The sequence below is a fragment of the Benincasa hispida genome, chromosome 9, assembly GCF_009727055.1.
Source record: "Benincasa hispida cultivar B227 chromosome 9, ASM972705v1, whole genome shotgun sequence".
NCBI classification, from domain to species: Eukaryota; Viridiplantae; Streptophyta; class Magnoliopsida; order Cucurbitales; family Cucurbitaceae; genus Benincasa; species Benincasa hispida.
The window spans coordinates 76,283,831-76,355,919 of record NC_052357.1 but is presented as its reverse complement, the minus strand read 5'-3'; the positions used below and the strand labels follow the sequence as shown (position 1 = coordinate 76,355,919).

At 32.3% G+C, this 72,089-nt stretch overlaps 5 protein-coding genes and 1 long non-coding RNA gene across 8 annotated transcripts in view; 2 read left to right on the top strand and 4 right to left on the bottom strand.

Annotated features, from left to right (window-relative positions):
- Positions 1–349, top strand: part of LOC120085658 (ATP-dependent zinc metalloprotease FTSH, chloroplastic) — a 2,936-nt gene extending 2,587 nt beyond the window's left edge. Inside the window, exon 5 of the mRNA XM_039041783.1 lies at positions 21–349. Within this exon, the coding sequence (XP_038897711.1) occupies positions 21–242 (222 nt within the window). The 3' untranslated portion in view covers positions 243–349. The remainder of the gene's footprint in view (positions 1–20) is intronic.
- An 89-nt stretch (positions 350–438) lies between these two features.
- On the bottom strand, positions 439–5,069 carry LOC120085659 (serine/threonine-protein kinase BSK1-like). Its single transcript, XM_039041784.1, has 9 exons — positions 4,220–5,069; positions 3,966–4,101; positions 3,499–3,632; positions 3,069–3,174; positions 2,555–2,640; positions 1,720–1,908; positions 1,048–1,212; positions 848–961; positions 439–720 (listed from the first exon to the last, which is right to left on the bottom strand). The coding sequence occupies exons 1-9, from the start codon at positions 4,553–4,555 to the stop codon at positions 466–468; spliced, it is 1,521 nt and encodes a 506-aa protein (XP_038897712.1). The 5' UTR covers positions 4,556–5,069; the 3' UTR covers positions 439–465.
- A 26,197-nt stretch (positions 5,070–31,266) lies between these two features.
- On the bottom strand, positions 31,267–32,623 carry LOC120086235. The gene has a single exon (XM_039042781.1). The coding sequence runs from the start codon at positions 32,501–32,503 to the stop codon at positions 31,595–31,597; it is 909 nt and encodes a 302-aa protein (XP_038898709.1). The 5' UTR covers positions 32,504–32,623; the 3' UTR covers positions 31,267–31,594.
- Positions 32,624–53,555: 20,932 nt separating this feature from the next.
- LOC120085448 lies at positions 53,556–57,618 on the bottom strand. Of its 3 annotated transcripts, none has more exons than XR_005483938.1 (4): positions 57,384–57,618; positions 57,198–57,288; positions 56,926–56,981; positions 53,556–53,878 (listed from the first exon to the last, which is right to left on the bottom strand). It is a non-coding gene; the product is annotated as an uncharacterized LOC120085448 (long non-coding RNA). The 3 variants fall into 3 exon arrangements; XR_005483939.1 differs by having other exon boundaries at positions 53,556–53,832; XR_005483937.1 differs by lacking the exon at positions 53,556–53,878 and having other exon boundaries at positions 56,216–56,981.
- Positions 57,619–59,016: 1,398 nt separating this feature from the next.
- On the top strand, positions 59,017–59,539 carry LOC120087055. The gene has a single exon (XM_039043900.1). The coding sequence runs from the start codon at positions 59,054–59,056 to the stop codon at positions 59,351–59,353; it is 300 nt and encodes a 99-aa protein (XP_038899828.1). The 5' UTR covers positions 59,017–59,053; the 3' UTR covers positions 59,354–59,539.
- A 4,052-nt stretch (positions 59,540–63,591) lies between these two features.
- Positions 63,592–65,756, bottom strand: LOC120086816 (probable acyl-activating enzyme 1, peroxisomal). The gene is made up of 2 exons (XM_039043606.1): positions 65,499–65,756; positions 63,592–65,108 (listed from the first exon to the last, which is right to left on the bottom strand). Exons 1-2 carry the CDS (start codon positions 65,694–65,696, stop codon positions 63,639–63,641), a joined length of 1,668 nt encoding a protein of 555 aa, XP_038899534.1. The 5' UTR covers positions 65,697–65,756; the 3' UTR covers positions 63,592–63,638.
- Between the last annotated feature and the right edge of the window lie 6,333 nt (positions 65,757–72,089).

Sequence of the window (72,089 nt, the reverse complement as noted above, 5' to 3'; positions counted from 1 at the left end):
GAATGTGTTTTAACTTTCAGATGTCATCCCAGAAAGATTACTCTATGGCAACTGCAGATGTTGTGGATGCAGAGGTTAGGGAGTTGGTAGAGAAAGCATATTCAAGGGCTAAGCAAATTATCACAACCCACATCGACATTCTTCATAAGCTAGCGCAACTTCTTATCGAGAAGGAAACTGTGGACGGGGAAGAGTTCATGAGCCTTTTCATCGATGGAAAAGCTGAGTTATATGTTGCATAGAAACATGTCGACACGGAATTGTATTATAAATGTTAAATACACAGATGAAACAACTAATCATTTCCTTGATTTCACAAAATTACATACTACTTGATTGATAACTTACAGATCCCATGGTATGCCGTTTTGCCTGACATCGACCCCAATTGATTTGTTACAACTTAGAAGAAGAAGAAGATGGGGGAAAAAAAATACACCAAAGAATTTGAAAAGAAGTGAATTGTTAATACCCTCTGCCACCTCTATGCCTTTTCTTCTCTAATGTTGATGCCTCATTCAACATATCAGCTGCATCCTTGTGCATTCCAAGCTTAACAAGGGCAACAGCTTGCAAGTAAAATGCAATGGGCCATTCAGGATGAACCAATTGTGCTTGCATAGCATCTCTAAGTGCAGCATCGGGTTTTTCACACAGCAGATAACAAATACTTCTTCTTGCATATACTGTTGGAGAAAGTATATTGCCCACATCAATGAACTGCACATTATACCATAAATAAATAGGTCAATCTCGAGCAGAGTAGCTCAATATAATCATCCGGATGTTCTGTTTTCTTAGGTTTTGGGAAAATGTTCATAATACATCATCAAGAAATATAGCTTACCGTAGTATAGCCATCAATTGCACCTATAAAATCTTTATCTCGAAATGCCATGTCGCCTCGCTTGCGGGCCTCCAACATATCTCTAATCTGTTGCGTCCATTCTTGGAAGGAAAGCTGTATGAATCCAGATGGAGATGAAACTTTTAGCATTTAATAACGATCAACTATCTAAAAGAAGAGAAAGTTATACGATGGTTTACTTCACAGGATCCGTCATCATCTTTATAGTGTGAAACGAGCAAAAGCTGATGAATGGCTGTAAGGTCCACTCGAAAACAAGCATCCCCCATTGCAGAGAGAGGTTCTTGTGGCGGCAACGGTATTTCCTCATGTTTTGCGATACCCATCATTTCATATGATGGAATCTATAAGAATTGAACATGTTAGAAGTTAGAATGCTGACTATTGACTGAATTAAAAGAATGTCCTGAGGATTCATGCGGATTCTTTACCAAGCAACTCCAAGGGAGCTAAACGGATTGGGAAACCAGCATAAGTTTTGGATGAGCGTAAGGCAGTTTTCCTTAGTTGTGATAATTGGAATATTTTGACGTTTTCAGGAAGAACAAGCCAAAATATATGGAAGCAAGAAAAATCTCCAAAATAAACATGAATCAGGGTTTGGAGCATTTTAAGTTGGGGATTAGACATTTAACTTTGAAGAATTTAGATCGACACCCAGATATGTAAAACAATCGACGCTCATATCAGAGGAGCAGCTTGGATTATATTCCTTCAATAACTAATTGTGACTATTTTTGTATGATTAAACCATAAATCATTAATCTCATAAAAGCAAATACAAAGATAAACATCATAATATTTAATCAAGCACCACAAGAGGTCCACAAGATAGAAAAGGAACCACTTACATCAGATTTATTTTGCAGTGGGACGAGTGCTGCAACAAGTTCTCTAATACTCGGTCGATCCTGAGGTTCATATTGCAAGCACTGTGAAGCGAGCTCAAATACTAATGTCGCCTCTTCAGTTGAAAATTTCCCCTCTAAATGTGAATCCATCAGCAGCGTAATGTTTTTACCTCCTATCATATCAAGTGCCTGCATGCAAGTCGAGAAAAATAATTGAAAAAAATATAAACGAATTCTTCCCCTAAACAATAAGTAAATTCGGTCCTATAAGTTGATAATTGAGATATTAAGAACAAAAAGCATATTTTTGGAAACTATTATTTTAGTTTTTAAAACTTTGATTAAGATTTTAAAAACATTACGAAAATACATATTAAACAAATGAATCAATAACGAACAAACTTACTTTTAGAAGAACAAAAACATGGGTATCTCTTTCCCAAAAAAAAAAAGTTATCAAAACCAATAATATATCCCCACTTCAAAGAAAAAAGGGTAGTTTATGACATGAGGTGATGGAAGAGTTGAGTAGAAAAAGAAACGTTTATGCCTCTGAAAGAATTTTACATCAGCGTCGAGTAAAGTCAAACCAAATAAGTCAACAAAGCCTTTTGGCATAATAATATAATAAACTAACGAGGAACTTTCACATGCATTTTAAGAATGGCAGAAAATCAAATTCCAGAATGCCTGCTCTATAATTAAAGAAAAATAAGAAATTTGAAGCTTTCCTAAATGATATTCCACTTATTGAGTTCACTTGACATTCCTATATAATGTAACCTAAGAAAATTAGTTGCTAGTGACACTCATAAAATATTTATAAAGTACTTACTTGATTTGGAGGGACATGCTTTCCACTAAGAAGGTCTAAAAGGATTGTCCCAAAGCTATAAATAACGCTTTCAGGAATTACAGTTCCTGAAAAAAAGTAAACAATTATGACAGTGATACAATCCAAAACAAATGGGAATAAATACGGTTATGTTCTTGCTATAATGTCTAAGGGACATTCATAAGGATCTTACTGCTCATTCTTTTTTCCTTCATACACTAAGATTCAGTATGAAGGTTTCTAGATGCAGGAGAAGATGATAATCACGTGTTCTAACAAGTCTTAATATGAATTTGATCATATATAGAGATAGTCCATGCTATCACAATCTAGAGTTAAATCATCGTCAAGGGAGATTGAATGAATAATCATATATTTGAAAATTATAAAGTTCTAATATGCAATTTTGTAGGTTTCCTATAAAGTTTCGTACGGATATCATAAAGATATGCTCCTTATGTAAATGAAAGAAGAAATTAAATTTTATAATAAAAAGTAGATGATATTCAGGTACCATCTCTTAAATACTCTGGAGGTGTATAAGCCAAATTAGTACTGTAACTTTTCCCGTCCATGCTGTTTTTCATCAATCCAAAACATGATAGCCGAGGATCACCATTCTGCAAAACCTCTATGAATCACCACAATAATACAATATGATACAAAGGATCCATTCACTAGGAATTTTTATAATGAGACTGCTGCAATGTGGCTGTTTCATAATAATCATTGGACATATTTTCAATAATTTGCAATCTCATACTTCTCACTATATCCAACGGTGAAAAATTATCTGCCACATTGTAACAACCTCTTCTATAATTTAGAAAAAATGGGCATTTGTAAAAGAAGATCACATGTTTTCTCTCAATTCTTATCATACATATCAAGGAAATTATTCTCGTTTTTTTTTTGCCAAAAAAGGGTGAAAGGGGTAGGTGTACCTCGTCAAATAGAACCCTATCTGCATTCAAGTCGTGGTATAATGGACGTTCTGCCTGACTACAATATTCTAATGCTTCAGCAATGTATAGAGCAACTCTTAAACGCATTGCCCACTCAATGGTTTGTTTCTCCCCTGTCAAGGAAATTGTAAAACTGACTTTAAGTTTTACTTGAAAACAAAATAATGCACTGCATATAAAATTTGCAAGGATCAATATGCAGAATCTCACTAGATGAAGTTTTCAAGAAAAAGAAACGAAAATAGAAAGCAATCAACAGATTGAAACTATAGTGAATCATCGACAGCTTCCCTTCCATGGCAGTTCTAGGCCGTCCATAGGCAGATTAAACATCTAAATCATAAAAAAGAAGCAGACAACGACGTAGAAGAGGAAGAAGAACTCGATTGCTTTTGATATGATAAATTCCAGACATCTTCAATCACGAACGAATTGAAACGACTTACAGTGGAACAAATGCTTTGCAAGAGTGCAATTAGGCATATACTCCGCAACAAGCAGCCTTTCATCGCCCTCGCAGCAGTAGCCGATTAAATTAGCGAGTCTTTTGTTTCTCAATTTCCCCACACCAGAGGCTTCCTCCTGAATAAGAATTCAATAATAACAACAAATTCGAATGACAATTTCAAAACCTAGGATACACAATGATGAAAATCAGAATCCGAGAAATCGACAAAACAAAATGAACAGATATACGTACAGCGAACTGTTTGCGATTCGGCCACGCAGCTTTGGTAAATTTTTTAACCGCAACACAGCATTGATTGTTCTCTTTCTGAAGACGCCCTTTATAAACGACATTAGGAGATTTGTCACTACTTTCCGATACAATGTAATCAGAGCAGAAGTTGTTAGTCGCCAGCTTGAGGTCAGCGAAGGTAAACTCCACAAACGACGGCACGCATTCATCCGCCGGCGAGGCATCTACTCCATTCTGATGGTGGTGAATCTTCGGGTCTTGAGGATTATTATCTTCCCCAGTAACATCGGCTGAAGGTTTTTTCAGTTTAAGTAACGAGGATTGGCAACAGCCCATAATAATAACTAGAACTTGATTGATCAACTCTATGTTCCTGGAATTGGAAGCGGAAAATTGGATTCAGAAATCAAAACCAGAAGCAGAAGCCGGCAGAGGAGAGAATCTCTTGAGATAGGCTTTCTGAAATGGAATTTCCACGGAACACAGGTTGTGGGTTTGTGAGAATGATAGATAATCAAAGTTAATTTGCAGCTTCCATGTCTTCTTCACATTGCCGTCGTCGTTGTCTTCTTTGTGTTCGATCGAGTCTTCCAGCGGATTACAGAGACTTGGTATTCTGGTTTCTTCTACAAATGAGCTGTCGTAAGAGATAATTATGCAAACATTTGTTATAACATCCCTTTGATTTCTCGCGCCACAACGTGTAATTCATATTCTGTTTGTTCATAATTCCTTCAACAAACATTGCCATTAAAACAACTACTTCTTGCCTTTTAATTAAACTAATTTCTCTCTCTCCATCTCTCCCTTTCCTTTCCTTTCCTTTCTTCTTCTTCATCATTAACTTAATATCTTTGCAACACCTTGGAATATCTATTTCCATTCCATCTAATACTTAGGCTCCTTCGTAACAATTTACACATTTTTCTTAATACCATAATTAGTCTCTCTTATATTATCAACCTCTGAATTAGAAATTTGATTTTTCCATTCCACGTGTTATCAAAACTAAAAAAAGTTTAGACTCTTTTTACTGACTATTTTATCTTTGTAATAATTGTGTTTGTTTTCTCACAATTTCTTACCCATAGTACTCATATTTTCTAAAGAAACATTTGAACTCTTAACCAATTTTAAAAAATGATAGTAACCATTTTGTTTGACAACTACTAGTTTCTATGTTTTATTATCTACAATTTAGCCATGCGCTACTTTCTATTAAATGAAATTTGAATTAAGAAATATCTTCTTTAATTATCTAGTATTATCACTATTGATTTACTCTTTTTCAGTTGTTTTTTATTGTAAGAAAAAAGAATTTTTTTTTTTTTTACTAGTCCAACATGGGTGAGTGATTCAAACTTCCAACCTTTTAGTTGATATAACACATCTTATAATAATTGGGTTAAAAAAAATTTAATCCCTCATTAAGATTTTTAATACATATTTCCACATTAGGTATATTGATCATTAATTTATATTTTTATAAAAAAATATTAAAAATGTGAAATGAATTTATAAGGTGGTCTCCATGATTTAGAGAAAGTTACACTCCTTTGATTTAAAAGTAAGAATATGAACTATTTATGAGATTTTTTACTAAAATTCTAACTTTCTGAGGCTAAATTCATGATTTTTGGTTGAAAATTTATATGTTAACACTGATTATGTTATGGTAGTCAATTGAAGAACCCCAACTGTTAGTGACAACTCAATAGGAAAAAATGTCTAAAATATGTTAAGAATTTAATATTAGTTTTTTCCCTCTTTTGGACAGATAATAGTATTCATTTTCCATGTGCATAATGGAATTCAATATTAAAATGGTATTTTTAATTTTAATCCCCCAAGTGAATTAAAATCGTATTATTTTTTAGTACAATTAAAATCATATTCTAAACGATAATGTTGCACTTAAAAAATGAGATAATGTATGTTTGACATTCTTCTTTTTATTTTTTTTTTTTAAAATTGTAATAGCATTTTCAAGACTCATAATCAAGTGTAGCAATATTTTAAAAGAATTGCAAATATAACAAAGTCTAGTATATTATATCTACTAATAATTTTGGCCTAAATTCTGATGGCTATACTTGCAACAACCTATTTCTTTTTTTTTTTTTTTTCTCTCTAAAATATTCTCGTGCTACATATTTAAATTTTATTAGTTATCAATCTATATTTTGTTTAGTTTGACATCCACTCAAAATAGTTTCTATTTAGTTTTTAAATTTCAAGATTTTACACTTCTAGTCCTAAATTTCAAAATGTTATAATTTTATCATTGAGATTTGAGTTTTGTTTCAGTTTGGTCCATAAATTATAAGATTTATACTTTTAACATCTATTTTTTTTTTTTTTAATAAATACTCACTCTCACTCCTAGTCTTTATTTTTTTGTTTTTATTTATTTATTTTTTTTAGAATAAGTGATATTATTATACAATAGTAAGGGGTAACTTATAACCCGGGATCAAGGAATCAAAGCAAAAAAGTACAAGCAAAGACAAGACTCGGCCGAAACAAAGCCAAAACAAATGCAAAATAACACCATCCATCTGGGAGAAAATAGAGAAAAGGAAACAAAACCTCACCACCTGGGGCCAACAGCTAAACAAAGAAGAACGACAAGTACAAAAAGAGGAAAAACATCCGTAAACGCACTAGATAAGATCGAGAAGATCAACCCCCTAGGAAGCAACACGAAAACAAACCCTAGAGATCATAAGGTGAAACATAGCATACATCGTCCTTAATCTACCCCCATGAAGCCGGCAATTATGCTCCTGCCAAATGTAGTAGATGGAAGCACACTAGAAGACACGGAACAGATTACTACGCACCTCCTTACCTGACCCCACTTGGCATAACCAACTCAACTTGATAACCTAACCCACCACTCGTTGAGTCGAACCCAACTGACATAACACACCTGACTACATCTCTCTCCCAAACCCACACTAAAAAAATAGATGATCCTGCGACTCCACACCCCCCCTGACAACACACCCCAACTCCTCAACCAATCCCACGTGCCTAACTTGTCCTTCACAGCTAACCACGCATAGAGTGAGTGACGCGGACTACCACCCTCAAACCATAAAAGACCTGCCTAAGACACTCTAGGACGACGAGGGCGCAAACTCTCCCACGTACTAACGATAGAAAACTGACCACTAACACCCGACACCCAAACCCAATAATCCTCCCCCCTCACCCTAGGCTTCACTGCCTGAATAAGACCCCAGATCTCAAGCAACTCCCATGACACTATAGGCCACCTTCAACCTCCCTCACCATCCATAAACTCTGACATTGCCTCCATACTACTCTCTACATCATAGACCATCGTAGACCCATATGAATCCATAATTGCACCCCCTGGCAGCCAAGGATCCCACCAAACAAAACATGACCTTCCATTGCCCACCATCAAATGAATCAGATGCTTGAATCTATCCCTACAACGCAAGGTAGCACTCAAGCACCAAGACCTCCCAACCTCACACTGAACAACCCACAAAGACCGCCCATGCAAAATATATGCCTCCACCCACGCCACCCATAATGAGCCCGATTTAATTAAAAGAAGCCAAAGCAGCTTCATAATAGCAGCTTGATTCCATGAAGCCACATGTTTCACACCCAACCCCCCCAATTTTTGGCAAGCACACCTCATCCCACGCCACCCATACACCACCCCGACTCTTCGCACTGCCCTTCCATAAATAATTACGCAACAGGCGATCAACCTCATGAGTTACGCACGTAGGCAACACGAAGATGCAACACTAAAACACCTGAAAGAACTGTCACAACCTCCTAGCAAAAGAGAGGGATCGAGCCGCCCAACTTTTAATACGAGCTGTAATCCTCTGTATCAAAGGCACACAATCCATAACCCTCAACCGACTAGCCAATAAAGGTAACCCCAGATACTTAACAGGCAGTGAACTAAAAGAGAATCCCATAAAAGCAGCAAGCTCCTCCGCCTCACCAGACTCCACACCCGCAACAAACATGGAACTCTTTCCAACATTTGCAACTAACCCAGATAGCTCTACAAACTCTGCCAGAACCTGCCTCACAAACTCTAAAGAACCCCTCACAGCTGCACAGAAAACCATTAAATCATTTGCAAAAGCCAAATGAGTCAATCCTACACGCTCACACTGTTCATGGAACCTAAACCACACAGAAGGCTTATTCAACAACCTGGATAGGACCTCCATCACCATCACAAACAAAAATGGAGATAACGGATCCCCCTACCTTAACCCTTTCCTACTAGGGAAAACCCCCTCAAGAAAACCATTAATCATCACAGAGAATGTAGGCAAAGTAACACAAGCCCTCACCCAACTAACAAACTGAATGAGCGTACCTATAGCAAGCAACACACCAACCAGAAAATCCCAATTGACCGAATTATAGGCCTTCTGAAGGTCAATCTTCAACACACAACGCGACTTCCCTCTGCTTACCTTATAGCCCCCCACAAGCTTTTGACACAATAAAATGTTATAAAAAATCGACCTACTAGGAACAAACGCAGACTAGTTACCATTAATGAAAGAAGGCATCCATAACCGCAATCTCTTAGCTAGGACCCTCGAGATAAACTTATACACAATATTGCAAAAAGAAATAGGACGAAAGTCCTCCATATGATCAACTCCCCGCCTCTTTGGGATAAGAGTAATAGTAGTAGAGTTAACTCTACCAGGCAGATAACATGACTAAAAAAAGTTCATAAGAGCATCACAGAAATCATCCCCTACCACACTCCAAGTAGCTTTATAAAAATCCACCGAAAACCCATAAGACCCATGAGCCTTCCAAGACTTCATCAAGAATAAAGCCTTCTAAATCTCATCCCAAATCACTTGGCGACTAAGCACCTCCACCAACTCCGCGGACCAGCTGAACTACACACTATCCCAATCTAGGCAGTAAGATCCCTATACCCTATACGCTGAGGCCCCAAACTACCATGAAAGAAATCCACTGCCACTCTCGAAACCCTGCCATGCACCGTTTGGCGAATCCCCCCAACATCAAAACCTAAGAATAAACCACTGCAACTGCAGTGAGAGCGAACACAACGATGAAAGAACGCCGCCAGCCACCTCACCTTAGCCTTCTGCTGGAGCGACGTCTCCTCTAATCTAGCCACTGACCAGAACACCTCAGTGGTCCGAGCCGCCTCCGTACATACCGACTCGAGAAAGCATCCCTCTCCAACTTGGCCTGAGCAACCTCCATAACCTGCCTAACAACTCATACCTCATCAGATAACACAGAGATACGCCTACCAAACGAGGCACATAAAACCCGCTTCATTGCCTTCAAATTTCGGACAAAGCTAACCATAGGGGACACATCCCCAGAACTTCTCCATACTGACATGATAGTATCAATAAAACCATCTGCCTCCACCCAATGAGTAGAATAGCGAAACGTAGGAGGCGGCTTACTGCTCGTCTCTCCTGTAGAATCCAGAAGAGGGCTATGATCAGAAATCCCCCACTGCCCAACCTTAACCTTCGAATACGAAAAAGGCACCTTCCAGGCCTCATTAGTAAAGCAGCGATCCAATCGACGCAAGATACCATTCCCCTGAACTTTACTAGTCCAAGTAAACCAGTTACCTATCACACCCATCTTAATCAGATCCATCTCCAACAACGCCTCATCAAACTCCTCCATCTCCCTCAAGCTAGGGCAACCACCAAGATCCTCCGAACTATTACGAATAGCATTAAAATCACCCATAACAACTCCAGGAAGTTGTTACGAGGCACACACATAAATCAACTGGGTCCACAAGTTTTGCCTATCATTCACGTGATTAGATGCATACACAGCACCAATATGTACCCTATCACTAGATACAATTGAAGGATCTATTAACGAAGAGTTCCATGAGCGTGTTCAGATTGCTCCGATCTCACAGTGACCGAAATATAAACATATACATTCATATGAACAGTTATGCAAACAAACACCAATTATCGGCATGTTATGAACAAAAAAATAACAAGAGAGAGAGTTCCATACCAGTTGAAGACAATCTTCAATCTTCGGAACTCAATGTAGCGGAACCCTCCAAGCGATCTACTAACGCCCAACAGCAGCGTCAACAACAGCAGCACGAACAACCGCAAACTCACGACTGTAATGAGGATGACACCACCAGTAAAGAGCCCCCGGTATTTTTAGAGTGAAAACCCAAAGGGTGGTCTTTGGTGAATTTGGTAGAGAAAAGAGGAAAACTAGACCGTGTAGGCGATAAGCATGTGGGAGGGAAGAAGACGCTATCGCATAGTAAAATGCTTATCGTTTAGGAGAAGCTACACGATCATGTAGATTTTACTGAACGATCGTTTAGGAAAAGGTATACGATCGTTTAACAAAATCGACACACTATACGATCGTTTAGAGAAGCTATGCGATCGTGTAAGAACAAGTGTGCGATCGTTTAGGAGTGAGGCAACTATTGGCTTTCGAATATCTTAAGCGATCGTTTTATCTTTTCACCAGTGCGCGCTTGCAAATTCTTTTGGGTGATCGACCAAAATGAAAACTATTTTCATTTTAACTCATCGGTTACAATAACCGACGTTGCCCTACTAACCATGCCTGAACGTGAATTTTGGATTAATTATCATATAATTAACCAACTAATTAATTGATAAATATAATCATATTATATTTTTATCCTATAGTTTGATATCACATATCTACTATAGTATTTTCTCCTTTACTTGATATAAATCATATTTATATATAATTTCCTCCAAAATAATGTATCTCATATATTTAGCCAATTATATCATATATAATTAACCAGTCCAATTATATCATATATAATCGAACTTCCTCTTGTCAATTTGAACATTTCAAACTGACCCAAAAACTTATTCTTGACTTTATCCAAGCTACTAAGGGGACTTTATGGTCTTATGGCTCGAAGCTTCTGTAAACACATAGAGCGGAAGTATCATCTGATCCGAGGCAGGGGCAAGTAGATAGATAGCTCCCTTAAGGTTTATTCCAAGGCTTGAATGATGTGGCGCCACACACCTTCTCTTGGCCTGAGAGGTGTTCACACATAGTTGGACTATGTTGTATTGTTCATTAGAGAAATCAGTAGTACTTAAGAAGTGAGATGTAACTACAGGGGCAAAAAGGTAAATTGGTTCAGTTGTACTTACGAGCATCTATGAAGGATCATCGTACTCATAGTTGATTATATCCGATGGACACAGAAATATATCTGTGGTAAGAAAAGTTTAGCTGTTGGTCTTTAGTGGAATGCTTGGTAGTTAACGAATGGTGGATCTCGTGGCTAAAGAGTTTAGCAAATATTCACGTATCGTTGGAGCTTCGAACCACAGGGCCATAAGGTCCTCTTAATAGCTTGGATAAAGTTGAGAATCAATTTTTGGGTCAGTTTGAAATGTTCAAATTGACAAGAGGAAGTTCGATTCTATATGATATAATTGACTAAATGTATGAGATACATTATTTTGAAGGAAATTAGATATAAAAATGAGTTATATAGAGTAGAGGAGAAATTACTATAGTAGATATATGATATCAAACTATAGGTTAAGAATATCATATGATTATATTCATTATTTATTTAATTAGTCGGTTATGTGATAATTGACCGAGAATTTCTCTTAAATCGTGCGTAAGTGGGAAGATCATTTTTGGTTATTGTAACTGGAGAATAAAATGAAAATGATTTTCATTTTTGTAAAGAGTTTGAAAATTTTCTCACGGTATGAAAAACTTTACGATCGCTTAGTTGAGAGCCTATACGATAGCGACCATCGCCTAAACGATTGCACACCCGTGCACTAAACGATTGCATGCGTTTTTCTAAACTACCACTCACCTTCTCTAAATGATCGCTTAATGCGTTGAGTTTTTATAAACGATCGCTTACTAATTACGATACGATCGATTAGTAAAACCTACACGATCGTGTACCTTTCTCTAAGCGACAAGCACCCGACTATACGATAGTCACCTACTATCTCCCACTTGCTTGTCGTTTTACACGATCGTCCTTTCCTCCTCCCTCTACCAATTTCATCAAAGTCCACTCTTTGGATTCTCACTCCGAGAATACCAAGGGCTTCAAGTGGTGGTGTCGTCCCCGGTTGCTACTTGTTCGTGCGCTGCCATTCATGTAGATGATCGATCGTGCTGTTAGGCGACTAATTGCTGGTTGATAAGAAGTGTAGAGGAATTGCTTCCACTGGATTGAGTTCGAGTGAAGATAGTCTTCAACTGGTACGTTTTATTCAATCTGTTTTATTTTATTTGTCAAAGCATGCCTATAATTAGTGTTAAAATACATACCTATTTGTTAGAATATGTATGTGGTAATTTGGTCACAATAAAATAGAAAAGATCCGAACCCGCTTATGGATACTCTTGTTTAAGAGTTTCTTCAAGAATATGTAAAAATATAAAAAGAATTCTCTTGAAAAAAATTCAGAGAGAGTTTCTTTTTCTGTGTTCAATCTTATGTATCTTGTGTCTTTTCAAAAACATAGGCCAAAGAGAAGAGTAAGGGAGGGGGAGTTACAATAACTCCCTCATGCGACATAAATAATTCTCCTAATATGGGGAGTTATTTTAATATTTTATTATAATTAATATTAATAATATAACATTTATATAGTATGGTTAACTAACTATTTAATAGACTGAAAGACTTACGAATACGATAGCGATAGCGGAAGTTAACTGGATCAAGAACACTTTAATCACATTAGTTTCATGAAATAAGCATGCAAAATCATAAAAAAAAAAAAAAAAACCTAGTTAGGGTTTTAGGGCATAACCTTTGTAGATTCCTTAAATAGTTCAAATCATTTGCCAAATACTTCAAGTATCTTTAATCTAGACAACCACAAGAGCTTCTGATCTACTATACTCTTGGCCTTAGATTGGATGGTGGAACCGAAATTGAGAGAAAATTTTAAGCGGGTTTGAGTTTGGAGATGAAAAATTGTGAGAAAATAAAAATGTTCTTCACAATTTTATTATTTATTTATTTAATTTTTTTTTTTGCATGAAGTTTTTAATCAAAATTAAAAACTTCTATTTATAATTTTTTGAACATGCAATTCAAACAAACCACAAATGACACTTAAAAAACTACTAATATATTTGATTAGGTGGAATGAAAGTGGGAAAAATGGGAAAATTCCACTCCTATTTTTCTGATATTTTCTTTTATTTAAAAGTAAATTAATTTAATCTCATTAAAGTAATTTTAAATATTTGACACTTGATCAAATCTTTAGCATCATACACAAGCCTATAGTCCCTCGTTCTCCGACTTAAGGATATTTTTAACGGCGGTCCAATAGTCATATCTAGGATTGGATTGAAATCTATTGACTATTCCAACCGCATAGCATATGTCTAGGCGTGTACACAATATATCACACATTAAACTTCCAACTACTAATGCATATGGAATTCGTTTCATAACCTCAATTTTTGGAGGTGTCTTAAGACATTGTTTCTTTGACAAATGAATTCCATGTTTGACAAATGAATTCCATGTCTAAAAGGTAATAAACATCTTTTGGAATTTTACATCTTATATCTAAATAAAATTTTGTCTATAGAAGATGCTTGAGATAAGGCTAGTGTCTTGAACTATTTCGATTCCAAGAACATATTGAGCATTTCCCAAATCTTTCATTTGAAATTGTGATGCTAGCCATTCCTTAATGTCAACTAAAAAACCTATCTCATTCTCAATGAGTAGGATATCATCAAAACATACAATACAAGAAAAACTATAGTTTTATTGACAATTTTCTTGTAGACACAAGGTTCGTCAACGTTTTGCTCAAAGCCATAAGATTTGATCGCAGTGTCATACCTAATATTCCAGGATCGAGATGCTTGTTTCAATCCACAAATAGATCGGCTAAGCTTGCAAACTTTTTGCTCTTGACCCTGTTCAATAAACCCCTTTGGTTGAGACATATAAATACTCTTTTCAAGATAGCCATTTAGAAAAATTGTCTTGACATCCATTTGTCATATTTCATAATCATAAAAGGCAGCAATGGACAAGAGTATTTTAATAGATTTAATCATGACAACCGGAGATAAAGTTTCTTCATAATTAACCCCATTTCTTTGGAAAAACCCTTTTGCCACGAGTCTTGCTTTGTAGGTTTGTACCCTACCAGTTTGGTTTCATTTTTTTCTTGTAAATCCATTTGCAACCTATAGGTTTTACCCCATCTAGTTGATCTATAAGTTCTCAGATTGTATTGAAGTATATAGACTCCATTTCGAGGTCCATGACTTTTATCCATTGGTCTTGATCCACATCTTCCATTGTCTATTTAAAAGTCAATGGATCCTCTAAGCCATCATTAGGTATGACGACCTGAGTTTTCGTTAAACCTATGTAACGGTCAGGCTATTGAACAACCCTCCCACTATGTTGTGACACCCTCAACTCTTGCGATGACTATGTTGGACCAATTGTGCTAGTATCATCAATAACTCTTGTTGATGGACCAACCTTATCAACAACTCTTGTTGATTTATCTGTAGTTTCTTTAGACATTTCGTTTAATATTAGTTTACTGCGAGGTTGATGATTTCTTATATGGTCTTCCTCTAAGAATGTAGTATTTATCGATACAAATACTTTATCATCTTGAGGATCATAAAATAGACCACCCTTTATTTCTTTGGGGCATCCTACAAATAGGCATACTTTTGAATGTCATTCCAATTTCTTTTGATTTTGCACCAAAACATGTGCCAGTCATCCCCAAATTTTGAAGTGACATAAATTACCTTTACGTCCTCTCCATAACTCGTATAGTATTTCTAAAACACTTTTTGAGGGAACCAAGTTCAAAATATATACAGCAAAATGTACTTCAAATCCCCAAAATGAATTAAGCAATTGAGCATAACTGACTATTGAACGAACCATGTCTAACAAGGTTCTATTTCTCCTTTCCACTACCCCATTTTGTTGAGGTGTACTAGGTGCTGTGAGTTGAGACTGAATTTCATGTTCTATCAAATAGTCCTGGAATTTTAAGTCTATATACTCACAATCTCAATCAGATCGAAGAGTTTTAATATTTTTACCTAATAGGTTCTCAACCTTTGCTTTATATTTTTTGAACTTTTCAAGAGTTTCAGATTTATGACTCATTAGGTAAATATAACCATATCCAGAATAATCATCAATAAAACTAATGAAATATTCAGATCCAACTCGTGCTTTAATGTTCATTATACCACAGAGGTCTGAATGTATAAGCTTTAAAGATTCTTTGGCTCTAGGTCCTTTCCCGTAAAATATCTTTTTTTCATTTTACCCTTAAGTCATGACTCACATGGAGGTAAAGTGTTGTCTTTTAACTGATTTAGGAGTTAACTTTTTACCAGTCTCTCAATCCTATTGAGATTTATATATCCAAGTCTTAAGTGCTAAAGATAAGCATTATAAGAAATTTTTCGTTTCTTATTTTTCGTTTATGTTGTTTTAAACATCACTATATTTTTTGCCCCAGTTGGTTTTAACAAATATAAGTTATTTTCAAATTTAGCATAACATATTTGAACACCTCTTGAACTAGTGAACACTTTATTGACATCAAAAGTAACTTTATATATATGTTCTAATAGACAAGAGATTGATATTAAGTTCTTTTTCATACTAGGTACATAATATACATTTTCTAGCAAAATGTAGGCATCTCCAATTTGTCTTTGTTTAGATTCATCTTTTAATTGAAACATGTGATATACACAAGAAAAATACTAGAACACATTGATACACACTGATAGATTTTTATTAGTGTCTATCAGTGAAAAATATTTGAATAATATTTGAACCAATGGAAAGTATAACACACTAACTATCAACGAAGTCTTCTATCATTGATAGATTCTATAGTGTCTATTTTCTATAGGTTTCTTATAGACCATGATATAGTTACCAAGTAAGAAATTTTAAAGAAATTCCATTTGTACGAATTTTGAATGATAGCCTCTAGTCCATAATTATATTTACCTTTTTCTCATTATTTATTCAATATATAGTCTAATAGTAGTTCCACGTTTAAATTTTAGAAGCTAATTCAATAAGAAAAATTATTGAACTGGTTGAAGTATAATGAATTAACTATCAGTGATAGACATTGATATATGTCCGATAGACCATGATAATGATCTATCTATGTCTATCATTGACAGACATTGATAGTAATTTATTCATGTTGTACCTAATAGAATTTCTTTCAACATATATACTCATAAAGAAAACTTTAGAAAACTGATAAAATCACAGCATAACAATAACAATGAAATAAAAAAATGATAATATTGCACCATATCTTTGAAAATTTCAGATAATAAATTTTTAAAAATTGTTCATCATCTCCCGAAGAAACCAAATTCACAAGAAACCAGAATTCACAAAATGTACTTCATCATCACTTGTATTGTAGTCTTTTGTAATAACCAATATTCACAAAGATATAGTTCTAAATCAAGGCTGAGCTGGTTGAGGTTGAGATTGAGATTGAGATTTTAGTTGAGGAATGTTAGACAAATATTAAATTCTATCACTACGTATAAAGACTACATTGTACCCATTTTATGTTCACGTTTTAAATGGATTCAAATTTTCAGATCCAATTAAGTGGCAAACCGTGGAGCAAAAGTTTAAATCTAGAGAAATCAGTATATAGACCAAAAATGAATTGACCAGTGATAAAGGAAGCCAAATCAAGCCAAACCAGATTCAAAAGATGAGTAGATATCAAACTTTTATCACTACAATAGATTCTGATAAATACCTATTTGTGTCTATTAGCTGATAGAAAGTGATAGATTGCTATTACTGTTAACCAGTAAATAGACACAGATAGACAACTATTAATGTGTATTGATGCTCAAGTTTTCATGTATGAAAAAAGTGTGAAAAAAATTAGTTTAGTTGTCTAAGAAGCATGTGTTAAGAAAACCACAATAAAAAAACATGTATTAAATTGTTTAACAAAAGTTAATTCTGTAAGAAGTATCTATCAACAACGATAGAGTCAACAAAAACATGTTTACAAAGCAAAAGTACTTAATTGTCAAAAAGTACACAGAAACTTCACAAAGCATTTGTTCTAGAGCTAGGATTGTGATTGAGATTGAGATTTTAGTTGAGAAATCTTCAAGTCGAAGCTTGGAGCAATTTTCATAATCAATTGTTCTGTTGTTTTTCTTTATGGAGAGTTTTTCTTCTTCTTAGGTTTTTTCTTTGGGGAGACCTTTTTCTTTTCATTCTTATTCTTATTGTCTATTGCCTTTTTTTTTTTATTGGTTTTCGTTGTCTTTTTGGTCTCTCGTTCTAAACATGAACATGTTTATCTTCTGCCATCTTTGGTCTAAACTTTTTATATTTGCCATTCTTTTTAGCAATATGCTTCCCCTTTTGTTATCTTTTTTCCCCCTTTTCTTTGAATGTCTTCATTCTATTCCTCATCGGTACCTTCTTCAATTTTCCCTTTTCTGCTCAACTTGCTTATTCTCAATTTTCTCTTCCTCCACTTGTTGTTCCTTATGTTTCTCTTTTTCATGGATTTGCTGCAAGAAAATTTTTTTAAAGTTAAAAAGGACACTATCATGATATTACTGATAAACAGTGATAGTTGTCTATCACTGTCTATCAATGATAGTTCTGTGCATATATACATTTACCTTTTTCTCACTTCTATGTTTTGTTTTTCTTTCTCTATTTTGATTCTCTTGTTCCTCAAGTTCTTCTTCTTCAATTAAAATTTCTTCTTCGACTTCTTATTCGTGAACTTCAGTTTCTTGTCCTTCAACTTCAACATCCTACAAGCATATGATAGAAAGTAAGAAAATTCTGAACTCAAGAACCTTAAGAAAATTCTAAAATAAATATTGATAGAAGTGTCTATCACTAATAGATTCCTTACAATGATAGACTTCTATTAGTATCTATCACTAGAAGATGCTGATAGAAGTCTATCGGTATCAATCAGTGATAGGTACTGATAGACTTCTATCAGTGTCTAATTATTTACATTTTCCTTCTCAACACGATCAATTTCCTCTGTCTTTTCATCTTCAATCTCATACAACAAAATAAATGTTCCTATTTTTTTTTTTTTTTTTGTCTAAGATAGACAATGATAGACACTGGTAAAAGTGTTCATAAACATTAAAGGAAATAAGTAGACTAATGAAATAATTAAACCTTTTCATTTTCTTTTGTTTCCATTTGATCATCCTCCAATACTTGTATTTTGGGAGTTTTTAAATCAAGAGTTGGCATAGGTTTCAACTCGTCTTGTGCATCAAGTTCTTGATTATGGATGTCAAATTCCTAGAACAACTATCAAATAAAAAATATAGTTAATGAAATGATAAGATCTCTATAACAAAAAACAAAAATCACACATAAGATAATGAGTAGGAGAAACTATAGACAGTGATAGACATATCATTGTCTATCAGTGCAAAAACTTGTATACAAACTTTTTCTTCATTTTGTTTCTTATTTCCAATTTAAATCTACAAGAAAAAACAATTTTATACTTAGTAAATGTATAGTTACCATTCAAATATAAAATACCACTTACCAAAGACTTACACCAGATATATGTTTTACCGCATACTCCACCATTTCATCAATGTTATCATTTTCTTCTAAAACCTGTAGGCTATAAGAAGGAGCTTTATTTTTCTCCACACTTTGTTCATGCTCTTTTTATTCTTGTTATGGAAGATTTTCAAATGGAAGTTTATCCTTTAAGTTGTCAATAATTGTTTTCAACAAACTTATAATTTCATTTTAGCCTTACTTCAAATCTTTTTGTTCTTGTTCTTCTCCCTTTTGGTCTTTTTTGAGCTCTTGGATTTCTTCCATTATTCCTTTTGTAGATACGTTTTTCCTTCCTTCTTCTTGAATCAGTTCTTCGATTCCTTTATTATGTTGTTATTCTCTTGCTTTCTTTTTCTTTTTCATTCTCCTCCAATTCTTTGTTCTCCAAGTCTATGAAATATTTCATGAAGGTTGATTGAGATTCTTCTTCTATTGGTTGTATTGAAAACATACAAAACTATAAGTAAACACATTAAAAATTTGAAAACAATACTAGCACCATGTGCTTGTGATAGATAAAAATAGTAGTGTATGGTTGTCTATCACTGATAGTGATATCTTTCTATCGTTTTCTATCACTGATAGACAACGATAGACTACTATATCTATCTATCAGAAAAGTGATAAACAAGTGATAGACGATAGATGCCTATCACTTGTTTATCAATTTGTCCATCAATGTTTCTTGTGCAAATAAAAAAAATGAAAATAAGAAATTACTGACATCATCTATTTTGGAGAGGTTCTCTTGCAAAATCCTCCATTCATCCGAGTTGAAACACTCCCATGTCATTATTCTTGGACCTCTGTTTGGAATTTTTCTTGCAAACCCAATATCTAAAATAAAAATTTTAGAATTATCTGAAAGACCCAATAAACTAATGTTAATGGGAATCCTTGAAGGTTGACGGCTTCCTTTTCATTATAAGAAGCTTTTTTGAAGAATCGATAAGTTAGATTGTAAGATAATCTTTCCTAAGGGTAGTCTTTGAACAATTATTCTTCATTTTTATAATATCTAAATGTTTCCAATTGATTTTGTTGTGTGGTTGCTTGGGGATTAAAATACTCTCTATGATGTAGAGGTTCACAAGTTTAACTTTAAGTGTGTCATTTTCATAATTTCGTAACATCTTGAAGGTTCTCTGTACATCTTTTCTAGAAATATTATCATCTTCTAGAAAGAAAGCATTTTTAAGTTTAGATATCTAAGCTTTTTCTACATCTATTGGAGGAAAATTGTCTCCTTTCAATCCGATGATTAAGCAGAATTCTTTCAAGCCAAATTCAGCTATATGTCTCTTGAAGTTGAAAGCTAAGACATTTGGCTTCTTGGTATAACATTGTCTTCTAACTAGATAGTTCAGGAATTATGTGGGAATTCTGTTCATTTTACGATTAAGAAAATGTCCAAAAATCACATTTCTAACTTCAGTTAAACTTTCCTCATCTAATTTCTTTTTAATAATCTTCAAGACTTCTAGGGTTAGGTATACTAAAATCCCTATATTTTTGTTTTCATTTTTCAATATCAACTCATGTTCCACTTATTGAAAAGATATGTTAAAACAGTATATTAGCAACTACGATTTTCAATAACATTATTTTGTAGTGTATGTAAAAACAAAATCATTATGTATTTTATATTGATAGACACCGGTAATAGTCTATCATTGTCTATCTGGATAGATTTTGATAGAGCATTGATAAAACTTTATCAGTGTCTATCTAGGATAGACTTTGATAGTCAAAGTCTATCCTAGATAGACACTAATAGTGTGTTATCAATGTCTATCAAGGACAGACATTGATAGAAAACTATCACTATCTATTTGGAAGACTTTGATATAACACTATCATTTGTTGTCCCTGATAGACAGTGATAGTAGACTATCGTTGTCTATCCTTGATAGACAGTGATAGCACACTATCAGTGTCTATCTGGATAGATTTTGATAGAGCATTATCACTATCTATCCCAGAAAGCATTGATAGTAGTTTATCACTGTGTATCCTCGATAGAAATGATAATGTTCAGTTGGTCTATCATTCGATTGAACAAACATACCATCACACCAAATATAATATTCTAGCAATAAGATTGTTAGTTATATCACTTTCTATCACTAATATTCAATCATTATATAGTAAAAAAAAAAAACATAGATTACAAGTACCAAATACTAGAACAAGTACTTTATACAATAATACCATCACGTCTAATATAATATTCCAACAATAAGTTTGATAGATAATGATAGATTTCTATCACTATCTATCACTAATATCCAGTTAGCATATAGTAAACAAAAAACATAGACTACAATTACCAAATACTAGAATAGGTACTATATATGAGAAACAAAGTCCAGTAATAGCAATAATTATTAGTGATAAACAATGATAGTTGTCTATCATTGTAGTATTGTTGGAAATTGTGCCCTAAATCTCATGGTTTGTAATGTATAAATGAAACTTTTTTTTTTTTTTTTAACAAAATAAGGACCTATTTTATTTTATATTTAGAATTGTGTAACTCAATCCAATAAACTAAGATCCAAGGTTATTTAATGTAACCTAAACATGTATGTGGTTGACATACAAGTGGATCATGTTTGAGAAATAACCTAAATGGTCTGTAGTATATGGATAAGGTTGGGTGTGTTATCCTTGTGACACTATGGATATGATCCACTTTGTAATTGTTACAATAATTATAAAGTGTTACAAACGATGTAATACTAATCGTTCATGTGGAGACGTGAGTAGAGGTATTCCATACAAAAAAAATTGTATAAGATCGGACCGTTGGGATTGATGTCCTAAATTTAGTGTATCTCGTGGTTTGTAGTTTTTGTTAACACAAATTATTTATCTAATAAAATCAGAGGTATTTTATTTGACATTTAGACGACATTAATTCAATCCAATAAACTAAGATCCAATGTTATATGATGTCACTTGAACAATATGTGGTTGACATTGTCGGTCTTTAGTGGAGTGTTTGATAGTTAACAGATGATGAATAATGTAATTAAAGAGTTTAATTAATTATTCATGTACGGTTGGAACTTCAAGCTACAGGTCCATGAGGTCCCCTTGGTAGCTCAAAAGAATTTAGTTGAGAATCAGTTTTTGGATTAATTTGAATTGTTCAAATTAGAGGAATTTAATTATATATGATATAATTAAATTGTTTAATGATATAATTTGAATTGTTTTATGATATAATTAAATTGTTTCAATTATATATGATATAATTATCATAATGTATTTGATACATTATAGTTTAATGGGAGGAAATAAATATTTGAATGAGATTTAATATATTTTCTATGAATGTGATTCATAGTTGTTCATTTAATATAAATGAGATTTATATTAAATGCCATATAAAAGAGAAAAGAAGCTATAGTTTATATTGTATGTGATACAATATTAAAACTATATGTTATATGTTATATTTGATATAACATATAATTTAATATAAATATAATATAGTAAGTTAGTTATCATATTTATTTATATTATATTATTGTTATTTTGAATAATAAGGAAGGGAGTTATAACTCCCTTCCCCATCTTTTCTCTTCACCCACATTAGTGGGTGGCAGTTAATTTGGGCAAGTAAAAAAAAGAAAAATGTTTTCTTATTCTTGTGGCTTGAAGGAACTGTTATCAAAGAGGACCTATGAGCGGAAGCAAGATCGTTTCAAATTCATTGTGATAGAAATACAAGCATTCACAAACATACATATAAGTTATGCATCACATAATAAATTACAATATGTTTTCAACAAATTAAATACAAAAGAACAAGAGACTCACCTTTGAAGAACTGTTCTTCTCTTTATCTCTCGCTCTCGTCTAGAACAGCACCTCTTGCTGTCGCTGCAACATCAAGCCAATCGTCTACCAAATCTCGCTGTCGCTCAGTAAATGAACAGTCTTCCACACAAACAAGCAGTAACTTAGACACTACCACTCAGTGACCTTGGTATTCTCGAAGTGAGAATCCAGAAGGTGTGTGCTCTGTTGGATTTAGTACAGGGAAAGAGGAAACACAACCGTATTCAATGACCAAGCAAGTAGAAGAGGTTTGGAGTCTATTGTATAGATGGGTGCTTGATCATTTAGAAAAGGTGCACGATCATTTAAGTAATCGGTATGATCGTTTAGGTAAACTGCGCGTGTACACGATCGTTTAGGAAAAACACTTGAGCTATCGTGTAGGCTTTGGTTAGCTAAACGATGGCCAATATACAACTTATCAAGCGATACAACCATTCATTTTATAAAAAGAAAATAATTTTCATTTTATCCTTCAGTTATGAAAACTGAATGCAACCTCCCACTTTCATGCACGGTTATGGAGAAAACCACCAACAATTATCTTATAATTGTTTAATTATAAATAAATATAATAACTAACTTATCATATTCTATTTATAACCTATAGTTTTAATATCACATCATATGCAACATTTAAATCATAGTTCTTTTCTCCTCCACTAGCTATAAATCATATTTATATCGTTTTCCTCGAATTAATGTATCTCATACATCATGTCAACTATATCATATATAATTGACCAATTTAATCATATCATATATAATTAAACTCCCTCTTGTAAATTTAAACACTTCAAACTGACCCAAAAACTAATTCTCAACTTGAATTCATTGAGCAACCAAGAGGACCTTATGAACCTGTAGCTTGAAACTCCAACGGTACGTGAATAGTCAACTAAACTCTTTAGCCACAAGATCCATTATCTGTTAACTACCGGGCACTCTACTAAAGACCGACAGCTGCACTCTTCTCACTACAGATATATTTCTGTGTCCATCGGATATAACCAATAAACAGTACGATAACCCTTCATAGATGCTCGTAAGTACAACTGGGCCAATTTACCGTTTTGCCCCTATAGTTACATCTAAATTCTTAAGTACCACTGATCCCTCTAATGAACAATACATCATAGTGCTACTAGAAGTAGACACCTCTCAGGCCATGAGAAGGTGTATGGCGCCACATCGTTCAAGTCCCGGAATCAGCCCTTAAGGGAGCAATCTATCTACTTACCCCTGCTTCAGGGAATGAGTGAATTCCATCTTGTGTAGCTGAGTTCCCAACTCTAAAGTCAGACGAATCCCCAAAGTGGCAGGTTTGAATTGACAATCTGGCCACTCGCATCCATGCAAATCAAAAGACCGCCATCAAAGGCAAGAGTTCCCAAGTCATTCAAGATTAAGGTCATGTTACCTATGATCATCCTAGTGAAGTGAAGTCTCTATCATGAACGACGTTATATAACGAAACTATAATACTTCGTGGTCCGGTCTTATACAAACTCCTTTGTATAGGACACTTCCGCTTGCATGTCTCCACATGAATGATCAGGATCAGACCATCTGTAGCATGTCACAAACTTGTAACAATCTACAAAGCGGGCCACATTTGTAGTGTCATCAGGATAAGGTTTTCCTCCTATATTCATATACTACAGACCATTTTGGTTATCACTTAAGGCATGATCCACCTGTATGTCTTCATATACATGCCTAAGTTACAATTAAACAAATAAAAATATCATGTTTCATAGACTACTGTGAAGAAAATATCATATATTATTACATCACAAATGTTTGTTCAATACAGTGTTTACAAACTACAGGACCCAACGAGAGTTTAGGTCATTAACCCTAACATGGCTAATGCTGTTAAACGATTAAGAGAGATTTTACAGAAGAGTTCTGTGTCTTTATCTTGTGTGAAGAAAGTTCTCAATCTTCTTCTTTCTCCAAATTAAAGTTTACCTCTTAACCAAAATAGTCAGAGCCCACTATTTATGGGTTCTCACCCTGAGAGTACCGAGGATTCTATTGTGGTAATGTCCGGTTTTGGTTCAAGATTAATTTTGAAGAAGGTCTTCAAAAGATTTGTATCCGTTCGAGGGAGGATTCGTGAAGAAAAGGTTCTTCAAAGGTAATATTTCTTGAACTATTTTCTTGTAAAAGCATGTTGTAATTTAATTTTAAATGCATATCTATTGTATGTTTATTGTAAACTTTGTATTCGAAATTTATAGAATTTGGTCGATTCGCTTCCGCTTAAGGTTCTCCTCATACGAGTTCCTTCAGACATACAGGTGGTCCATGTTCAAGTAATAACATAAAAGGTCTGTAGTAAATAGATGAAGGTTGGGTGCCTTATTCTAGTAACACTGCAGATACAACCCATTTTGTAATTGTTACATGAGATGTAAGTATAACAAATAATATGAACCATATTGTTCATGTAAAGACATGTGAGTGGAGGTATCTTGTATAAAGGAGTTTATACATAGATCGGAAAACGAAATAATTAGTTTCTCTTTATAACATCGTTACTTGAAGAAACTAATATTTCACTAGGATGACCTTAGGAGACTTAACTTTAATCCTAAGTGAGTTGTGAACTCTAGTTTATGACGGTAGTCCTTTGATCTGTATCGGTGAGAGTGGCCATGATAACTGACTAAATAAGCCTACCATTTTGAGGATTTGTCTAATTAAGGAGCTGGGAATACAGTCACACAAGATGGAATTCACTCCTTCCCATTCCTTGAGAAAGTAGATAAATTACTCCATTAATAGCTGGTTCCGGGTCTTGAACAATGAGGTCTCAACCTCTCACTGGCCTAAGAGGTGTTAGCTTATAGTTGGATTATAAACCTTTGGTTCATTAGAGGAATTAGTGATACTTAAAAAGTTAGATGTAACTAAAGGGCTAAAACGGTATTTTGACCCAGTTATAGTTATGAACCTTTGTGAAGGGTCATCGCTCTGTTGTTTGTTTATATCCATGGACATAGAAATATATCTAAAGTGTGAAAAGTGGAGTTATCGGTCTTTAGTGGAGTGATTGACAGTTAATGAATATTGATTAATTGGATTAAAGAAATTTAATAAATTAATCTCATATCATTGAGCTTCTAATCTGTAGGTCCATAAGGTCCCTTTGTTAGCTCACTAAAGGATAGTAATGAGAAATGATTTAAATTGTTCAAATCAAATGAGGGAATTTTATATTAATGAGATTAATATATAATGGTTAATTATAGATATGATCTATAATCCAAATTATGTAAGAGAGATATATTTGAATAAGATTCAAATATTAGATTTATGTGAATTGGATTCATAAACAGATATACACATATAAATATGTGATATTTATATTTTAATTAACTTCATATTAAATATGATTTCATATAGTTATTAATTGATTAATTAATGGTTAATTAATTGATTAAGAAATAATGGAGATTGAAGGTTAGTATAAATATATGATATTTATGATAACTAATTAAATGTATATTAAATAGAATTTAATATATGGTTATTTAATTAATGTGTCAATTAATTGACTAAGGGTTATTTAATTAATTAACACTAAAAGTATAGAGGAAATTTTTTGGAGAAAGGGTTAACGCTTCTCCATATAAATATATCCTTATAGCCCATCTAGGGCAAAGAGTTTTTCATACAAGCTTCCACCTTCTCTCTAACTTCTCTCTAAAAAGTCTCTACCATTTTTCTCCTCAAAAGTTCTTGGGACCACTCTTCTATGTTCTTTGGAATCCTAGAGAATAGCAAGGTAACTTTGTTGGTGTTGTCCTTCATTGGAGAAGTTCGAGATCGTTGATAACGATGGAAGAGGAAAGCTAGAAGAATCTTCAAAGGTGAATTTTGATTTCATCTCTTCTTCCTCTTTTCTAGCATGCTTAGAGTTTTATTAAATGTTTATCCTACAAATGTATGTTTTATTTTACTTTTTTATTTACATAAAAATCGAATGTCTAAATGTAAGACGTTCACACACTTCCGCATGAATTCAATTCCTTCATGAATCGTAAAATTATTTAGTCTCTCCTTATAACGTCGTTACTTGAAGAGATTAACATTTCACTAGGATGACCATAGGTGTCTTGGCCTTAATCTTGAGTGAGTTATGAATTCTTGTCAATGAGGGCGATCATTTGATCTATATGGTGAGAGTGGTCAGATTCGTCGATTCAATAAGTCTATCATTTTGGGGATTTGTCCAAGTAGGGAGTTGGGAACACAACTACACAAAATGGAATTCGCTCTTTCTTATCTTAATGGTAAGTAGATGAATTGCTCCCTTAAAGGTTGTTTTCGGGTCTTGAACAATGAGGTGTCTCACCCTCTCATTGGCTAGAGAATGGTCTAATTTATAGTTGGACTATAACTAATTGTTCTTTAATAGGATCAATAGTACTTAAGAAGTTAGATGCAACTACAGGAGTAAAACGGTAATTTGACCCAGCTATAGAGCAATTTGTGAAGGGTTGACTTACTGTTAATTGGTTATATTTATGGATATAGAATTAAATTTACAGTGCAAATAATGCAGTTGTCTGTCTTTAGTGGAGTGGCCGGCGGTTAATTAATGTTGATTAATTTAATTAAAGAGTTCAATTAATTAATTTAATTTAAGAGTTTAATTAATTAATTAATCTCGTATCATTGAAACTTCTAATCTGTAGGTCCATTAGGTCTTCTTGCTAGCTCACTAAGGGTTAAGGTTGTGGAATAATTTGAATTGTTCAAATTGTTCAAATTATTTAAAGGAAGTTTTAATTAATGTGATTGATATAAAGTATAATGTATGTTGATACATTATAGTTTAGTTAATTATAAATATGATTTTAATTAATAAGAGAGATAAATGTTTGAATATGATTCAAATTAATATAATGTATATTGATACGCTATAAATATGATTTATATTTAATAAGATATATATATATATTTGGATAAGATTCAAATATTAATTATATGAATGTGATTCATATAAATACTATAGGTTAAAATTAATATAAATGAGATTCATATTAAAATCATAGGTTATGAGAGAGTTGTGCATTTGAATATGATTTAAATGCATGTTTAATTAAAAAATGTGTAAGTTTATAATAAATTAATGAGATTAATTAATTATTTTATTTTTATAATTGATTAATTAATTAGTTATATTTAAATAAATTTGGATTTTTGAATTTAATTTTAATTAAATTAAATATCTGCAGGCGTGCCGTTACTGAAGTGAGGGAGAGTTATTCCATCATGTAATACTCTCTCAAATGGGTGTAGTTCTGTGATTAAAAAAATGTAACATAAAATACAGAACAAAAAGAATCTCTTAGTTAAAAAAAGAAAAAATCTTTCTGCCTTCTCTTCCCTATCCCATAACTCAATAGGATCCCACAATTCTTCATTCTTTATTAGAGAATAGCGATGAAGTTCTTTTGGTGGTATCCATTGTTTGTGATTGGTGGTGCTTGTGGAAAGTTTTGCAGGACGTTGAGTCTGGAGGGGAGTTATTCGTGATTTGGAGAGGAAACACCGAGAATAAAGTATTCTTCAAGAGTAAGTTTCCTCCTGATTTCTTCTATCTTAATAGCAAGCTTATTTAGAATTGTTTATCCTGTATTTTGTCTCTATGTTTCTCTGTATTTTGTGTTTTTCAAAATTAAAATTTAATTTCACGGCATTCACACGCTTCTACAGTGAATTCAATTCCTTCAAGTATTCTATCAATGATAGACAATGTTGATAGAACAATATCTTTATTAGGTATAAACAGAATATATGTATAATAAAATATATATAATGATTGAGAGTGATAGAATGATAGAAAGTGATAGTACACCATCACCGTCTATTAATGATAGACAATAATAGAACACTATTAGTGTCTATCACTTTCTTTTATACCTTTGGTTTTACTTTCTCCTTCTTTTCAGTTTTTATTTTCTTTGCTTTGTTTGATGGTCTTTGACCGTTTTCCTTTTAATGTTGTTTATCATCAATGCACAAATTTTAGGTTTAATAAATATGATCACTAAACAAAAATTAGGTTTAATAACTATGACCACTGATAAATTGATGAGAAGAAAAGAAAAGAGTTATAACCTTAAAGAATTGAGTGGTCGATTCATTAAATCCTTATAAAATTGGAATAGCAACGACGGCAGAAGAAAGAAGTAGAAGTAATAGTAGCGGCGACGGAAGTAAAAGATGAAGAAGAAGAGCAAGAAGAGCGAGAAGTAGCAGTGTCGAAAGTAGTAAAAGAAGAAGATGCAACAATGGTGAGAGAAGAAGGAAAATAACAATAACGATAGAAAGGAATTCGAAGATTAGAACGATAGAAATGAAGATGAATTGTTAGCACATGTGGGTGGGAGGGAAAAGTCGTGGGTCACGTGCGTTAATCGTGGGTCGCACGAGTCGGGTCGGGTCACCAACATGGATTTGGCATGCTTTTCACTTTAGGCTAGGCTTTTTTGGTATTTTATTAGACTATAGTTGGTTACTAACGAATTTGTGAAATTTTGCTATAACTCATAATTAGTTTGAGTTATTTTTTTATATTTAAAAAGCTTCTTCAGAAAATATAATATTTTTTATTACTTATTTAATTTCTCCCAAATTAATCATCAATAATCACTTTTTGAAAATTTCCCTGTTTGGACAAATGCAGTGTCGGCGATATATATTTTCCTTTTTTTCAAAAAAAAAAAGAAAAAAAAGAAAAACAAACACTAAAAACTAAAAAGGTTCGATTCAAAACATCTCATGTTCTTTGAGAAGGTCACGTCGAACAATATATATATATATATATATATATATATATATATATGAAAAAACAACAAAAAAATATATTTTATATCATCTATATTATCCAAAGATTATTATTATTAATGTATATATTTTTTTAGAAAAAAAATCACATTCGAATATCGCCGCCGTGAAATTTGCAACTTAATAAATAAAAATTATAGACAACTTGACCAACAAGAGTGGAGCAGACGTGAGAAGCAGCCCAACCACGTGTGCTGTGCTCCTTTAATTTACCCTAAACCAAAAAAGCCTAAAGCTAAGGCTTTTTACAATCTATAAGGTAATATATGGAATAAATTTGTATTTTTATCCAAAAAAAATTCTAAATTTAAGGTAAATGAGAAATCATGTTCAATTTATAATTCTTCTCACCCAAAGAAAATTTGCAAAAACTCTTACTATTTAAGGAGTAATATTTTGATACATTTACAAATATAGATATTAAACCTAAAGTATTAGCAGATATAACATAATGTAAAAAAAGTTACAAATATGGTCAAATTTAAATAAATCATATTATTGGTAGGAGTCTATTAGTCATAGACCATATCACTAGTAAGAGTCTATCAACGATAGAAGTCGATCAACATTTAGTTATTGTTCTTAAAAATGCTACAAATTGCAATTATCATAATATTTTCTTAGACAAATCATCCAATTCAAAGTCATGTATATCTATCATTTCTTTTAAATTGGAACTTTCATAGCACAAAATTCAAGAAAAGATTCACGGAGAAGTTGAACGAGATGAAGCTGATAAATTAATACCATGAGAATCTTTCACAATATGTGAAAGTGTATATATTATTTATCTTCAATATCTTAAGATTATAGAGCTAATTTAAATAGAAGGAGAGACCTAACATCGTATAAGAAAAATACAACTTGCTACAACTAGCCTTGACACTAAACATAATATAACTAATCTAATTTTTCTGAATTAATCATATCACTATCTCGAGCTTCACCATCAATCTTGATTTTTTTATGTTTAGATGTATAAATTTGAAATTACATTAATATAAGAATAGTTGCAAATATAGCAATTATGTCCAAAGTATTAATAGATATAGCACATTACAAAAGAATTTGTAAATATAGCACAATTTAGATCCCATAATCTATCGGAATGGATTTTTCTAGATTTGAAATTCTTTAAAAATGTTGATATACACTTAATTATTATTCTAAAAGTATTAATCTTTCGATTGGGGTCGTTGAAGCTTTTAAACTAATTGTTGTCAGTTGTGCTTCTAGAAAAATTAGTTGTGAAAGGAAGCAAATTAGTGTTTGGTAAATTTCAGTTTGAAATCTGAACAAAAAAGTTATAGTGTTTGGTAAATAACTACTAAATTATTTGTAGAAATAGTAACTAAAATATATGTAACGACCCGAGTTCAGGAAGGGTACATGAATGAACCGATATCACATCTGAATGAGAGGGATCGTGGAGACATGAAAGTATGGTTAAGAAAGACTTAAAAGAATTGAAAGTTACAAAACAGTTATGATGTTTTTAGAATCACTTCCATCCCTCGAAAAAGCAACCACGAGCGCACCCAAACTATTATCATTACCCTAAAATATGATAAATGCATTAAATACAACAAAAATTCACAAAATAATGGTATAAAATTGATAAGAAAATTAATCAAATACACATATTTATTTATTTTGTTTGATTTAAACAAATCATCACATTCATCCAACAATGGGATGGTCATAGCTCTCAACTGTCTACACACTCCAAAGATTCTATTTTCAATATATCATAAAAACCAGCTCATCTGTACAGCACAACACCTTATAATTAATAGTATTTTTTTTTTCTCTAAATTAGATTTTTTTTTTTTTTTAATTTTCACCACAAATTTCTTTTCATCCCCTTTTCTTCTTGACAAAAGGGACCAAAATCTCTAAATCATGTACATATATTTAATTAATCAGTATGGTAATTTCGTGTAAAAAAAATTTTGCGACTATTTTTGCAGTTCTTGCTGCTGCGACAGAGCGTTTAGCAATGAAACTCTGGCACTGATCAAACTTCTGAAAACCCTCTGGCTTTCACTTTCAATGTCGGTAATCCAATCCTCCAAATCTCGCATCTTCTTCATCTCGATTCTCGTCTCCTCTTTCCCTTTCTTCTTCAATTCTCTCAAATTCTCCGATCCAATTTCTCTGAACTCTTTGATCCCCTTCTCCTCTTCCGCCGATTTTTTCATCTTCTTAGAGACGCGGTCCAATCCTGTCCATGTCCATACCTTTCTAGTCCCGAACGATTCTGCGATTCCGTTGAACACGGCGAGAGAAACCGTCATCGTTACTCTGATGACTTCTTCGATCACGGCGGCAAGATCGGGTGTGACGCCGCCTTGGCCTTGTACGGTGATTTTGGGTTTCTTCTGTACGGTTGAAACCAGTTTCGCCATTTGCCTAGCTAACCTTTTCCTAGATTTAACATATAACGCGATTTTCTCTTGGTCTCTTCTCCGCATCGCGACCTGCGCGGCGGAATGCTCCTCTTTGAGCGTGAGAATCAAAGTCTGGAAGATTCCATAAACGTCAACGAAGCGTAAGAAATGTTCGAGAAGCTTATCGATCCAGTGGTGGTGGCGGCGGAGAGATTCTTGAGTCTGAGGGAGGTTGAGAATGTCGTCGAGATGGTTGTGGACGGTTTTGAGACGGCTCAAGCCGTCGCAGATCCAGGCGGCGGTACGGGGATCGGAATTGAGGGACCAGGAATTGAGATTGGCGATCTCGTCCTTGAGTTGGAAAATCAAGGGGTGAGATCTGCAGGGAAGACTGATGGAACGGACGTGATGGGAGAGGGAGGGTTTGGCCGGAGTCTTGTTCGGAAAAGAGAAGGATCGCCGGAAAACGCCGACCATGGCCGTGGTTTGTAAGAGCGGGAAGAAGATTTGGGGAATTTGGGATTTAGTGGTGAGAAAAATGGGAAGGGAATTTTGAAGTATATAAAGGGGAAGCGGGGAAGATGGCGGAATTTGAGAGGAGAGAGAGTATAAGGCGCACGAGGGAAAGGTAGAGTGGGGAAACAAAAAGGAACAAAATTGTTATTACAAGAATATCATTTTTTTTTTAATTTACACTATAAATTTATTTTTATAAATATTCATAAATTCTATATTAATATCATGGGTCTTGTCATATTTTTAAAAATGTATTGACATGACATAGAGATTATATGAACAATTATTTACCGTAATGCTAAAACTTTTCTATATGACTTTTTTTTTTTAAATTGATTTGTTTTTATTTTTTATTTTTGTAGAAGAGGATGATGCACATAATCGTTGTTCAATAAAAAAAAATGAACAAACTTTGTTACTTTCTTTTGTGTAAGTGTTATCTATGCTAAATGGAGTTTAGTTGTAAAATTTGAGTGCATTCTTTTTAAAGTTAGAGGTTGGATCTTACCTTTTTGTAATTATTGTACTAATTATAAAAATGTGATTGAGTTTAAATCATAATTAGTCAAGTTACAAGTTTAGTCCATCTTAGTATAAAATATTGAATGAATTAATACCTTTAGGAGTCATTTGATTTGTGGGGATCCAAAATTCTCATGGAGTGGGTATCCATATTATTGCATTGTTTTAAGATGTTCGTATACGGAGGACATCTCATGAGTTTTGGATACCTTCCTAAATATGGATTTTCTGAATCTACGTGTTGATGATATCCTCTTTTTACTTTTATGATATCTTTTTTCCATATATATCATCCTTCTTTATTTTCATTTTATAATAAAAATAGATAATGTGAACTATATATTTTATTGATCTATTCGATATATTGTAGTTGTTCTTTTTTAGAAAGATATTCAAATTCAAAATCAAATTAATATTTATTTTATAAAAAATCTTAAATTAATATATATTATTTGATTGAGAAAAATAACAAATAAAATAATAAACTATATTAATTTAAAAAGAAATTCAAAATAATAAAACAAACATGTTAAAAAAAACACTTAATTCTATGTCTAATAGGTTTTTGTCGATATTTTAAAATATTTTCAGAGATCTATTAAATAGAAAATAAAAAGGGTTAGAGTCTTTAGACACCGACTAATAAGATTGACGACAGGTCTTCCCGATTGTCATCAAACAAAAAGGGGTTGGACCAGACCAGCGGAAGCCCCCAAAAATGGTTTTCAAAAAATGGGTGATCAAAAGAACCAAAGCTGACAGCGAGAGGAGAGTGAAGTCACGATAAGATAAAAAAAAAAAAAAATTCATTTTTTTGTGTGTAATTGCTTCACGAATTTAAAAATATAACAAACAAAGATTCATTATAGACTTTTTCTTTGAAATATGCGCTACAAGGGATTTGAACCTCTAACTTTGAAGTCGTTAATAAAAACACTATTATAATTGAGCTAGGTTTATCTTTAAGTATATTAAAGCCTTCGAAAATCTATTAAAAGAATATAAAAAATTTAAGAGCATAGTAAACATTAAAAAAATTGGAAATTAAAATCATAAAATAATCCTCAAATAACTATTAGAATGCATGGATTTAATCCATATGATTTCATATACCTTTTGATAGGTGAAATGAACAATATTTGTGTCTCTAAAATAAAAGAAAAAGTAGTAACGGTAAAAGGCAAGGGTATTTTTCTTTTTATTTATCAATTTAATATTTGGTGGGGGCGAAGGGGACTGGATCCGCGAATAAATTGAAAATGAAAATGGAAGGCATGGGGGCGGCCAATGATGTAGGGACACGGAGGCGGTTGTGTTCTACAGTTCTCCTTGTGGAGGGGACACCACGTGGCTTCACACGCTGGAGCAGTTATTTTGAGGCGCCCACCTACGCGCTGCTTCTACTTCTAAGCAACATTAACATATTAATTTGTTTAATTAACACATTTAATGATCAAAATCTCATCACAAGTAGTTAATAGTGGATTTTATTTATTTATGGTCATTATTGTCATTTTTTTTTTATTGAAGTGAAGTTTCATGTTTGTTTCATTGGATTTTTATTTCTATGTATTATTATTTTTAATTTTTCATTCTCATTTCAGCTTTAAACAAATTGATTAATTAACACACTGACATACTTTAAAGCACTCGATTAAGGTGATGATTATGTCAACATTATTAGATGACAAAATGGTAGGAGTGACTTTTTTTTTTTTTTTTTTAAAAAAACTAAAATATAACTTTGAAAAGTAAAAAATGCAACAAAATTTAGAAATAAAAATGTGATTTAAAACAAGATAAAAATTGTGAATTGTGATTTAAAACCATTAAATACTATGAACAATTCTCATTCATGATTTCTTTAGAAATTTCATTCTCCTCTCTCTCTCGAAATTGTGGGTTGACAGTACTTGTCTAAGATTAGTAGTTGTTTCTCAATTTGTCTCTATATTCTACCTATCTGACAAAGAATTGTTTTCTAGAAATACTGATTCTACAAAATATTTCCTTTATGTGGAAAATCTTCTTTGAAGTATTTTTGCAGATCTCTGCCTTCTATTTGTGTGACTATTTTAGAATTTAGGGTTGCTTTATGCGTGTTTATTGTGCATATTTAAAAGACTCTTAGTTTGTTGTTGTGGGTTTGATGTTTTCACGAAGAATATTGAGTGTCATTATCTTGTGAGCATTATGTCACAAGTATTGTGTTGATCTTAAGAAGGAAAAGATAGTGTTACTGTAAGGTTGGAGACTTACTCCAAGCTATATTGTTTTCCATAAGTAGACTTCTTGAGAAAAGAATCTCTAGCTTAGGGGAGTCTAAGCAATTCAAGTGAAATGATCTTCATTTGAGAGGGAAAGATAAAAGATTCAAGTGAGAGGAAGTCTCGGGGCTTAAGGGTGTTGGGTTTTATGTCCTAAAACTCGTGGTATGTAAACAATGGAGCTTATTCTGATAATTCAATAAAGGTATTATTGAATAAATCTATTGCTTGAATAGAAATCCAATAAATCTAAAAGTCCCTTGACTATTGGATGAGTACTTGAACTTTATATGGAGACATAAAGGTGGATCAGGTTCGAGTAAATAGTCAAAATGATCTATAGTATATTGATAAGGTTGGGTACCTTATTCTGGTAACACTATTGGATACGGCCTGCTCTGTAATTGTTATAAGGAGTTATAAAGTGCTACAAACGAAGTGATCCTAATTCGTTCATGTTGGACATGAGCAGTGGAGGTGTTCTTGTGCAAAAGAGTTTGTACAAGATCGGACCATGAAATGAGTCACTCTTACTTTATAACATTATTTACTATTTAAAACTAACTATTTCAAAGTGATGACCTAGGTAACTTGACCTTAATCCTGAGCTAACTATGAACTCCAGTTTATCTGGGATTGCCCTTAGATTTGCATAGGTGAGGGTTGGCTTAACAGCGCCGACTCAATATGACTGATATTTCAAGGATAAGACTGGATAGATAGTTGGGGACATAGGGTGCAAGAGGAAATTCACTCCTACCCGCTTTAGGGATAGTAGAGAAGTTGTTCCCTTAAGTGCTGATTCTGGGGCTTGAACAAGGGATCCCACCCTCTCATTTGGTATGAGAGGGACTCGGTTTTGTGATTGGATCACAAAACAATTGTTCATTAGGGGATCAGTAGGAACTTAAGGAACAAGAGGTAATTTCGGGGGTAAAACATAGATTTGACCCAGGCGTTATTACGAACAAACTTGTTAAGGGTTAACTTACTAATCATGTTATATCGAGTGGACATAATATATCTACAGTGAGGGGAGTTCAACTATGGACTATAGTGGAGTGACCCATTAGAATGGTGGTTAGATCGGTCTAATGAGTTTAGCCAATTAATCTCGGACCGTTGGAGCCTATGATCTATAGGTCAATGAGGTCCCCCTACTAGCTCGAAAATGGATTAGCTCTAGAGTAATGTGATAAGTTAATTTGAAACGTTCAAATTAGAATCAAACGGAATTGGAGAAAATATATTTAAATATGATTTAAATATATGAAGATGAATTTGTGTAAAAATTAATTTAATATTGGATATTAAATTAATTAGAATTATTTAATTTGTTTAAATAACTATTTATTAATTTTATTAGAAAATTAATTTATGAAATTAAATTGTAAAATTAATAAATTTTGATTTTAGAAATAAAATATGATTTTAAAATCAAAATAGATTTTGGAAATTAAAAAAATCACACAAACTTGAAAAATGGGGTTTTCAAGTCATCTTCAAAGTTGTTCACAAGGAGCCCACCACCTTTTCTTTGGTTACTCCAAGCATGAGTTGCATCTTATGCAACACATCTCTTTGCATGATAGTCTACAATATACTGAAGAGATTGGGTGAAGAATAAATGATGAACCGATTGAATTTTTGCTGAAAAATCCGGATGAAGAAGGTGTTCTTCAATGGGTTGGTTTAATGATTTTTATCCATATTCCTTTTGATTCAAGCTTATTTTAAGTCCCACAACTCAATCTAGAGCACCAAGATGATAGTAGGAAAGATCTTGTGGTGGTCTACACAAGGATTTGGAGAATTTTACAGCTGAAAAATGGAGATTTTGAAGGTTCAGCCGACGTATGTTCTTGAAACCCATTATACTTTGTTTTAGCATGTTTCTTTTATGCCAAAATTAATGAATTAGAATGCATATGGATTCTGATTTCTTCCACTGCATACTAGTGTTGATCCAACAAAGGGAAGCTGAAGTCTTGCTGAGAGGGAGTCTCGATCTTAGGGGAGCTTAAGAAGTTCTTCACTGATATTAATATTTAGGGGGAGCCTAAGTCACTACAAGAGGGAGCCTCTCATCTAGGAGGAACCTAGGTGAACGAGTGAGTGATTAAACTCTAGGAGGATCTCTGTAATCATATTGTAGTTACAGATAAGTACTACGTTGTAATTGTTTATCATTTATATTAGTGAAGTTATCTTTCCTAGGCACACTACCCATGAGACATAGGTGATATTTGTCGAACTGGATTATCAATCTATAATATATTTTTTTTATATGTTGTCTGTATTTATTTAATATTATGTAGAATGCTGTAACATTGTTCGTAACAACATCTAACATCCACTAGTTATCCTCAACTTAATTTCATATATGAGCCATTTCTACTCATTTTATTCGACTTTGGTTTGTGAAAAAATCTCTTTCTAATGTAACCACACCTGATTTGTTGAAACCACGTTAATTACCATAATTCAAATTAGATGGCTTTTTTTAAGGTAGGTAGTTTAATTTATTTAGGAAGATGTCTAATTAAAAAAAAAAAATGTAAGTATTACATTTAATATAATGACACGTCTTGTCTCACAACAATTATTACTATAGGTATTCAAGTTAATTAGATGACAATTGGTAATATAATTTATTATATGATTTTCTTTTTATCTTTAGGTCTACTAGCTTTACTTGGCTTTGAACACTCTATTCAATGGAGTTCTCTTTCACCTCAAAATAATATATTTACTTGTCTTTTTGTTGGCTATTAGTGTGTTTTTTTTCCATATAAATAAATTATTCCTTTGTGAGGAGAAACTTTGATTCCAAATAAATATACATTTTAATTGTAAATATACCACTTTAATTTATTATTTCTTCTTAATAAATATATAAATAATATGTTTGCTAAAATTAGAAACAGCTAACTTGATTGTGAGAGTTGAGACAATATAAACACTAATATTAATTGAATCAAAATTTATGCAAGTTGTCTATAGGACTCGATATCTCTAATAAATATTAAATCGAAGAACTATTCAAATGAAAGCCATGAATTGCAATCATGTAACAACATTAAAAAAAATGAACATATTCATCAATGAATGAACACAGTGGAAATTGACATTTAGTTCATTAACAAAGAAATGGTAATGGTTATGTGCACCTTTCTTTGTCCTCCCCCAAGTTGTTCACTACAAGACAACCAACGTTGGGATTTTATGAAAGAAACTGTTTTTTTACCAAACAATTCTAACTACTGTCCCATGTCTTTTTCAATTAAGACGCTCAAATTATTGCTCCAATCCCTTAATCACTTTAACTTTTTCAAAAATGTAAATTTATTATACCAAGATATCCATTATGTATACATTTTATTTTACAACATATAACATATACATTTTCTATTGATGTGATGATAATTTTAGTTGCTTTAATGCTTCATATCTAACAACATTAATCTTTAGCATTAAGTAAAGGAGAGAGAAAGATATCCATTCCATCAAGAATAAAATCAAATCTCAATCAATTGTGTTAATGAATTTTGAGTTTATCAGTAATATCTCGGGCTAGGTTTTCTTTATAGTTGTGAACTATTATGTATTTTTGTATTTCTCTGTGACTCATAAATGTAGAGTATAAGGGTGTATATATATACAAGAACACCTAAAAATAATATGTAAACCTAAACAAAATAACCAATCCAATAAATTACATGATTGTATCGTAACCATATAATTGAACATACCCCCTCAAACTCAAGGTGGTAGAGTAGAGGCCAATTTGAGTTTGCAAAGTATCTAACTGAAGTGGACAAGGAAAAGGGCTTTGGTGAAGATGTCTGCCGGTTGCTCGATCGTAGATATGGCTTGAAGACGCAAGGTGGAACTTTGGAGATGGTGACAGATAAAATGGAAATCGGTCTCAATGTGCTTTGTCCGTTGATGGAAAACATCATCATGTGCTATCTGAATAGCACTAGGGTTGTCACAATGAAGAATAGTGGCAGAGTTCTGGGGAGCCCCTATGTCAGTCAGGAGCCAACAAGGCCATAAGACCTCTGAAGTTGCATAAGTAAGCGCACGATATTTCGATTTGGTGCTGGAACGAGAAACAATAATTTGTTTCGTACTCCGTCAGGAGATGAAAGAATCACCCAAATAAAAACAGTAACCTGTGATGGATCGTCTATTCGTAGGGTCACCTGCCTAGTCAGTGTTAGAATACCTAGAGAGAACCAATGGGGATTGAAAAGAGAACTGACGACAATGCCCTAGTGTACCTTTAACATAATGCAGAATATGAAGCACAATGGTGAAATGGATAGTGCGAGGAGTAGATATGAACTGACTGACAGCATGAACCGCATAGGCAATGTCTCGACATGTCACTGTTAAATAGATAAAGCTGCAACCGAGTTGTCTATATAGGGTTGGATCATCGAGAGGAACACCATCAAAAGAGGTCTGATGAACATTTGAATCCAACAGAGTTGATGTTGTGGCAGAATCAATGATACCAGAACGGGCCAAAAGATCAAATGCATATTTTGCTTAAGATTAGTAGTATCTATTAAGGCATGATGAGACTTAAAGACCAAGAAAATAACTGAGTGGTCTCAGACCTTTCATCTCAAAGTATTCTCTTAGATAGCGTCGTAGATTCAAAATAGCTTGAGGATCATCACTAGTAATTGTTGGGGTTGATGCCCTAAAGTCTCATGTCCCGTAGTTTGTAAACAGTTTGTACGAACGCTTGTGTTGTATAATATATGATATTTACTTCACATCTTGTATTTTTGCTCAGTTGCTTGTTTTATTTTCTTTACCACAAACCAATAAACATAAAATCCCTAGTTTATCTGTATGTGACTCAAACATGTATGTGGTGACATCCAAGTGGATCATGTCTTGAGTGATAACCAAAATGGTCTGTAGTATATAGATATAGGAGGGAAACCTTATCCTGGTAACGCTACGGATGTGGCCCACTTTGTGGAATGGTCACAAATGTTGTGACTTGTCACAGATGATCTGATCCTGATCATTCGTGATGGGGACATGCGAGTTGGGGCATCCTATACAAAGAGTTTGTATAAGACCTGACCACGAAATGTTAACGTCTCGTTATATAACACCGTTCATGACAGAGACTTCACTTCACTCAGATGACCATAGGTAACATGACCTCAATCCTGAATGAGTTGGGAACTTTTGCCATTGAGGGCGGTTCTTTGATTTGTATAGGTGCGAGTGGCCAGGTCGCCGATTCAAACCTACCATTTTGAGGATTCATCTGATTTGGAAGTTGGGAACTCAGCTACACAAGATGGAATTCATTCCTTCCCCGAGGCAGGGGTAAGTAGAGAGATAGCTCCCTTAAGGGTTGATTCCGGGGCTTGAATGATGTGGCGTCACATACCTTCTCTTGGCCCGAGAGGTGTTCACATATAGTTGGACTATGTTGTATTGTTCATTAGAGAAATCGGTGGTACTTAAGGAGTGAGATGTAACTACAGGGGCAAAATAGTAATTTGGCCCAGCTGTACTTACGAGCATCTGTGAAGGGTCATCGTACTCATGATTGGTTATATCCGATGGACACAAAAATATATCTGTAGTAAGAAGAGTTCAGCTGTTGGTCTTTAGTGGAATGCCTGACAATTAACGGATGGTGGATCTCGTGGCTAAAGAGTTTAGACAGCTATCACGGACCGTTAGAGCTTCGAGCCACAGGTCCATTAGGTTCTCTGGGTAGCTTGGATAAAGTCGAGAACCAATGTTTAGGTTAATTTGAAATGTTCAAATTGACAAGAGGAAGTTCGATTATATATATATATAATTGGACTAGTTAATTATATATGATATAATTGGCTAAATGTTGAGATACATTATTTTGGAGGAAATTAGATATAAATATGACTTATATCAAGTAGAGGAGAAAAACTATACGTAGATATGTGATATCAAACTATAAGATAAAAATATAATATAATTATATTTATTAATTAATTAGTTGGTTAATTATATGAGAATTAATAAAAAAATTCACGTTCGGACGTGGGTTAGTGGGGCAGCGTCGGTTATTGTAACCGATGAATTAAACTAAAAATAGTTTTCATTTTGATCGGTCGTCCCAAAAGAAAAGAAACAGAGAGAGCGCGCATTTTTTGAAAAAGAAAACGATCGCTTAAGAATTTTGAGAGCCTATACGATAGTCCTCTCCGCCTAAACGATCATCCTCCTCACGCCTAAACGATCGCACACTATTTCCTACACGATCGCATAGCTTCTCTAAACGATCGTATAGTGTGCCGATTTTGCTAAACGATCGTATATCTTTTCCTAAATGATCTTTCAGTAAAATCTACACAATCGTGTAGCTTCTCCTAAACGATAAGCATTTTGCTATGCGATAGCGCTTTTTTCCCTCCCACTTGCTTATTGCCTACACGATCTGGTATTCCTCATTCCTCTACCAAATTCGCCAAAGAACACGCTTTGGGTTCTCACTCCGAGAATACCCGGGGCTCTTTATTGGTGGTGTCGTCTCCGCGGCGTTCGTGTTCGTGCGATTGTTCATGCTGCTGTTGTTGACGCTGCTGTTGGGCGTTGATAGATTGATTGGAGGATTCCGCTGCTTGGAGTGCTGGAGTTTGAAGAATGTCTTCAACTGGTATGACACTCTTTCCCTTGTTATTTTGTTATTCATAGCATGTCGATAATTACTATTTGTTTGCATAACTGTATGTTTGAATGTATTATATGTATTTTGGTCACGGTGAATTCGGAGCGATCCGAACACACTCATGGAACTCTTCGGTAAGAGTTCCTTCAGTAATAATCATGTCATCTACATATAAAAGAAGGAGAATGATGCCATGAGAAGTCTTATGAATAAATAGAGCAGAGTTATGAGAATAAAGTAAACCCAAGCTGGGTGACGGTAGAACTAAAGGTTGCAAACAAGGCGCAGGGAGATTTTTTTAGCTTTTACAATGCACGACAAAGAAGACAGACCTTTTTAGGTGGGGGATAGACACTAGATGATGGTTGCATATAGATTTTTTCAGACAAAGTATCATTAAGAAAAGCTCTTTTAACATCCATGAAGAAAAGGCCACTCTTTAGCAGCTGCTACTACTAATAGACTTCGAACAAATGTCATTCGAGCAACTAGAGTGAAGGTTTCCTCATAATCAATGCCATACTCCTGAGAATATTCCTTGGCCATCAGACTAACCTTATAACGTTCAATGGAGCCATCAGAATAAGTTTTAATTTTATAAATCCACTTACATATGATAGGTTTCTTGCTAGAAGGTAACTCAACATACTCTCAAGTATGAGTTTTCTCTAAAGCTTAAAATTTCCCATCCATTGCTTGCTGCTAAAGAGGGTTAGTACAAGCCTCATGATAGGATACAGGTTCAACTAAAGACATGATAATGGAAAAACAGTGATAGTCTTTGACATGGTGAGGAGGTTCTCTTACTCGGGTGGATCGGCGAACAGGTGTAGGGTCAATGTCTGCATTAGGAGCAGATGGTAGATCTGGGAGTGCAACATGAAGAGAAGGCCGATCGAGCTCTGGGATGGGTAAAGTGAAAGACTCTGGATCAGGTGAAGAATCATAGGCAGGAAACAAATCAGTGGCGGGATTCATGAAGAATGACCGGAAACTAAGTAGGGAATCATGAAAATAAGAAATATTAGAAAACATACGATGTTCCCAGAAGGTGACATGACGGGAGATATGTAAACGATTAGAAATGGGATCCCAACATTGAAACCCTTTATGTTCAGTTTCATAACCAAAAAAGTAACATAAATGGGTCTTGGGTTCAAGTTTGGTATGTTCATGAGGATGTAGTAGAACAAAACATGTGCAACCAAAAATTTGATGAGAATAAGAAGAAAAAGCACCATACAACCGCTCAAAAGGAGATAAATTGTGGAGAACAACAGATGAGAGGCAATTGATAACATAAATAGATGTAAAGGCAGCCTCACCCCAAAACTTCTTGGGGTAAGATGTAGAGAGAAGTTGAGAATAGACAGAATCAAGAATATGACGATGCTTTCGTTCAGCTCGACCATTTTGCCGAGAGGTATAATGACATGAACAATAGACAAGAGTGCCCTGTTGTGAGAAAAGAGAGTAGGTGAGATTCCTTATACTCCATTGCATTATTTGTACGAAGAATTTTGATGGTTTGAGAAAATTGAGTTCGAATCATTTTGGCAAACTCAATGTAAATTTGGGGTAAGGAAGAACGACTCCTAAGAAAATTATCCAGGTAAGTCGAAAGTAGTCATCAATAAATAACACAGAATATTGATAATCACTCATTGTAGAAGTAGGAACAAGACCCAAAATATCAGTATGAATAAAACTAAATGGTGTATCACACAACGATGTTGAATTAGAAAAAGATAGAGCATGCCATTTTACAAGTTTGCAATGTAAACAGTCAAAAAAATGAAATTGAAAAACATTATTCAAGATACCAACAGAAATTTTCTTTTTTCTTCTTATTTTTTTTTTTAATTTTTATTTTCACATTTGTCAGATGATGCATGACCAAGATGAAGATGTCACCGATATATATTGGTATCAGTGACAACAACAGAAATGGATGGTAGAGCAGGTGGTTGAAAGAACGTGAGCTCAAATAATCTTCCTACCTTGCGACCTGTTCCAATTATCTGACCCATCCGTGGATCCTGAACCTGATAGCCACGAGAAGAAAAGAGAACAGTTAGTCCTAGGTCACACAGTTGTCCAATAGAGCAAGATTAAATCTCAGAGTAGAGACATGATAAGTCTCGGAAGGGTTAATGGTTCGTATATTAACGATCCCAATGTGTGAAATAGTTATGTGGTTACCATCAATAAAATGTACAGGAGGAAGAGATTTTATAGGGGTGGAAGAAGACAACAAGACTATATTTTAGGTTATGTGATTGCAAGAGGCTGAATCAATGAGCCAAGATATACCTGGTGTGACAGCAAGAGCAGAAGAATTAGAATATAACACCTGTTTGAGCAAATCCTGAAGGTCACTGATCTAGAGACTCGAAGGATTGGAAGGTGTCACATTGGAAGAAGTGGAGGCAACAACAACAGACGAAGAACCATGTGTAGAAGAACTATTGGATTTAGTGGTGTAACCTGGGGGGTGAGGTGGTTGAGTAGGACAGTTGTCCAAAATATAACTGTAACATCCCAATTTTTTTTAGGAAAATTTAAGTTAATTATCTCAATTTGCTGAGTTTTAGTTTCCTAATCTTTGGAATTTGGAAACAAATTGTTACAGTTGAAGAAGTTTTATTGGTTAATGTAGATCCGTTGGGTATGAGTTTTAAATTAATTGGAAGGGGTAATTGAATTATTTATATAATAAATTTTGAATTTTTGTGAAATTTGAAAGGAAAAGAGGAAATTATGGTTTTAAGATTTTACCCTCTTTAATTTTGGAACTTAGATCCAAAATTTAAGTAAAGAATTAGGAAAAGATAATTGGTTTATTTGGAAGTAATTAAATCAAGTACTTAAAAAGATTTGTAAATTTAGATTCAAGTTAATTTGGAAAGTTAGAATTTAATTTTGGGATTTAGAATTTTTGGAAAGAAGTGATTTAAAGTTGGTGAATTTATTTTTAGGTTTATTTAATTAATTGGACAATAGGTGAAAGATTTGAGTTTGATATGACATATTTATTAAGGAATGAAAATATATATATAATATATATATACATATTTAATTTATTCATGTATTTGTGTGGTGGAGAATTAAAAAGAAAAGAAATATGAAATTTTTCAAAACCCCCACTTTCTTACTTTCTCTCTGGTTTAGACGAACTTCGGCTACCGCATCGCCGACATCCACATTCTTTCCTCCGTCAAGTTGCAACTGCGCTGCTCTGACCTTCACGTCGTTGGATCTGCTCGCCGTTGGTCCTCCTCTCTTCCAGTCGTTGTCCTCTGTCGAATGCCGTCGTGAGGTTCGTAGTTTTGGGATAAGATCTAAATGATTTTCATGGTTTTGTTGAGGATCTTGAATACCCAATAAATAATGTGTTTAATTATCATTTCAATCGTGATTTTGGAGGTTGAATTTGAAAGTTTGAAGGAGTTCAAAAGGCCATTAGTGTGCTGTCAAGTAGAGTTATGGTGATTTTGGCAAGAATTTTGGTAAGATTTGGGGCTTTGTGACTTGCTCAGTTCGAATGTAATTTATACGAATTAAGTTATTAAGTTTTGTTGCTGATTTTGGCATGATTAAACGCTTAGGTGTGAATCTAAATGTTAAATTTTATTTTGGTTTATGTACTAGGATTTAATTCAAAGATTGTGGAGATTAGAAGGGGTTAATTGCTCAAATATTTGGCTCGATTAAGGATTCAAGAATTTCACAAATATTCAATTGCTTTTTGGTTCAATCTAATATATAAGTAAGTAATCTTACTACTGGAACTGCCCACGGGCCAGACACTAGATATATGCCAGCGTGATAGATGAATATTATGACAGAACGATAACATGATAGATGGATAGTATAGTATGATCGATATATGTTCTTGTATGAGAATCTGAAAGATTTATTTGTGCACGTAGAGACTTGCATGCTAGTAAAAGGTGATACTTGATTCACTGAGGGTGTATTTGATATGAGGATATATAGGCATATATGCATGCTGTATAGCCATGATGTTGAGGTGTATATGTATGTTATAAAACCATATTGTAATAATTGTGATATTGAGACTGTGATATTGTCTTATTGATTAGTTAGATGCCCACTAGGTATTGTGTTTCCTTCGGGATTCACCAGATTGTGTTTCCTTCGGGATTCACCAGATATTGTGTTTCCTTCGGGATTCACCATATATTGTGTTTCCTTCGAGATTCACCATATATTGTGTTTCCTTCGGGATTCACCATATATTGTGTTTCCTTCGCGATTCACCAGATATTGTGTTTCCTTTGGGATTCACCAGAGGTAGTGGGCATACTTAACTACAGTAGGATAGAAACCAGTTTTGCATGTATGTATATGTCCCAAGAGGACTAGAGCAATTTTTATGTTCCACCAGAGGTAGGCATCTAGAGGACATAGATGCCTAGCCCGACCCCAGTAATGGGGTTACTTACTGAGTATAAATACTCACCTTTTTTCATGTCCATGTTTCAAGTAAGGGCAAGGACGCACTGGCGAATGACAAGAGGAATCCTTGAACGAGCCACTAGGGACCAGTTTTATGCTTCCGCTCATGATATTTAGATTTCTTTTCATGTTTTTCAACTTTCAATTTGATGTTTGAAACTTACTATTAAGATTTGTCTTCAAAACTATTTATTATCATTTATTATTTATGGGTACAAAATGGGCCGCATCCAATAATGTTACCAGGATGAGATACATATACTTATTAGACCATTTAGGCTATATACTGTTAACTTGATCTTGTTTATGTCACCACATAAAGTTAAAGTATTCATACTATAGTCATGGATATGTTTATTGGATTTACATAATAGAATGCAAAATCAACAACTCTATTGAATAAAATACTCAATAATATTTTATTGATAAATAGAATGTTTAACACAAACTGCGAGTTCTAGGACATTCCCAACAAAGTTGATAGTAGCGAGCAAGACCAACAGTTTGGAACTGTATAGACAAAAAATCCCAAAGTTTTTTTAGCAGTATTGAATGCATCAAATTGGGTGTGCATAGCAGGGATGGAGGTGTTACCCAACCAGGTGATTATTTGATGATTTTTTCTATACCAATCTTTTTGTCTTTCTGCAAACTTACTATCTTCTTCAATAACACCTTTGACAGGTTGAGCGACATCACTGGTAACAATCCGACGTAACTTGCGACCAATCAAGAGCTTTTCATTTGATAAACACAAGTAATGTAGTTGGTGCCATCAAGTATAGTGTTGATAGGACGAAAGATGTCAACTTTTTCCATTACAACTGAAAATAACCATAAACGGACAGTGGCACAGGTTTAGTCAACTGATCAGGCCAACTCGGCTGGACTCGAATTGACTTGCTCAACTCATCTCGGCTCGACTCACACAATTAGGCTTAGTTTGCTCGAATCAGTTGGGAGTTCGGCTCAAATCTGGACAAATGAAGGCAGATGAGTCGGATCTGGACAAATTGGAGAAGGACTGAGTCAGATTTGGACAGGTTAAAGATGAATCGAGGTAGATCTGGACAGATTGGAGGCAAATCTATAGGCAACGGATCTGCACGGGTCGAAAGATTATTCAATGAACATAAGCGAAGTCTGATATGGACATGGACGAAAACAACGAGTCGAATCTGGACATGAACGAAGTTTGTTCGTTAGTCGGATGGGAATGAATGGGAACGAATGGATCTAAACATGAACGATGAACACGGACCGGGAATGACGGTATGAACGAGAATAGCTGGTGACGCAAATGAAATCTGGCGAATGGAACGAAATCTGGACTGGGAGCGACGACACTTACGGAAGCGATCGGTGACACAAGGATTCGAATCCACGGATGAAAACAGAACCTCGTGGGTAGAGGCTAATGGTAGTATGTTGACGGAGGTTAACGATGGTATGTTGACAGAGGGTCTGATACCATGTGAACTGTTATGTATTTCTGTATTTCTCTGTTACTCATAAATGTGGAGTACAAGGGTATATATATATATATATATATATATATACAAGAACACCTAAAAATAGATATGTAAACCTAAAAAAAATAATCAACCCAAAAAATTACAAGATCGTATCATAACCATATAATCGAACAATAGTTACAATACGATCACTCATATATTGGCTAAACCATTCAAGAATGACCAAGACAGTTCTCATTTGTATTAGAGTTCACCCATTGTGGATGTGTGATGTTGTCTCAACAAGTAGGAATGCAGCAAGAAAACGAAAAAAAAAAAAGAGATCCACTAGTTTGGTTTGTTTGTTTTAATATAAATTGGACATTTTAATTTTTATTCGGAGAAAATAAAAAACTATTGGTTTGGATCAGTTTTTTTTTTTTGAAAAAACCAAGCAAAATTAAACGGAAGTGAGGGTATATATACCCTTGAAAATAAACTCCCACATTAGTTATCTATTAATATTTAATGCTCAGGTGTACGTATATTTATTTTTAAGGAAAAAAAATAATTATTATCAAATATGTATGTTTGTCATTTAGAAAAGTGTTAAGCAAAAAAATTAAAATGTCCTATTATAGTCTATAAAAAAAGACATAAATCCAATTTTAATTTAAAATAGCAAAACGATTGATTCAAAACAAATGTGAAAATAAAAATTTAAAAAAAAAAAAAGAAGAAAAAAGAAAATGCCAAAAACTGAGAAGCAAACTAGTAATAAACATAACCAAATAAAAATTGAATAGTCAGTGTTATTCTTTACTAGACATTGTTTGAATTCATTCTTTATAAAATCGATTAGTCTTGTTTGGTTCTTGGTTGATCCAAAATAGACAAAATTGAACTAACTTTCATCCCAACTCTGGAGGAGAGCTCTTTTCCTTTTAGCTATTTTTGTTTTAAATGTATTTATATTTTCTTTTGTATCAAAATAAAATCTCGAGTAAAAAATGAATTTTAGGAATAATTTGTGAAGACAAGTTGTAAGGGCCAAATTGAGAATTTAACTGTTTATTATAATTTATACTACCTACAACTCTATATCTTGGACCTAGAATTGAACCAACCATTCAAAGATTCAATATATAACCAAAAAAAAAAAAATTAAATAAATAATTAAATTACATTGAGATGCGATGGGACATTTAATTCTCTTTAAAGTAGAGAATTTTAACCATTAAATTATAAGTATAGAATCTTTCACCACATCTTTATACCTCAATGTACTTTTAACTTGTCTTGTTCTTAATTTAAAAAAAAAAAGGTTTTTTTTACTTGTCATTTTTATTAAATCAATTAATCATTAATTAAAACATGGGAGGTTATAATTTGTAATGACAATCAATGATCCATTTTAATAAAGAAAAAAAATAGATCGAAGAAGATCCCCACCGTTGAAATGCAGGAACCAAATCCAAGGATATTAAATGTAATAGAATTATAAAAAAGAATAATAAAATGAAAATCCCCAAAGTTTCGGATCTTAGGAAGCCAAAATAAAAAAGAGATTAATATTAATTATGATTAAGAAATGGGATTAAGGTTTAATTAAAGACGTGGAAGTGAGGAGTGAGTGATTGGATAGAGAGACAAGACAGAGAGGGTTGGAATTAGTTGTCCGTTGTCCCAAACAAAATAACAAAAAATGTTCTGATTCTTAAAACTCCCAAATTAATTCATTAAAAATTCCAAATTCATGTTTCACTCTCAAATTCCACTCATAGCCCATTTCCGCTTCTCTTTTTCCAGTCAAAAATTAATTATGCTTTTTTTTTTTTTTTTCACTTTATTCCTTCTGTTTATTCAAACCTTTAAGATCTTTACTTTTGTTTTCCATCAAAACTTCAATTGTAAGTTTGATTTATGAAATCTCAAAGTCCTGTCTATGTTTTGTGGGTTTCTTCTTTTATACATATATATATATATATATGTTTACGACAAATAAATGACAAGTAAAGAATAATATTGTTTATTCGACGACTCACTACTAGTACGTTAGCTACATCCAGTATAGATAGTGGGAGAAAAAATTGTATTGCCTTTACTTGAGGAGAACTTACTACGTAAATATAGAGATAATGTGCATGTAGGGTTAAATAGATTTTATATATAACACTCTTTTTTAATCTTAGAATAAGTGCATAAACATAATCTTAATATAATTTATCTTGTGGTTGGTTATTTAGAGCACTAGACAATGACAAATTTAATGTATCTCAACATTTTTTCAATCTAATTAGTATGTGTTGATAAATTGATTAGCTTAATACTCTAACGCGACGTCATGTTTGAGATATCATTTATGATCATATAGAAAACTTATTTTAAGCAAATTCAAGTAATTGCATGACGTAGAATTGAAGATTGTTAAAAGGAATATAATTAATGATAAAGATTTATCAGAGAAAAAATTAAATTTATTAGATTGGTTGAACATTTTAAAGTTTAGGGTTGAAGTAGATATTTTGAAATTTTCAAAATATTCAATACTCTTTAAGTTCAGATACTAATATTTTTTCATTTCTAAATTTTGAATAGCCACTATAATAATACTAATAATAGTAGTGATCCAAATAAATTTTTTTGTGTATTCAATTTTGAATGGTAAATATTCTCAATTTTTATTTAAAACTTAAAACTTTCACCATACATAAATTTCTTTTAATCCAAAAAAATCTTATTAAAAAATGAATCAAATCCAATCCAACCATGAAAATTTTAGATAGATTAGTTCGCGTTACTCGGGTCGTTTATGGTTATTCAAGTTATTAATTTTAATTTTTGTTCTAAAAAGAAATAAAAAGTTAATCCGTAAAATTTTGATTTAATCATTTTCATATATTGAATTAAAATTTACCAGCTCAATTTCAATTTATATAATGAAATTTTTCTTTCCAAAATGCTAAAAAAAACTATTTTTAAGAGTTGTTGGAGAATAACTTAGTCAAAAGAATAATAATGAAATTAAATAAAATTAAAATAAATATAACATATACTTGTATCTCAAGTAAAAAAATATATAGATAATAATAAGTTCGGGTTGGTATGCGTTATTTTAGGTGAATCATGAACCAATTAAATCTATAAAAATTTTTATTTATTTGAACCAAACCTAAATTAAATGAGTTGATAACCCAACCCAAACTATACCAAATAGATTGAATTGATCGATTTTTTTGGGATCATCAGATCTACATACATGTAATGATTTTTATAGAGTCCCCTTTTTGATTTGGTATTATGTCCTTTTTATATACCATACCTAGCAATATAAAAGCATAAATTAGTTACAATTTAAAATTCAACATGATACAAATGCACCCATCATTATTCAATTATTTGTATGTTCACTTTTAATTTGTCATTCACATAGGGAAAAAAGTCCCACTTTTTTGCACCCCAACATTTTTGTTCTCATTGGTGTATATATATATATATAGATATATATAAATCAATTTAGCATTATGCATTTCTTACTTGTATAAACTAAAATACAATTTAAAAATGGACATTATTTAACATGGAGCCTATGGATAAAAGGAGCAAAAATATTTATTTAAAAAAAATCCATAGAACTGAAAATGCAAGACAATAAATTTATATAACGTGGTTGTTGTAACATAATTGATAGCACTCTCTTAATCATTGAATGCACCATATTACTTCTATCATCTTCCATCCAAATCATGCATTCAACAACTATAAGGTCATTTTCATGAAATGATAAACACCTATGATATTTCGTATACATAAGGTAGGTCACAAAAAGCTTCAACATTTAAGTTTTTTTTTTTAAAAAAAGAAATTATTTATTACCATCTTACTTGTGGGCTTGTAATATGAAATCAATAGAAATCAATATTAATTAGGGAGGAAATAACATTGCAGATGTTTGATCACATGACCTCTTGAATGAAACTTGTGAAATATCATCTTAAATCACCAATTGAACTGAAATTTTAAGTTCATGAGTGAAGGTAAATTTAAAATCTAACAATACTTTTTAAAAGAAAAATTATCTATTAGACACAAAATTAAAAGTTGAAGATAGTATTAGACACTTTTAATTTTATAGTTACTTTTAAAATTTTGAAATTAAATAAAAATCAATCTCAAAATTAAATGATTAATATTAATTACGAACATATCTATTATTAAACGTATGCTTAAACCATCATCAAATCCCACATTTACTTTAATGACAATCAAAGAAAAAAAAACAAAACTCAATTGGTATAAACTTACGTTAAAAAAGAAAAAAAAACAAAGAAAATAAGTAATAATATAATTTGTAAAATTACAAATCTTTAAAAAATCTAAAATCAAGAAGAAAAAGCTAAGTCCAATTAAAAATTGCAAAAGTAGTCGAATGTAGAATTGAATTTGCAAGAATAAAATAACATTTATGAAGAGTTGAGTCAATAGTATGGCACCAAAAAAAACACAAGGAATCTAATAACTAGAAGTGGGCTGCAAAAACGTGACATATTGACATATTTTAATTTAAAAAAGAAATAGTTTTGCTAAAAGAAAAACATAAAAAATACAAAAGAGTTAGTTAAAATTGGAAATTTATATTGAAATGATGATATGAAATAATTAATTAGTGGTTTAAATCAAATGCATTGAAAGGGACGGCTTAGATCCATTCCCCTTCTTCAATGTTTTTCAATGTCCTTTGCCTTTGCTAAAAGACCTTCAAACTACTTCTCTTTCTCTCTAGCTGTCTCCATGAATTTTGGGTATCATTCATAAAGTTCCATACAAATATTTGTTATTTATTCATTCTTTGGTCTCTCATTTATTTAATTACTAAAATGGGTCTTACGACGTGTCATATAGTTTTGTCTTTCATTTTTTAACAAGAAAAAATTGAATATTTATCAACATGAATGTCTTTAATTGTTTAGTTTTATGACATGTTGCATATTTTTTGAGAAAAAGCTCCATAACAATACAAATAATAATCATTACAAGAACCTTGTTTAAATTACTAGTTTAGTCTTAATATTTTTTTAGAATTGTCTCAATATGTCTAAACTAACATGTTCTCAAACTTTCTATTATGTCTGGACGTTTATTAAATATCAGTGTCACTGTTCTTGACGATTTAAAAAACGTCAATGAATTCAGTATCAAGAAGTGTGGATGTTATAAACTAGGGAAAAAACATCAAGAACAGTGATACATGACATGTTTGAAATGTCAAGAATGTGGATGTTATTGACCAGAAAAAAAGGTCAAGATATTTTTTACTTGATATGTTAAAAATGTCAAGATATATTTAACTTCATATGCGGAAAATGTCAAGAATATGAGTGTTCTTGACAAGAATAAAGTGTCAAGTGCAAAATTTCTTGACACATTTAACTTGTCAAGTCTGTTTATGATTTTTTTTTTAATTTTTAATAATAAATGTTTATCTATAAATTGTTCCTGTATTTTAGGCAAACAATCGCATATGATATATATATATATATATATGTATACACATATACATTCATCAAACCAAATAAACAACCATACAAATTTTCCAATATCTTTACCAAAACTTTACTTCTTCAACAAAGAAAACTAAATTCTCACCCGTTCAACAAAAAAAAAAAAAAATCAAGTTCTTCTCCACCATATGAAATTTGATGAATGATGATTACAAAGAATAATGTTCAGACGCTACCATAAACCAAATCAGAAAAAAAATATTAAAATTAGCATCGAAGGCTTGATGGTATTTGATTACCCCATCAAGTAATTAGTCATGGATTTGCCAAAGTGAATCGTACCCCCGAATTGATTGTTTATCCACCTTCACTTCTACAAAAAAAATTCTTCTCACACTTCTTTAATAAAAAATATCCATCTTGCAACAAAGAAAAAGAATAACAAGTATGGAGGTCAGCATTCTAGAGAAGAATAGTAGGTCATACATATAAATCAAAGCTAATGCAAAACAATAAAGTTGAAATGAGGAGCTAAAGAATAAATTTGAAATCAAGGAAAACGTTTTATAGTTCAAAACAAAGTGCAAAAGAGAACAAAGACCAAAGGAAACAAGAAACCCACATAGAAGAAGCTAAAAATTTGCATTGTAAGGCTACACAACAGGAAAAACTCAAAGTTGAAGAACCATCATAACAACACATTGCAACAGAACACTAAAAAATCTAAATAAAAAAACTAGAAACACTTAAAATAAACAACCAATTTCACATAAAAATCCCAAAACTACATGAGTAAACAACAATTGACAATCTCTGCCTGTTGATAAGATTCATGGGGCAAAACATTTGCTATGCATTCATGAAAAAGTCAAATGAACTTGATTAGATGATATAAGGTAGCAAAATACATATAGACAAGCCATAAACAAACTCAACGGAAACCTTAAACAAGTAAGCTACAACTACCATAACTCTAGGATAGTCATAACACTTCATTTATACCAAGTCAACATGAATAAATAAATCAACTTTCATACTTTATTAGTTTAAAACTACGACCACCATAACTCTAATATGGTCATAATACAAATCCAACACTTTATCTAATCGAACACTTTAGAATATATAAGAATTTTAAAGAGAATTATGTTAAAGTATATTAATGTGCACCGGAGGAAAAACAGAATCAATAAACACTCTAATCATACTTAATTTGAGTTTAAAATAAAATATGCTTCAAAGTAACTTTTACAGAAGAAAGTTTGCTGAACACAATACTTTTGAAGTATCATCTTCAAGTCTAGCTGAGTTCCACGTGAAATAACTTCAATCTTCAAGTAGACAACCACCAAGATCTTCTCTACTATTCTCTTGCAAGAATTGTGTGGTGGAAACACTAAATTGGGCTGGAAGTATATAAGATAGGAAGAGGGTTTGGTGATTTCTGTAGAGTTTCTTTTGAAGTTTTCGTAAGCATGAATCATAATTCAGGTGAGCACTCCAATTTATAGAGATTTATAGAGCTTTCACCATGCAAAATCATGGCTTGCATGAAGGGCAACTCCTACTTCATGGAGAAAATGGAGATGTGACTAAGGAAGTTCAATGCATAGTGGAGAATTTCAACATTTTGGGAATCTCCACTTTGAAAAAAGTTTTTCCAAACATTTTTCCCAAAAAATGATTTATAAAATCATTTTTATATTAAAGTTATTTAATTTCATTTAATAGTTTTATAAAAATTAATTCTATTAATGAATTTTTAAATAAAAATCAATTAATCAAATCTTTTAATTAATTTTGTTAATTTAATATCTAAATATTAAATTAATAATAAAATTAATATAATTCACTTAATATTTAAATCATATTTAAACATTAATCGATCCTCCAATTTGGTTTAATTTTGATAAAATTAAATATTTTAACTGTATCGAATACAATGGATAGAAACCCTAAATGGATTTGAACATTTCAAAATTTAAAGCCTAATTTCAAATCTTATCAAGATTACTCAATTTTCTAATCCAAATTACGAGCTAGTAGAAGGACTTTATGAACCTAGAGATCATGAGCTTCAACTACTTGTAATTAATTGGTTAAACTCTTTAAACCGAATTAATCACTATTCGTTAACTACCAAGACATGCCACTATAGCTCGATAGTGGTACTCTCTTCATTGTAGATATATTTCTGTCCATTTTAACCATAATCGGCAAGTCAATCCTTAACACATCTTGCTCCTAATGCTTAAGAGAATAACCCATCTGCCAACCCTAAATATAGTAGGAGTGAATTCCATATTGCAAAGCTATGTCCCCAACTATCTATCCGGTCTTATCCCAAAATGGGAGGCTTATTAAGCAATGCTATTAGACTACTCTCACCTATGTAGATCAAAAGATAGTCTCGAATAAACAGGAGTTCATAGTTAGCTCAGAATTAAGATCGAGTTACCCTAGATCATTGAGTTTGAGATAGTCAGTTTTAACAGTGAACGGTTGTTATAAAGAAAAGTAACTATTTCGAGATCCGGTCTTATGTAAACTCATTACACAGGATGCCCCCACTCACATGTCTCTATATGAATGAATTTTGGGTCATATCATTTGTATCAGTATACAAAATGAGCCGCATCCAATAGTGTCACTAGTATGAGGTATCCAATCTCATCCGTATACTTATAGACCATTTTGGCTACATACTAAAACTTGATCCATTTTTATGTCACCACATAATAGTTAAAGTATTCATTTTATAGTCCTGGATTCGTTTATTGGATTTTCATAGAAAGATGCAATATCAATAGTAATTTATTAAATAAAAAACTCAACAATATTTTTATTGATAAATAAAATATGTTAACAACATTTACGAAACTTCCAAAGCACTACTCAATTATTTGAAAGACTTGAAACAAGTTCCTAAAATCAAAACTTAGTTTGAAACTATTTTCAAAGTTCCAAAGATTGTTTAGAAGGAATGTTCCTCACCCAAAACAACATTAAACACTTCCGAATTAGATTTGAACAAATATTTACTACCTAAATCTTAAAAAGAGCTTAAGTCTTCACTGGAAGAAGTTTGAAGCTAGTCCGCAATCCATAGTTCCTACTGTTAGAGACTAATCTAAAACACTTTACTTGAGGGTCAATCCATGTTTTTTATTGTTTGTTTTTCTTCCCTGATGTAGAAAATGAAAGAAGTTGTTAACTAGCTAAGGGTTGGTAGCTTAAAAAAAACATAATTGCCATAAGGGTCAAGAAGACCAGTACAAACCACATCTAGAAGACTGGGTCGAATAAATGACGATCAAATAATACTACACTACATTCACCTAATCGAAGTGTGGAAATCTATGAGATCATGAACAATTGGCTTGATTACACTCACAAATGGGACATTTAATAATTATTGAAACTATTAAATAACTTTATATAAGTTTTATAAGTAGAAGAAAACAACCTCTGCATATATACTTGACATTTCGAGCATTTGTTCTACAAATCGTTGTCAATGACCTGTTGCAAGATTGAGAATTCATGTCGGAAAATTAATAACGAAAAGCTTGAACAAACACTCAAAACTAAGGGAGGGAAATGAATTAAATTAAGAATGCAAAATGAAAGCATATAGAAACATAACTCATTTCAAGCCAAAGATCCACATTCCACACAGATCAGGAACAGAAATGCAAAACAAAACTTAAAGAAAGAGAAATTAAGAGGAGAACTAACCGTTGTTGATGGGAATGGGGTGCTGAAGCCAAGGAATGAGGCTGAGCAGTCAGCAAGAAGATGGAGAAACTCTGGACCCTAAAATACGAACCTTTGCAGTACATAAAACGAAAAATACGTTTATGAAATATGAACCTCTAAACCTTAGAATACAAAAAATGAACCTCTGAACCCTAAAACACAAACCTCTGAAATGCAAAAAACGAAAGCAAGAAATTGGGTTCGTTGAGACGAAGACTTGGGCTTTAGGCTGAACTCTTCGCGCAGGGAAGTGGTGGCAAGGAAGCAACGGCAGCAAAGAAGCAACTGTGCGAAGGAAGCTGCGGCGACAAGGAGGCGGCAACGTGAACGTTTTGCGCGAGAGGGAAGCTGAGTTCGTTCGGGAGGGAAGGCAGCAAGCGGTAGAATCTCACTCGTGAAATTTACCTCTGCATTTTCTAAAAATTTCTTATTTAAAATCACCTATTATTTGACGTTTTTTCATAAAAACGTTGAAAATTTAAAATTGTAAATTTCAACTAACGTAGTTTTTCTTGTAGTGATTAACACGTGACATTAAAAAAAAGACAACTATGAAAGTTTAAAAAATGATAGGTTATGATATGTCATCAAGTATAATTTTTATAGGATAAATCAAGTCCATCTCATTTGAACTTAATTTTAATTCAGTTTCCATATGATTGTGTAACTTTCAGTTTGGTCCGTCATTTAAAAATATCTATTTGGACCTTGTTATTTGGTTCAATACATTATATACTTTACGAAATAATAAATCAAATATATGAAAAATTGAAAAATTTTAAACTAACATTGTAAAAAAAAACGTTCAAGATAACATAGACATCAAAATTGATGGTGAGCTCAAATCAAATAGATTAAGACTCTGTTTGAGATTGTGTCTGTATTCATAAAATGTGTATAAGGGGAAGCCTTAACTGCCTATCATGTTTGGTAACATAATTTATTTGTTCAGTATAAAAACTTATAAATACAAGCTTTTAGATTTAGTCATTCCTAAAAAAATTGTTACTTTCTTAACCATTTAAATAAATTTATTATAATAACATCATTCTATATTAATATATTTTGGCAAATCTATTTTCAAAATTTAATTAATTCAACTTTTTATAATAATTATTTTCTTAAAATTTTATCAACCGAAATTCAAATCATATAGTATTTTAAATTAATTATCAATATGATAATAATTGAAATAATAAGATAATTGCGCTCATATAACTAAATTGCACTAATTTAATATTAATTTACCAAACACCATAACTAATATTTTTTAAATTTAAAATTAATATTCACCAAATACTATTTTGCTTATATTCACAATTGATGTTTCTAAAAACACATGTCAAGAATTATTTCAAAAGTTACAACAATTCTCAACGAAGCCTAAATTTTACTATTTATTCTAAAATTTAACTAATATAATGATAAATCACTAAATTAAGTTATTTTTTATTTAGCCAAAATGAGCTTAGTTAATTAGTTTGTACTCTATCATCATAGGTCGGATTTTCAATCTCCTAACTTGTGCTAAAAAAAATACAATGGATCTAGTCAGCCATATTACAAATCACTAAATTAATGGGCCTCACACATAAACAAAGTTAAGGCCCATGATAACCTACAATTATAGGCCCACGAATTGAATAGAAATAAGACATAATAGCCCACGTGGCATGGAACGTGGGACGCGATGCGGTGGCGGTGCATAAAACCGCCATGAGAATCATATAGACACGTGTCAAATTAACCTCGAATTAAGGAAAGATAAGGAAAAAAAAATAATAAGGGGGGAAAACAATTTAAGGCAACAGGGGTTCTTCGGCAAATTATCCAAAATGGAAAGCAATCAAAAGATGGAGATGGAGAGGGAACAGCAGAGGAGAGAAGAATCGAAGAAGATGGAGCAACAACCGCCGCACTATATTTCTCCGATGAAGCCATTGACGGAAAGTGCTTACGGCGGAGGAATGTACGGCGGCGAGGAAGGCGAAGAGCGAAGCCTGCAGAAGAAACCTGCGAGCGAGACGCAGAGCGCCGATGGACCTGTTGAAAGGGAAATGAAGCCGAAGCATGCGCCTCCGCCGTCCTCCGGCGACAGAGACATCGATATCACAGGGCAATCGTATTTTCAGTAGCCTGCAAAGTTCGTGGCTGCCGATTGCGTTTTGTATATATACGTGTTTTAAGTTTTAATAATGGCGATTAGGCAGTTTGTATAGTGTAATCTGGTTCATTTCTTTGCTCGATTATGCGTTTTCGATGAATATCTCTATATGATTGCTATACTCGGGGCGGAGCCAGGAATTCCACTATATATACAACTCTTAATAAAAAAAATAAAATAAAATAAATTAATCTATAAATAAATATAAAAAGATAAAAAAAAATATTCGTAAATGTATATATTAATTAATTAATTACCTTAAAATTGTTCTATATGAATTTTCATGGGTTGAAATCGATCTCATGCTTCACTTACTTCTAATATGAATAAATAGCAAAGCAACATAGATGAGATGTAGCATCATTTGCGATATTCTAACTAATTAGAATATTTGTTTTATCAAACTGTATTAAATTGTCTTAATTTTGTGTCAAATTTTGAGGATCAAGGATTTTTCAATAAATATTTTATATGATCTTGAATATTATAATTATAATTATAAATTTTGGTTTTTAGATCTAGATAATTTTTTTAGGTTGATTTCATATCTCTACCGTTTAAAAAGATTTTGAAATTTACTTGTCTTGTATTGTATATCTAAACGAGTGGTATTAAATAATCTTTTTGTTTAAACTCTGAAATTAATTTTAAAAATTTATATGAGTAAATGTAAATGTAAAAATAATATAAAAAAATACAATATGTAATGTGAATATAAAAATTGTTTAAAAAATAAAGAATACCTTTTTAATCAAATGTTTTTTAGAATAAATTTTGAAAAGAAGGTAAAAAATCTATAAACCGTAGTCTTGTCGTTGATAAAAAAATATTGTTTGATTATTTATTAAAAAAAGGATACATTATTATATTCTAAATGTCCATATCCTTTATTAAAAAGGACATACTATTATATTCTAAATTTTACATTGGTTGACCTACTTTTCTTTATTTTTCTTTGGAGAATTGGACTGCATGACAAATTTTAGAGTTTGGTTTTGAAAAATGTAAAATCGATAAATAATAAAATCTATACAACTCATATGACATGCATCGAAAATTTTCAATACCTTGTTTTATGAAACTACAAATATATGGTAAGTATAGAATCATAAATCATAACGGGATAATTACTAATTATTGACTCCTAGTTCTCCACTTTCCCTGTAAGATTTTCTTCACCTAATTAGCATTTCAATGCAGATTTTATTATTAGTTTAGATTCTATTTATCCATTGAATTAATCTTACTTGAACTAAATATATTTTAAATATTCAATTCAATCTTACTTGAACTAAATATATTTTAAATCTCCATATATTATCAAATTTCATTTTATCCGGTCACATTTTTTCAAATGTTTTGAATTGTTTTTCATTATTGTATATTAAATTAATTGGATATTTTTTTTCATATTTTTATGCCTGTGAATCTTTCAAATACACTATATTTAAATAATAATTCGGCAGAAACATATCCTTCTCTTCAACCTCCTAAGAATATTATTATCAAATTTGGTTTATCTGACTCTTTTTAAATTGGTTTAACTGTTTGTTACAAAACATATTTATATACCTATTGACTATTTTTATAAGATTTGTTCTCCATTGTTTCATTAAAAAAAACAAAATACCCTCACTTCCAAGTTTGTATCTTTTTAGAAAATAAAAAAATCTAAGCACTCTCATTCTTATATATTTATAAATATATATTTTTAATAAAACACTAATTCTACTTTACTTCTAGTTTGGTCTTTTACTAATTAGTATTTTTTATTATTTAAATTCATTTTACTATTTTTACAAGTTTGAAATTTTTTTGCCATTTTTTCAAATAAAACTTTAAAATTTATTATTTCTCTTGTGAGTTGAAGACCTATTTACTGTCATCTAAACAACACTACATGCCAATAAGTCAACCCCATTTTTGTTGCTCAACTTGAATTTATATATATAAATTTATAATTTGTTAAAAAAAAAAAAACACATATAAATTGAGGGCACACTTGGCCCCTACATGGCTCCGCCCATGGCTATAGCTATTCCCAAAGAGATAGTGTTGTACATAGCCTAATCTCTAATAGGTAGACTAATTAGTAAATATTATGTTTTCTGTTTTTGCTTCTTAAAATTAAGTCTATGGACATTATTTTTCCCTTTAAATTTCTTCTTTGTTATCTATTTTTCATCATAGTTTAAAAACTCAAGCCAAATTTTGGAAATTTAAAAAAATAGCTTTCCAAAAGTTGTTTTTGTTTTTGAGATTTGGCTAAGTATTTAACCATAATGTGGATGAAATAGATTTAATTTCCAAAAACAAAAATAAAAAGCGAAATGGTTATCAAACGTGCTTTAATAAATAAAATTAGTGTTTATATGGAATTAGTTGAATTTGTGATTTTAAGGCTTCGTTTGGGATTGCTGCAACTTTTAAAATAATTGTTGGTAGCTGTGCTTTCAGAAAAATGAGTTGTAAAAAGAAGTAAATTAGTATTTGGCAAAATTTCAGCTTAAACTTGAAAAAGTAAGTTAGAGTGTTTGGTAAATAAATAAAAAAAAAAAATCTTATTTTAGATATAATAACTAAAATAGATTTATAATCAATTTTTTTAAATTTTTTTTATGTAATTTAAAATTGTAAATAATTCTTTAGTATGATAAATTTTGTTTATTATAGATCAATTTTTAAATATTAAGGAAAATAATTTTATTTTAAAAAAATCAATATAATATCCCTTTTCTTTAAATGATGCATTTTAACTTATGAAAAATGGAAAATATACTTGATTAGGTGAGAAATAGATAATATATCAAACAAATCTTCTTTTTAAAATTAGTTTTTAACAAATTTAATTTAAATTTATTTTATCAGATGCGTTAAGATTTTTTACCAATAGTTTTTTGACAAAATTAACGCAATACCAAACATAGCCTAAGTTCGTGTATGTGGTTATTGGAAATTAGTAGGGTTTTTTTTCTTTCAAGGGCAAACATGGTATTTTTGTAACCGGTTATAATTTAATGGGGTCTATTAATTGGTGACTTTAATTTAGTAAATATGAATAATAACGGCGGCAGTGAGTTGAAAGAATTTTTTCAAAAACCATTTGTGAGGTGGGAAAACATTTACTACAATAGTTGGATCAAGAGTATTTAATTTTATTAACTATTTGTATGATATTAATGACATAAAAACCATTTTTGTATGTTTTGCCAACAAAAACATAGCTCAATTAGCATAGTGTTCATACTAATGACTTTGAGGTTTGAGATTCGATTTCCCATTTCCACACTTTCATTACAATACCTTTAAAAAAAAATATTTCTTAATGATAAAGACTTATTACATTAAATTCGAACTTAATTTCAACCCAAAAAAAAAGTCTTTATTAGAATTCTCAATTTTGGTTATTTTCAAATAAAAGAAAATGAACTAACTTATTTATCAATATAGTAAAATGTCCCAGTTTAATAGTTTATTATTAATAGGCAATGACATTTTGTCATACATAAAATATTTTAAGCGGTTTTACCATTTAAAAAATTATTCTAGTGATTATTAAATACAAAATTTAATTTTATGTATAATAGAATTTTTACTTTTTTACTTTTTTTTTTTTGGAATTTAAAAAATATTTAATAGGTCATAGATAAAAATTTCAAATTTAAAGATCCCTTTGACTAAATTTAAAAGTTTAAATTTCAATTATAAATTTAAACACAATGATGAAAGTTTAAAAAGTTAAATTTAAAGTCAATTTGGTGATAATTTAGCGAATAAGCTAACAATTATAGGTTGAATTTTAAGTTTGGAATATATATTAAAAGTTGGATTGTTGAATTCTTTTATATATATATAATTTACAATTTTCTAACACTAACAAGGTTTTGAATAAGAAATTTTAGCTAATAACAAATGATAAATTATTAAACATACAGTTTCCGGAGTTGAATTAATTACATAAACTCCTTTGCATTCTCTTAAAAAAATGTCCTACATGAATCCATTCTAATAAAAATTTTATTATTCTTTTTCATTAAAGTCAAAAGTAAAATTAGCCCAAAGATATTAAAATCATATAAAACCAATTTAAGACAATATCAAATTGATCTAATCCAATACTCAATTTAATATATATCTCAAAATTAAAATTATCTGGGACATTTCTCAAACTCACTACATTAATTTATAAGTTTAATTTATTTGGTTTATTTGACTGTTTAATTTGTTCCATCTAATACAATTTTATTTTTAATGAATTACTTTGTCACCCTCTTAGTAAGGCTATCCATGGCCTTGGCCTCCTCCTTAAGAATAAGCTTCTGAATTTTCCCAGTAGAAGATTTAGGCAAATCTTTAAACACAACAGTTTTTGGAGCCATGTAATGGGGAAGATTATCTCTGCAAAACTTTATGATTTCTTCTTCTGTAGCATTAAAACCATCTTTGAGATTCACAAAAGCACATGGAGTCTCGCCCCAATGATCATCAGGCCTTCCTACAATAGCAGCTTCAAGAACTGATGGATGATTGAAAAGTACAGATTCAACTTCAATTGAGCTAATGTTTTCACCTCCAGAAATTATAATGTCCTTTGAACGATCCTTTAATTCTATATAACCATCAGGATGCCTTACTCCTAAGTCCCCACTTCTAAACCATCCGCCATTAAAAGCTTCTTGTGTTGCTTTAAAATCTTTGAAATATCCACTCATAACAGTGTTACCTCTGAACATAACTTCTCCCATGGTTTTCCCATCAGCTGGAACACTTTCCATGGTGATGGGATCTTTAATTTCCACTCCTTCTAGCCCAATATGTTGCATTCCTTGACGAGATTTGAGCTTTGCTTGCTTATCATCAGGAAGGGCATCCCATTCAGGTTTCCAATGGCAAACTGTTGCTGTTCCACATGTTTCAGTTAAACCATAACAATGGACAATAAGGAATCCAAATTCTCTCATTTTATATAGTACATGAGAAGGTGGTGGAGCGCCACCAGTCATTACGGTTACCTTACACGGAAGCGATTTCTGTTCGTTAATTGGTGCATTGATGATCATGTTCAACACAGTCGGTGCACCGCCCATATGAGTGACCTTGTGTAGAGAAATATTGGTAAAGATTTCCTTGGCAGTCACATTTCTTTGGCAGATGTTTGTGCCGCCTTGTGCAGCTACACCCCAAGTCAAAGACCATCCGTTGCAATGGAACATTGGAACAGTCCACAAATACACAGGCATTGAGGACATATCATTCAGAAGGATTGTGGATAGAGTATTGAGATAAGTACCTCTATGAGAGTAAATCACACCCTTTGGTCTTGATGTTGTGCCTGACGTATAGTTAAGAGAAATTGGATCCCATTCATCTTTAGGATGTTTGATTTTGAAATCGAGTTTTCCAGTGTCTAAAAGGCTTTCATACTCTAAATCATTTGAAGCAGACTCGAATCCGTTGATGTTGGAGGATGGATGATCAAACTCTTTAACAATGACAATACGAGGCAGCTCTTTTGTCGTCGTCTTAGACATAATTTTGATTGCTGCCTTTACAATAGATAGGAATTGGTAGTCTACTATAATGATTTTAGCTTCTGAATGACTCAACAATGTAGAAACCATTGTTGCATCGTGGCGCATGTTGAGTGTACAAAGAACTGCACTGGCCATTGGTACAGCAAAATGAAGCTCATATGTAGCTGGAACATTTGGTGCCAAAACAGCAACCTACTTGAGTGAAATGTGCAATTAGTTGCAAAACTAGGTCAAGGATTATAATCAACAAATAGCGTAATGTTCTCGAAATAATTAGAACATCAAGACTTCAAATTAGATTCGTAACATAAATTTAGATACTAAGAAGAATCAACATCATAAAAAACGGAAGATTCAGAATCAAGATTAAAAGAAACAAAAAAGAATAGCAGCAGAAATTTAGTGGTTCCGCTTCAAAATAAGACCCATATCCATTGATCGAGCTAACAATAATCTTCAGTGATGTACAATGCACACTCTCAACCTATCTCCAATTCGGTTTAAATGCATTGATAGAACAAAGAGAGAACGAAAAACTAAAAATACATCAACGAACGAAATGGAAGAGTTAAGAATACAGACCACATCGCGGCGAGAGATTCCGAGTTGAACTAGAGCAGAAGCGAGTTTGGTACATCGTTCGAGAGTCTCTCTCCAAGTGAAGCGGACATTTCCATAGACGAGAGAAATTCTGTCGCCAAAGACGGCGGCGGCGCGCTCCAAGAAGGTGATTGGAGTGAGAGGAACGCAATTGGCAGAGCATCGGTCGGTTCCTTCCATTGAATTTACAGTCGACGAAAGAGAGATTGAGAGAGAAATTGGAAATGTGAACTTCAAATAAACAGGCAAGGCAATTTATGTTTATCTCCTCCTCTGCCTTCTCCAACTTATATAATAACCAACAATAAATAAATGGTCAAATTCAAACATATTTTTAACAAATATTCTATTACAAATAAATAGAAAAAGAAAAATAAAATGTAACATATAATTTAAAATATTAGTTTTTAAATTTAATACTAATAAATATAATGTAAGTTTTTTTTTTTTTAAAAAAAAAAATAAGTATTCGTTTTCTTGTCTTTTTATTTTTAGAAATATTAATTCGTTGTCATTAGAGCATATTGCACTTTTTGTTCAAATAATTAATTTAACTTCTTTTACCAAAGAAAAGTTTAAAGGAAAAAAAGAAGTTAATATTTGGGTGTATCTTATATTTTTGTATATATTTGAGAAGATGTACTTGGAAGGATTTATTTATAAATTATAAAGGATTTTGTTTTCAAATATAGAAAAATGATTCAAAATATTTATAAATATAGCAACATTTTACTGTTTATTTGTGATAGACTGCGATAAACTATCTATTTGTGTCATGATAGACATTGATAATAGTCTATCACAGCACATAGACTGTGATATTTTGTCATTTAAAATAATTTTTCAATTATAATTCAGACCTAACTATTTTTCAAGGATAATTGTAATTGATAGCATTTTTAGGAATAATAACTAAGTGTATAACATCATTCTTAAAAAAATACAAATATAGCCAAGACTATCATTGATAAAATTCTATCGTTATTAGACTCTTATTAGTGATATGGTCTATCATGGATAGACTCTTACAAATAATATGGTCTATCACCGTTAGACTATTTAAATTTGATCATATTTGTAATTTTTTTTACATTATATTATAGTTGCTAATACTTTGAATCTAATGTCTATATTTGTAATTATCCTATTTTGGAAAGACAATCTAAGGCATGAGGAAAAAATTCCTCATTATTATGATATTAATTACATTGAAGCCAGTTTTTTTCTTTGTATTTCATTATACATCCATTTTGGAAAGGAGAATTAAGGTGTTTCTTAATGATAAAGACCATTAATTTCCTCAGAAAAAAAAAAGACTTTATTATATTAAATTCGAACTTATGTTTCAGTTATTAATTTTTTATTTTAATTCAAATCTGGTCCGTTTTAAAAACTAGTTGGTCATCCGAAGTATATAAAAGAAAAATTAAATCTTTAGGTAAATAACTTTTTTTGTGTATTTGAGAAAAATAAAAAATTAAGTTATGTCTATGTTCCTTTAAAGAAAAAAGAAAATAAGGTATGCACTCTCTCCAAGAATAAGACAAGGATAAAAATAAAATATATTAGCAAATTGGAATTTTTTTTTTTTATATCTATATTTTAATACAGCTTAAAAAACCGTTTTTGCGACTCTAAAAGCTATAGTTAAACCAACCAATGAATCTCATTCCCAACTCTTATGCTTTTCTTTTTAAAACTACAACTATCATCTTTTTTTACTTAATAAAAATATTTGCATATAATATATATCAATTAAGTTGCATGGTTCAATGGTCATATGTAACATTTTTTTTTCTTTTGTACCTACGTGGTTGGACTAGACCATAAAAATGGGTACAATTCAACTAGTTAACAAGTACATAAGAAGTAAGAAACTCTACAGGATCCATTCCTACTAAAGATGTAAAATCTATGGCTTCTTCATTGTGATCAAAATATCTAAACTATAATCAACATATTGATTTTAAGTTTTAAAGCCATTTTTAGTCCTTAATTAGTATTAAATTCTAAACCCTAATCTACAAATATCCTCCCCATTTGGAGAATCTCAAATCCCACTTGGCCTTTTCATTTGATTAAAACCTTCACTACATTCCCTCATCTTCATCTAACCGTATCCTCATATGTTTTCTCCCATCCCATTTCCCAATCTCCACTTGCATTACATAATCATATTGTTTCATTTTTAAATCCATAACCTTCCCTACACACTCACTCTCACACGCTGGCCTACACTTCGTCCCGCTCAGTAGCCCTCCACTCGACATCGCCATCACCGGTACTTCAAATCTCCTCGGGGGAAATTCGTATTGTCTTTTCGTCACTATACATAACGGCAAACACATTGTCACAAACTATAGCACCTCGAATTTTTATTATTTATGTAATTTCAGTCATTTTTATTAATTAAGGGTATTTTTAAAATTTTTAGACTTAAGTGTAATTGTAGAAATTTTTAATTATTGATATTGAAATTATTCAATTTGGAAATTAATAGATTGACGTTGAAATTATTCAATTTGGAAATTAATGGCAGGAATTAATTTCATTTTGGAAAGAAGGGGTGTTTCAACTTAATGGTTTAATCGGAGGGAAGTTACGGAAATTGGACTTTTAATGTCACACAAATTTAATTTGAAATTAATGTCAAGAATTAATTTCATTGTAGAAGGGGTGAGTTAAATTATTTGTAAATTGAAAATTTTACGGGAGAAAAGGATTAAAAGTTGGAAGCAGGGTCTGATTGAAGGAAGAATTTGGAGATTGGAATATTGAGGGTGGTTGTTGCTCAGGCTTCGTTGGGGAATTGAATTCAAAGATTTATTATTGAAGACTGCCGCTTGGATCAATATTTGAATCTAGTATCGAGGTAAGTAATCTTATTATTGGAACTGTCCACAGGCCAGACACTCTATATGCTAGCATAATGGATGAATATCAGGATAGAACGATAGCATGATAAACGGATAGTATAGTATGTCTGATATATGTTCTTGTATGAGAATCTGAAAGATTTATTTGTGTACGTAGATACTTGCATGCTAGTAAGAGATGATACTTGATTCACTGAGGTTGTATTTTATATAAGGATATTGAGGCGTATATGCATGTTGTATAGTCATGATATTGAGGTGTATATGTATGTTATAAAACCATATTGTGATAATTGTGATGTTGAGACTGTGATAGTGTCTTTATTGATTAGTTAGATGCCCACTAAGTATTGTGTTTCCTTCAGAATTCACCAGAAGTAGTGGGCATACTTAACTACAGTAGGATAGAAACCAATTTTTCATGTATGCATGTGTCCCATGAGGACTAGAGCAGTTTTTATGTTCCGCCAGAGGTAAGCATCTAGAGGACATAGATACCTAGCCCAACCCCAGTAGTGAGGTTACTTACTGAGTATTTTATACTCATACTTTCTCATGTTGTTGTTTCAGATAAAGGAAGAGACGACGATTGACAAGCGGAATTCGTGATTGAGCCATTGAGACCAGTTTTATGCTTCCAATCATGATATTTAAATTTCTTTTCATATTTTTTTCAACTTTCAGTTTTGCTGTTTGAAACTTACTATTCATAATTGTTTTCAGACTTGTTATTATCATTTATGATTTATGGGTACCCCATTATTTGTTTTTAATATTTGAATTTAATGAAGGACTTTTGAACTTACCTTATTTATTTAGCATTTATTTCACTATAAAAGGGTGTCATTTTAGTTCCATGCATGCATGTATTTAGTAACGGCCTAACTTAAGTCCTAGGGGGTCGGGTCGTTACAGTTGGTATCAGAGCCCATGTTTTGGGTTCTGAAGACTGACTTACTACGTAAGTCTAGGTAGTCCTTATGGCCCAGTAACGGATTCCTCGTCATCGTCAGGTACGTCTTATCAATTATTAGTTTTATAGTAGTTGTGCATTAAAATATTTGTTTAGCTTAAATGCACTAGTTATATTCTAATGCTAGGTCAGTTACTCATTAGAAGTTATTATAAGCGGATTATTCAGGTACGATGCTACAAAAGGAGAAAAATAAAACAAAATTATGAGGTCAATTGGCACTAGTTTATCTCATGAAAATTCTGTTAGAAACAAACAAATATATACCTCAGTTCAAAGATCTTAAAGGTTGATGAAACTATGTAGAGTTATGAAAATTTAGAAATAAAGATATATAAATGTTTAAGCCAAGGAATAGAATTGTCTAGATAAGAATTCATTAAGGACTAATGTTATGTTTTTTTTTTCTTTGTTGAGTAGTGCAAGTGGTGTTAGTATAAATAAATTCCTTCACAGGCCACGTACTCAAGTATAAGGTTAAAAGTTGTTTTATGGATAAGAAAGAGAAAAAAAAAAAGACTATGGATTTATTAAAGGTTTTGAGATATTAAAACCAAACATTTTGAGAGGAATTTTGGAAAGGATTAATAAGTCATAATCACCTTGGTAATACTACGACTTGATGGACTAGGTAAAGTATATGCAGTGATATGAAAGATTTTTTTGGAATATCTAGCTAAGTTGATGTCATTAAAGGAAGCCAAAATAGTTGCACATGAGTTTAGACTTAAAGGGGATAAAACAAAGTGTTATTTGTTTGGGTTGAAGGATTATTTTAGAGTACCTAGATTAACTAAATCCATAGCCTTATTGTGATGAGAATATCAAAGTTGGACAAATTGGAACAAACGAAAGTCTTTTAGAGTTTAAAAGCATGAAAATTGGCAAAGGAGAATTCTACAATATGAAAATTCTTAGTGAGAGAGATAAGATTTATAGAGGAGTTAAAGTAAAATATATAGTAAAGAGATTATGTTCCACTTGGAAAGTGGAAAAAAAAATGCATCCAAGAAAGTTTACTCTTTTGGAAAGAGAAAGGAATTTAATATGTTCAAAACTCCTAAGTTAAATATGGTTTGGAGGCATGATATAAGGGGTTACAAGGAATTTGTTTTGGTGTAAAAGAAAAATATCTCATTATCATATGGAGCTTTAGGAGAATATGAGTTGGATGGAAAGATAGCTTACATAGGTGAACGGTATGAAACTTTGTTTTAATACAAGAATCTGTTACCGAAATAAAAGGTTGAGAAGGGATAAGCTTAAATGGAACCAGTATAGTAGATGTTCAAGAACTATTGACATGGTATGTTGAGGTTTCATTAGTTAAGAGGTAAACCATTGAGGGCATTAGTAATATTTAAGGGATTTTGACGTAGTGTGCAAGTTTGAAATATGAACTAGCAAGACCATCAATTTGATTGAAAAAGGAACTTAATCCAGCTCGAGGTAGACAAAAGTGGTATATGCACAAAAGTAAGTAAGTTGGATCTTCCAATATCACCATTGGCATAAGGGATAGACTTGTAATAAAGTTGAGTTAATAACAAGAAGTTGCTATAGATGGGTTCGGAGCAGTACAAGATAGTATGTTTTCCCTTGCATGGGCAATGAATTAACTAGCTCTAGGCAGTACGAGTAATTAAAGCTATGACTTATGAATAAAGAAGATTTTTTCGTAAAAACTAACTACAGGGATCAATTACGGTTATTACGAGGTTATGGAAATATGTTATCATTTGACTAATGCTTTAGCATCTAGGGACTTCAAAACCTCCTTTTCAGAGGGAATTTTAGACTCATCCACAACAGGGTCTAAGTAATGATATGTGATTGTTTTAAGGTTAAAGAATAATATGAGGATTGACTTAAGCAGTTTTATAGCCCATGACAGTATAGAGCCTCATTATGAGTTTCTCATGAATGTGAGACTTAATTAGACAGAGTTATTCTCAGACATGTAGACCCTAAGAGAGACATCACAGTCGACGCTTCTAGAGTAGAAACAATATTCAGTTGAGCAGATTTATTCTGGTACGTATCTTTAGATAACACATTATATAGCATGACCAGTTTCTCCACTACAGATATGAAGTTTCCCTTGTGACAAAATGGTAAGCTCAGATATATGTTTTTAGTAGATAAGACTTTCTTAAGCTTATGACAGTTTTCATAGTTCTCAGCTTGAGCGTGTTAAAGTATTGTTGGTTTTCAGCATCTTAAGTTTCATAGTTATATATGGAAGGGGTTGTCACATCTCTTTTGATACTAGTTTCAACTATGTCAAATAGTGACTCTCGTTTTATATCTAGTTTTTGGAAGAGTCTTCAGTTAACGTTAGGTACTCGATTGGATTTTAATACAACTTTTCACCCACAGACTGATGGTCAGAAAGAATGTTTGAACCAGATATTGGAGAATATGTTGTGCACTTGTGCGTTATAGTTTTCAGGGAGTTGAGTCTCTCACTTGCATTTGATGGAATTAGCATAATAACAGTTATCCGGCTACCATTGGCATCTCGCCATTTGAAACGCTCTATGGGAAGAGTTGCAGGTCTCCTGTGTGTTAGGATGAGGTAGGAGAGAGGAAATTGCTAGGACTTGAGCTAGTGCAAGCCATGAATGGGGCAATATAGAAGATCAAGGCTCATATGCAAACAACTCAGAGCAGACAGAAAAGCTACGTCGACGTGAGACGTAAAGACCTAGAATTTAAGACTAG

Coding starts and splice junctions, on each gene's coding strand:
- LOC120085659 (XM_039041784.1), bottom strand. CDS start 4,555: ATGGGCTGTTGCCAATCCTCGTTACTTAAACTGAAAAAACCTTCAGCC. Junction 3,633..3,965: donor TGCAAAGCATTTGTTCCACT/GTAAGTCGTTTC, acceptor TTTCCTTGACAG/GGGAGAAACAAACCATTGAG. Junction 962..1,047: donor ATGATGACGGATCCTGTGAA/GTAAACCATCGT, acceptor GGATTCATACAG/CTTTCCTTCCAAGAATGGAC.
- LOC120086235 (XM_039042781.1), bottom strand. CDS start 32,503: ATGGTCGGCGTTTTCCGGCGATCCTTCTCTTTTCCGAACAAGACTCCG.
- LOC120087055 (XM_039043900.1), top strand. CDS start 59,054: ATGGAAAGCAATCAAAAGATGGAGATGGAGAGGGAACAGCAGAGGAGA.
- LOC120086816 (XM_039043606.1), bottom strand. CDS start 65,696: ATGGAAGGAACCGACCGATGCTCTGCCAATTGCGTTCCTCTCACTCCA. Junction 65,109..65,498: donor GAATCTCTCGCCGCGATGTG/GTCTGTATTCTT, acceptor TCACTCAAGTAG/GTTGCTGTTTTGGCACCAAA.